We start from the raw sequence: 72089 nt of genomic DNA on the forward strand, positions 1-72089 counted from the left end.
ACACACAGAGATTTTGCATGATCTGCGGTGGGTTGGTGACTTGTGTTCAGACTATAAACATAATGGTGTCAAAAGACTAAACACAATTATTAAGGTTTTAGAGCTAATAATAAACTGACAAAAGAAAATAGATAAAACTTTCACGTGATTTTTTTGTTTTTAATTTATTAAAGACATTTTTTAGTATCCTCTTAATTATTTTCCGTAATTAAATTAAATTAATGAAGTATATATAATCTAGAGGGGATAGGGGTCCTACACCTCTCTTGCTATATGTATTTTTCAAAATTAGTTATTGATATAAAATAATGATGATTAAGCTCAGATAATATTAAATTATGAAAGTTAATTGTGTTTGTTGTTATTATGAGAATGATTAAGATATAATTAGTATAAAATTAGATGTGAGTTTGTTGTTATTATAATTATTAATATTATTGATTTAAAATAAAAAATTATTTTATTTTTACGTGTAAAAGTAAAAAAAAAAATATTTATTAATAGTTAAATATTTTTAAAAAATTATAAAGAAAGAAAAAAAATCCAACCCCTCTAGCCTATTGTATATGAAACTCTTTAGCATTGACCCAAATCCATCCAATCCACCCGTCCAATGAGATCCGCGTATCTACTGACCGCACTTTTAGTGGCTTTAAACAAGTATGAGCAACAGACACCAAAGAACTGTATGTTTTAGAGCAATGAGAGAAAATAAATGAATGATCATTATGTTTTAATTTTTTTTTTTTGTTAATCCACTGTCAACGCTTCTCTTTTTACTTCAATACAATTTTTTTTTGATAAATAATTATTTTTGTTTATGAAGGTGTAATTTGTTGATAAATATATTTCTAAAAGATGATAATATAAAATTTAATCTCTAAAATATAAAAAATAAGATAAATATATTTTTTCGTTTGTCACCGTCAATAAAATAACATACGTGACATAAAAGAATAAATTTTTTATTTATGTTGAGTCTCTAAAAATTTTATTTTATAAGAGACTTAACATAAATAAAAAATTTAATAAAAAATTAAATTAAAATTTATTAATTTATCATAAAAAGTTTAAAATAAAATTTATTAATTTATGATGAAAAATATATTTAAACATGCTGGCAACTTCACATACATATAAAAGATTTAAACTAAACTCATTTAGAAGTTTTGACTTTTTGAGTGCGGGTAAGAGTTAATTTTCATAAGTTTGTCTCTAGCAGACAAGTCCCATCTTATATGGCAGTTCGATCAATTAGACCAATTATTAGACTAAACTAGACTAGATTTATTAGGGTTAAATATGTTTTTTATATATGAAAAATAAGTTATTTTTAGGTTATTATATAAAATTTATTTTTGATCAATTAAATACGTGAAAAAAAATTATGTTTCAATGTAATACTTATCATTAGTCTCATTTTATTAAGTGATGGCGTGACAGACAGAGTATCACATCATCAAGCTTAATCACTTAACACGTAAGAAGTCATGTTATTATTTTCAATTCAAAACCATTTCCACCACTCACTTCACCACTCCCTTTTGACTCTTCGATCTGATGATCAAACACTATGATCTCTGACAAATCGAGTGTAGTCATAGAGAGCTCCTTATAGCAATCACTATACATCTCCAATCAACTAGAATTGTACCACAAACTCCTCCTCTAGTCGTCATCGCCGCGATTCACTTCCCCGACGACTCCTTTTCCCAAACTAAAATTCTCAGAACCTTCGTCGGTGGCAACAAAAGCGAAATAGCAATCGAAGAAATCTTGGAGGAGTGGAACATTGCGTGAGGGGTTCTGGTGCAGTTAGCATCACACACATGCAAGCAGTGACGAACCATGTGCAAAGGCAGGAGGTGGTGGTCGAAGCCATGAATGAAATCAAGCGCAGTCATAGACAGGTCCTCACTGCAATCATCGGACATCTCCAATCCACTAGAAGCGTACCACAAACTCCTCCTCCGATCGTTGCCGCTACGATTCACCTCCACGACAACTCCTTTTCCCAAACTGAAATTCTCAAAACCCTCACTAGTGGCGACTGAAGCGAAATAGCAATCGAAGAAATCTTGGTGGAGCGGAACATTGCGTGAGGGATTCTGGTGCGGTTGGCGTTGCACGAGATAGGCATGTAAGTAGCGACGAGTCACATGCAGAGGTAGGAGGTAATGGTCAAAGGCATGATTGAAATCCAAGGGTGTGGTTGCAAGTGAGCGACGAAGTGAGTTAATGAGTGAATGAGCCTAATCAACAACAACAACAAGTAGAAACGACGAGACACATCAAAGTGAAGTGAGACATCATTGTTTTCGTTTCAACGAAGGTGGTTATTGAGATCTTGAGAAACCACGGTCTTCACTAATACATTCTCTCTCTCTCTTGACTCTCCAACACAATGTTGTTGCGTACCCATCACCGAATTGGCACTATAATGGATTTGTTTGAACCTCAAACACATACGGGAGGAAACAAATCCAATAAAATCGACCTCATCGTATAATAATTAGATTTTTAAAATAAACTAAATAATAAATAATGACATTACTTTAATTTGACTACGTGTTAAGTAATTAAATTTGATGACATGACATTTTATATGTCACGTCATTCCTTAATAAAATGAAATTAACAATAGATATTACATTGAAACATATTTTTTTAGGTATATAATTGACAAAAATAAATTTTAGATAATAACTTAAAAATAACATTTCAGGTATAAAAATATATTTAAGCGTTAGGAATATGATATAACCCTTCCAAGTTACAAACAAAGACGGATAAAAAATGGGATGAATAATGTCGGTAAGAAAAATGGACACTGTACAGTATAAAACCGAGATGAGTTGTAAGACTCAAGTTGCTCTTAGGTTGATTTTAAATAAGCAAAAATGAAAATAATATTAAAAAATAAAATATTTTTTTACACAAAAAATATAGAAGCTAGTATATAATAAATATTTTTTTAAAAAATGCTCATATATAAAGTATCCTGTTGATTAATAAATTTAAAATATTTGTTATGAGAAATGGCTTTCAATGTATTTCTTCCATAAATTTTACTGAAAACTTACTATTTATTGATTTTGTAAGTAAAATTCCTTAAGATACTCGTTAGGAAAACTCATTTTCGCATTAACAAAAATCAGTATTATTAAAAGGCGCATTTTGACATTTTAAAAAAATCAGTATTCAAATCCTAATTAACATTGACAAAAATAAAAATTATTTAAAAAATGGCGCGTTTTCGCATTAATGATGCAACATATATCCACAAAACATAGGTTAGTCATATATGGAGCTTAAGAATTTCTTTTAATCGTATAAATTAGCTTTTATTCATTTTTTAGTTATTAATTAAATGTCTTGGTGTGATCTGTTTATTTTTTTATATTTAGTTATTTTATTAGTAGTTTTATCCAATTTTTTTATCATTAGTTAGATTATTAATGTTATGAATTTAATGTATTTTTTTTTTATTATTGCGGTTGTTGTTTAGGTAAGTTTTCTTTTTTGAGAAGAGTTGTTTAGGTAAGTTAAATGCTGGAAAGGGGGTGAACAAGCATGACACGGTACTATAACAATTATAATGCATTAAAATTAAGTACTACTATAAATTACTCTTTGAATACCTAATGTCATTGCCATGACAATAAAATTGCAGCGCCAAATGAGTTACACATGCAGTTAAGGATTCGAAATAAATTCATTTTTTATGGGTATGAATTTAATTCTCTAACATCATTTATTTTACTTGGTGGACAACTCTTTTTAAGGAAATCTCCTTGTCATGCCCAGGAACTCATTGAATAGTTGTGATTTGTATCCGATGATAAAGTGACAAGGAGATTTAGGATGCCTCCTAATGCCGTCACATTTGTTATATATTAAAAAAAACGTAGCTATATATTAAGAAATTAGGAGTGCAATGTAACAACACACTCTTAAACATTTCTTCAAATACATCCTTCTATTAGGTAAAATTTATTAAAAACTATAATCTCAAGAGAATCATTAAATAAGAGCTGACCCCTACTAAATTTTGTGTTTTCAATTAATTTCAACAAATAACAAAAAATATTTGTATTGCTAAATATTTCTCTTAGAAAATACCACTATGTCTACTTGGTGCTACCACATTGGGAAGCTAGCGACACGCATGGAGTTAAAAAAATAATAATTTATTAGCCTCCTAAGGGGACTTTAGCGGTCTTCAAGGCTAAGAAACACATTTTGAGAACTCTAGATTTGCACTTTCTCAATTTGATTCTTTTTCTATTTTTTATTTTAATTTGGTTGCTTTATTAACTGTAAAAAAAAGATGAGTAATTTATTAATACATTTGTAAACATTCAGTCAACCTTAAGACATCATTTAGTTTTGATGAACTCCTTAAATTAAACTTACCTAAATTTTTTATACCAATTTTTTTATTACAAAGAATTGTGATGAATTTTTATTACCATCAAAATTAATGATTTGACTGATGACAAAATAAAATTTTAAAAAATAAAAGAGCAAACTGAGGAAGAGAAACATAAAAAACGGAAACTAAGCAGGCATAAACGACAACAAAAAGATAATTTAACCTAAAAATTCAATATAAGAATATCAATTTCCATAAAAATATATAAAATAATATGTGATAATTAATGTCGCACATGTATACATGTCATTTATATCAACTTCTTAATTAATGCATAATATTTACTCTATATAATTACTTTATGTGTTTACATAACATTAATATTATGACAATTAAAAAAACAAATTTAAAACGTCAATTTCTAACAAACTAATTTATGTATTGGTTTAAATATGTCATAATATAATTAACTCTATGTTATGCATGATGTTACGCCATGGCTCCCAAAATATCTTGATTGAGCTCATCATATTATATCAATTTTGAAATCGCAAATCTAGTTTAGGTAAAACGGCCATACCTACCAAGTTCTCTTTATTACTTTTTTGTGCTTGACCTTGACATGCTCTTTTGATATGTATTGGCTCTTGACTACAGAAAAAGTGCTTTGAAGAGTTAGGTAAAGAATTCAAAATCACACTCTACTCTATAAAAGCAGATACAGCCAAATGGAGGAAGGTAAGAATGTTACAAAAATAAATCCCCTTCTCTCTCTCTCTTTCGATTTGTTACTTAATTTTACGTCACCCCAAATCTACAGAATGCCTCAAAGGTACATAGAATAATGGAATGCAGAGAAGAGCGGCGAAAGAATTAGGGTTGAAGACCATAGCATCAGAGAAAGCAATTAACAATGACAAGGACATTGAGAAATGGTTGCTTTCAAGGTGGCTGGCAAGAGTAGTGAGTTGGCATTATAAGAAGGACAATAGATTCAATATTTTAAATGAAAAAAATGTAACTATATGCTTAACCTCAAGTTTAGAAGAATATGATTATACAATACTTGCTACGAAGCTTCAGGAAGCATTATGATGCAAATCCATTTGCGCAATGGAGAGTCCGGAGGATTCTTAAAAAATTAGGTACGGAAACTCTTTCAGAGGGGTCGTTCTTATTCATTGAACTGGCGGGTGACAATTAATAACAACAGCTAAAAATGATAAGAAACGTTAACATCAGAGAGGCACATTCGAGTCACGCTTTTGCCTATTAGATTAAGACCGAACGATCCCACGTTGTTGACAGATACTGTTTATATAAATGGGAGGTAATCTTCTGTCTTAATTTTTGGATGATTAGTTAGTTAGGTTCAATCTAAATTTTATGACGATCTATATTAGAGTCTAACTATCTTAAATTTGTTATTGGACAACCTACTATATTTTTCATGCATCAATTAGCTAATAGTGTTGAGTACTAGGAGATATATTGGGAAAAAACCTAAGTCTATACATTAAACAAACATAATGCTCGAATAGTGTATAACAGAGGGTAACATTGTTTGAAAAAACCTAAGTCTACATTAAACAGTGTATAATTGTCACCTGTAGAAAATCAATTATGTAACTAATACAGGGTTGTAAACAAAAACAACAACAATCAATTATAAACATTGTTTGAATTGTTCATAATCTATCCGCTGTTATTTGTCATGACATGACATTTCATAATTATGATTTTTAGGATGTACCAATTGATTCTTAGTATGAAAATCCGTTTTTTTTTTTTTTTTTTTTATCAAACTTCACATTCTCTCTCTTATTAAATTCTAAAATACGCCTTCTTCAGTTCTAATGCTTCAATCACGCCACTTTGATGGGATGGTGAGAAGTTAGATAGTTTTTTTAAAATTTAATTTAAAAAAATAATTTTTTTAGTTAACATTTTATTTTATTTTATTAAAATTTATTGACTTATTTTTTAATATTATTTTTGTATTAATAAAAAATTAAATCTTTTAATATTATTATTTTATTAAATATAATTTTTTTAAAAAATAATAACATTTTTATTTAACAATTTATTTATAGAAAAACATTACATCATAAATAAAATACATAAACAATAATATTTGTTTAAGAGAGAATTGAAGAAGGCATATTGAAACAATGATTTCTTTTGTGGCATTGTTGTGGGCAAGTTTCATATTTTTTTTTCTAGTTTTTTGTTCATTTTCTTCTTTGTTGTAGTTGTGTTTGACGAATTTGTTAACAATGTGCATATTTGATTATTGTTAACTGCTATTCATGGCCTTAGAAATGACTTCGAAATACCACAAGCCGGAGTTGATCATTTTTCCAGGGTCAGTCTCTAATATAGAGTTTTGAAGTCTTGAAGTACGTCTCCCCTCATCCAACGATGACACAGACAAATGTCATCTTGAACATATGGAATTCACTCACTTAGACACACATTTGTAGTTACATGTCTCCAATATTTCTCCTCATCTAGGCATTGTACCCCATAGAAGCAGGTCAACAATCTACTGTCGACAATCATCCATAAATGCATGTCAATAATCTTTTTTTAATTCTCTACAATTAAACAAATGATGATGATGTTTGCACAATGTTAATGTGCAATGAACAAACTCATGTGTTGACCTTATAAAATTATTATGTACCATCGACAGAGCACCCCTTCGATCCACCATGTATAGAAAAACTTGTTGTGGAATGTCATCCCACTATTAATGTCTTTGTAAAACAAAGATGTAATTTTCATTAGTCTTTTGCATTATTTTTTTAATTTACAATTTTTTTTCTTAATATTAGTAAAAAAATATATAAAATATTAAATATATTAAATAAAATAATATTAAAAAAATTATAAAATATATTAAATAAAAAAATATACAAAAAAATATAAAATATTAAATAAAACCATATAAAATATATACAAAATATTAAATAAAACTATTTTTTTTAAAAAAACATTTATTTATTAAATAATTAAATAAAAAAAATTATTTACAATTTTTTTTAAAAAAATAACATAAGACAAAAAAAATTAAAAGTCTTCAATTAATATACGACTTCTATATTAAAAAAAATTATGATTTTAAAGTCGTAAATTAAAAAAAAGTTAACTGAATTTATGACTTCTAAAAAAATATTAAAAATCGCAATGGATGTTATATTTTTCAACTCAAAAGTTTTTTAAATAAAGAATAATTTAAAAACAATCCCAATTGATAATTTTTATAAAAAAAATTAACCCTAATTGGTCCAAAATTTCTTATATATCTCTATACTATCAAACATAGTGTACAAGAGGAGGGAAAAAAGGAATTAAGACACGAAATTTGGGACATATGACTAGCTAGTGGCAGCTAGGAAGATGTCAATGTCATGTAGACATAAAGTGAATCAGACACTTACTTTTGGTCTTCAATTATTAAATTGCCTCAATTTTTTACATTTCTTTAATATATTATTTATTAATTTAAACTCTTAGATGATAAACTAATTTGTTATCATATGATCTATTATATGTAGGTTGTTGAGATTACGGAACAATAAAATGAGAACTGCCAGGTTGATTACTTTATTCTTTTTTTTTTTTTGTTCGAACTCAACTACACCATCAACCTGCACCCATTTTACTTTAAAAAATGGTGAGTCCAAAATGGCGAGCACAGATGAAAGATTCAAGTTTTGAGTGATAGTTTAGGTTGGGATGGTGATTTAAGTAGTTTGATGAGTAGCATTGGCCACAAGTCAACCCTGATGGTGTTGGTTTTGCCTTGCCTTTTCCAAACGTTGTGTGTGGCGCCAATCTTTTTTTTTTTTTTTGGCTTAGAGTCTATTCTAGCATCAATTTTTTTGGCTAACACTAGGTTGCATCGACCAAATATTAAACTCGGCTACTTAGTTTTGTAGTGTCAAAATAATGGCTGACGCAAAGTCAATGCTAATACACATTGGCTTTAGCGTTTAAGTGTTAGCTTTTGATTGATGCTAAAATGCAAAATTCTTGTAGGGAAAGATAGAAGATAACTGGAATAGCAAGAATAGATTGAGAAGCTCGAAGCCTTGAACAAAGAAGCGCAAGAAGCAATATTCTTCTAATACCATATTGAAAGTGCAAAAGAAAAATTCATTGATTGAAAAATTGGGAGGAAAAAAAACTTCTACAATTATGTCCACTTCTAGAACCTAAAACTAACTCACTCAAGGTCTATTTAGACAAGCATCTCCATAAGTACTTTTAAGAGAAAAAAAAAGGCTTTAATGTCCAATATTATGTCGTTTCTCTCTATAATTCAAGTTATTTTGCCTACGTAAGGATTGGTTGTGCCTAAGAACGCTCCTAACACAAGTTCAAAGTCTTTCCGATTTGCTCCCAGCTGCTTGTTGCTATCTTACGTCGCAAGCAACTTCTCCACGTCATGTTTAACTTGCACCACAACATAAGAGAGAAAGGACACAATATTGGATATTAAAGATAGACCACACACTTAGGGAAGGAAATAATCATATTGGCAATGATGAGAGCAAACGAGACAGCCCACATGATGATCATACAAAGGCCTTCTCCTGGGATTAGTAATCAACTAAGTTGCCATTAAACTGTACGGCAAAAAATTGCATTAATTTGACCGTAGTTGATGAATCCAAGTTTCCCTTTGGCTCAAGTATCTTGTATTTTGGGGATAAGAATTTTATAGAGATCGAGATGAACACACAGTGGCTAGGTTGACAGATTCCCTTTATTAGATTGTATTATGCACTTCCACCATGTCATTTAACTTCAACAAATTGAAAAGATTTATAAAAAGAAAAAATAAAATTGTATTTATGGTTATCAACAGTTGTTAAATTTGTAAAATACTTTGATTTAATCAAATAATAACTTTTGACCCATCACTGTACTTGTTGTGTTACAACTCTGCCACACAAAAATGCGCGTAAAATTTTCATACAGTTTATTATTTTAATTTTAAAAAACAAAAGATTAAGTAAAATAGCAATAAGTTTGACATAAATTACAAATATAGTGCCAAAAGGTTCACTACAATTAGTAGACAACTAGATGTAACACAACTTCGTATCATTTCCTTGTTAACATAATGCACTGTTGGCATTCTAATGTGAATTTGTAATCAAGCTACTATATTTATAAGAAATAAACAAGACATTTTTTATAAATATAATGTGGTATATATGTTGAAGAATGCATATGTATTAACTTTATGTTTGTATTTGAATATAAAATCAGAAAGATTAATTGAACAATTATTGTTATCTCAAATTTATGTTTATTTGTAAAATTTCTTCAATTATTGTCTTGATGAAGTCATAAAACCAACCATAGTTGCTTGTCACAACTAAATAAAGTTGTCAAGTTGACTGTTGACTGTCGTAACTAGTGAACTTTTTTCATGGCATATTAAATGTCTTTGCTAATTGCACGATTACTTTGGGTGTTATGGATAATTTACGGTGTGCCACGACCTATAATTAAGAAAACAAAATTTGGTTTAAGATTAAGAATATTAAACCAATTAAGACATATAGATTAACATGCAGAATAAGACTAAATATGTGTTCAGATTAGTATGTTTTGGGCTCAAAAAAGTATACAAACAGTATAATACAACCAATTCTTTAAAACAAATAAGCATTTAAAATGAAAGTATACGACATTTTTATTAACTTAATCAATTTTACTAATAGACCTTATGGATAGCCATTTTATCCCCAAAGATCACCCTTACCTTCTTCTTTAGAGAATATTTAATCAACTCATACAAACGCTCACAATACATAAACTATAGAATAATATGGTGATTTATGCTGTTAAAGATGCATAGTAGATTTTAATAGAAGATATAATAGAGAAAAGAAAGGGGAGAAGAGTTAGTTTCATTAACCCAATACAATTTTGTATTTTATAGACTAGTCAGTCAGAACAACTAACTAACTCTAACTGACTGAGTAACTCACTCTTAACCAACACTTTTAGCTCACTAAGCTAACCTAGTTCAAGTTATAAACCACTCAGAGGATTGCAGTATAATAACTTACAATACTCCAATACCCCCTCCAAACTCAAGGTGGTTAAGCCTTAGAGGAAGGATCAAGCACATTGAGTTTGCCCTTGAGAAATTGGGATATGATGCACAGTCAACCGTATAGTTAGAACTCTTTCTCGGACAGAAAATACATCAATCTTCGGGTGTTTTGTCCTTGTATGAAATACAAGATTGTAAGCCAGTGCTACAACACTGGTTGTCACAAAATACCATTAGTGTTTTGAAGGGAACACCTAATTCAGACAAAAGGGTCTGAATCCATAAAATCTATGTTGTTACTTGTGCTAAGCTTCGATATTCAGCTTCAGTACTTGACCTGTAGTTTCCTTGACCACAAGGAAATAAGATTGACTCCTAAGTAAACTGCAGCTCCTATCATCCACTTCAAATGCCCATCAGCATCACCTCTGAGGGGAAGAGGCTGAGAAGAAATAGCTGGTTTCAGTCGAAGGCCATGAGAAAGAGACCTTTGTAGGTACCTTAGAATTCTTTTGATTGTTGTCCAGTGAGAATCCAATGGGTTAGACATACTTTGTAAACAGCAAAACTTATCTATGGTCTAGTAATAGCATTGTCATGTAAGGTTTCCACACCAAATATGCAAAAAGTGGGGGATCAGCAAACAGATCAGTGCCAGATTTAGACAACTTGCAAGTAGTTGCCATAGGTGAGGAGATAGGCTGAGCCTCTATCATCTTGGTTTTATGAAGAAGATCTCGAATATATGTACTCTGAGTGAGAACAAGAGTTATCTGGCATAGACTTAACCTCAATTCCCAAGAAATAGTCTAGTTTTCCAAGCTGCTTAAGAGTAAAGCTTGAATTTAGTCTGATAAACCAAAAGTTGCCGGTGATTATTATATCATTTACATGAACCAAAAGGTAAATCATATGAGTTTGAGTTTTGTAGATAAATAAAGAGGTATCACACTTGCTTACCGTGAAACCAAATGCAGTTTGTCAAACCAGTATCTAGGGGCTTGTTTAATCCCATAAAGAGCCTTCTTGAGTTTACAAACTAGGGAACGATCTGAGTGTTCAAAACCAGGAAGGAGGTTGTCATATAAACAGATTCTTCAAGAGTACCATTGAGAAAAGCATTGTTTACATCTAATTGAAAAAAATCCCAATGATGAGTCAATTCTAAAGTGATGATGAGTCTAATAGTGACAGATTTGATCACGGGAGAAAATGTTTGATTAAAATCAAAACCTTCAACTTGATGAAAACCTCTAGCCACTAGTCTAGATTTATATCTGTTAAGAGAACCATTTGACTTTTTCTTTATCCTGAAAACCCATTTACAACCAATAGCTTTTCAGTCAGAAGGAAGAGGGACTGAATCCCATGTATTATTATTAACGAGGGTTGAGTACTCTTGTTGCATAGCTTGGAGCCAATTTGGATAAAAAATGGCATGCTTCACATTCGGTTCACAACGAGTTAGAAGAAGAGTTAGGTTAATTCTATGTTGAACTATGCCAGACTTTGATCTAGTCTACATAGGATGAGTGTTAGTACTGGTTGTAGGCAAAGAAGGATGGACAAGGGTATTAGATTCTGAGTGATCAACAGAGGCAGTGTTAGAGACATTAGGGACTGAAATATCAGTTGAATGTCCAATAGTGTCAACACTAGGATCACCATTACAACTAGTGGTTCCACTATTAGAAGGTAACCTGCTATCAGAATTATGATTCTCAACAGCAACAGAATGATCAATAGGTATAGCACTAGCATCAGTTGCAGACTTAGATGAAATAGAGTGCTCACCAGAAGTAGAATTAGCAACAGAGAGGGGGAGTTGGTGAAGAGGAAACCAAAGGAATAGATTGGAGACTATAGTGAGCAGATGATGGAAGAGTGTCAGAGGAAACTGAAGAAGATCCAAACAAATTAGTATAGAGGAATCTGATTTCATTAAACACCACATCTTTGGAAATAAACAATCTTCTTGAAGAAGAAAGGCACTTGTAGTCTTTATGTGAAGAAGAGTACCTTAGAAAAAGACACTCTTGTGACTTGTAATCAAGTTTATGTTTGTTATAAGGTCTAAGAAAAAGAAGCACAACCAAAAGTCTTTAAGACAATCTAATCAAGTGAGTGTTTAAATGGGCACATCAAAATTAAGAGATGATGATGGTAACCTGTTTATTAGAATCATATATGTAGTGAAAGCATAGTCCCAAAATTTAAGGGGTAAGGATGCATGTTTCAGTAGAGTAAGACCAAACTCAACTATATGTCTATCCTTCCTCTCCACCACTCCATTTTGGTGATAGGTATGTGGACATATCAACCTATGATTTATGCCAAGTTTAGCTAGAAAGAGGGCAAGAGGTCCGAACTCTCCTCCCCAATTAGTTTGAAGATTCTTAATTTTGGCATTAAACTGAAGTTCAACCATAGCTTTGAGCTATTGAAAAACACTAAAGGTTTCATATTTTCTCTTTTAAGATAAATCCAAGTGTATTTAGAGAAAGCATCAACAAGTGTTATGTAATACAAGTAGCCATTGGTAGAAACAACATGAGAGGGACCCCAAAGGTCACTAAAAATCAACTCCAAAAGAGCAGAATAACATTGGACAGAGAGGAGAAGAAGGAAGTCTATAAGACTTACCAACACAACAAGATGCACAGAAATCAACAACATTTTTATTGAAAAGAGGTATATTACATTGCTGTAAAACAATTTTCATTACATGTAAATTTGAATGATTAGGTCTAGCATGTCATAGATTGTTGGACTTGGTTTCCATAAATGCAATAGAATTAGAACAACTAGGGAAAACAGAATTAGAATTGCTAGATCTCATTGGAAACCTGAAATTTAACAACACAAAAAATGTGAGTGAAATTCAAAGCAAACTTGATTATCTCTTGCAAATTTACTTACACTTATGAGATTTTTAGTGATAGAAGGCAAATGTAGTTGAACAAGAGATAGAGGAACATTAGAATGATAAGGAGAAATGAAATGAGAAGCACGGGTTGGCTGAACGAAGAAGTTATTGGATATTTTTAGATTAGAATTGTTTAATTTGATCGGTTAGGAGGAGGTAGGGTAAAGGGATCATTGTCATATAAGGGTTTGGTTGAAAATTTTGATCATACCTACCATGGCAGTGAATGGATGTCCATACAACCTGGCACTGAAAGTTTGCAGAGCGACGTCATTTCATGAACACAAGCACCACCACATCAACCATTGGGATTGTAGCCACCTCCACAACCAAAACCACCTCGCCACATAGAATTTTTCGATTTTGTTGGTTGAAACTTGTGTTGAGTATAAATTAGCTCCATATGCATGAGTTAACGATCATACCATTTATTAAACTTCTGCAAACTTCTGCAATTGGGAGCTGTTAGATTTTTCTTTCCATTACAAATATAAGTAACTTCGAGGAAGACCTCCAAGCAAAACTTGTTCTTTGTGTTCTTTGAGGAGAAATTGGGATGCCTACCCATCTACATCTCTTGAACCTTGAGAAGAAAAGAAAAGTCGTGCATTGATTTATCCTTAAGTGAAACAGATGGCAACTATGTAGGAAGTTGTCGTGCTTGAGCTCCTCTGGTGAAACATTCATGAATCTTGTCCCATGCATATTGAGTGGATGCTTTCCAAACAGCATTGATTGCAGCCATGTGACAAGGATTTGATCTTGTTGCTCCCACAACTCAAACGTTGGATTCTTACGTCCTACTCCACTATCAACATCCAGATGAATATGGATTCACTTCAAAGCATTTGAAGATGTATTCAATTTGTTGTCGCCACATCAAAAAATTTGAATCATAAGTTTTTACCAGTCGAATTACGAATGCGAAAGAGGAGAGGAAAAATCATGCTCTCAATCGCGACTTATCTTAACAAAATGACTACTTTGGACTAAATGCATCCTATGCAATACTCCAATAAATCTCAACAAAATATTTGTCATGAAGTCTCTCTTTTTTCTATTTATTTCTCATCTAATTTTTACTTATTTTCTCCAATCTCAGTGGGAGAAAGAGTTTATCTCATTAATTATAAATCATTATTATTTTTTGACTAAAAAGTTTGTTAATAAAATAAAAATACTTTAATATATATTATTAAATTAGTATAATAAATAGTTAGAAAAGAATCTTATGAAAAAAACAAAATAATTTTTCTAAAAGAATCTTATGATGAGTGATAAAGAGAATGTTACTTATTTAAGTTCCGTTGAATTTATTGAGTTTGTTTAAGTAGGTTCATTGAATTTAATTAGGCTTTAAGTGTTTGCAGAGAGGCATCTGAATGTGAGTGAGATGCTGCAGAAGGTGAAGATTTTATCATGGCATTGGATATGTTGCAACTTGCAAGGGTAGCTTTTCTTACCACTTTTCATGTTGGTGCAATGACCCACAGTGATGCATATTATCCATGTATTTTGTGTGCCTTGAAGCTGTTGGAGGTCCTCTTCGGGTGATCAAGGCTGGGCGTGCAGTCCCCACAAGCAGTGAACATGACTTCTTGTGTATGGAGGGTTCTAAGTTTGCTGTTTTGGAGTGAAGGGGTGACTAACTGAAGCAGTTTTTGGTCCGCGTTTGGGAGCATCACACGAGAAATGCTTGACTTATAGGCTGGTCCTTTATGCTTTCATGTAGATAGTTGTGGGATTTGTTGTAACTTTGCCAACAAAAAGGGGCCTCACGTGTTCTATTTTCTTTCTCATGTACTTTTATTGGCACGGTTTGGACACCACTTGTGTGCAACCTTATACTTTTTTCTTAATGAAGTCTTGAATTTTACCTTTCAAAAAAAAAAAAAAACAAGTAAACTAAACATACTCTTGGCCGTGCAGTTCTACACTGCCACCAAAATTTCGTTTGCAACAAATGGCGAAAGTCGCTACGACTTTTTCTCCTTAAAATCATTGAAACAATATCTGAAAGAATGGATAACAAAATGAAAGAAAAAGAAAAGAAAATGGAAGCAAGAGAAGTAAAGAGAAAAAAAGAGACAAGTCAATTTTGTCCATGGACTTCAACTGGCAGATTGTTGTGGAGGATTGCACCTAACAAGCCACATTTACATCATTAACTAATCCATGCTGGGAATAATGTAAATGACAAAATGCACTTTTAGGGATTTTTTTTAAAAAAATTCTTCCATTCAATAATTAAAATAAAAGTGTTATTCAAATTCACAGCATAAAAGGGTGATTTACTCATTTTGAAACATATTTATAGAAAAAAATAAGTAATTTTAAAATATATTTATTTATTTGTGTAGGAAAGACTGGATGATTAAGGACTTGACATGTGTCCAACAAAAGTTCTTAAATTTATATATGGAGATACTAAAAATTTGCCCTTTCAAAAAGAAAATATTTATACTAAATAAATAATTTTGAATTTTTTTTGCTAAAAACAAATTAGAGTAACTTACGTTATATGAAATTAAAAGTATTTAAGTATTTCAAATGGTGATTACTACTCGCATTCACCCAATTAATAACTCAAATAATTTGTTTTTCCATGGGTTTGGTTTATGTCCCCCATGCCTTTTGTTGTTATCTATTTTGGTTGAATGATATTTCCTGGCATGTTATATGCTGATTTTCGTGAGAGGTGTCAATCTAGTTACGATTTCTTCCGTAAATCTTTTGCAACAGTCAGCTTTTTTTGGTTAAAAAAATGTCTATTGGTTCGGGTATCAAGTTCATCATGCTTATAACTTGCAACTTCAATCATATTTCATTTCGTTAAAAATAATACAGAATCTAGAAACAGAAAAGAAGTTCAATGATGTGAATCAACTATACAAGCACAATTCACATGTGCAAGTTCATGAGGCAAATTATATTTCGCTCTTTAGTAATTCCTGCAAAGTGAAGACAATGAGAGAATGAGTTTCATGGAAGATGACAACTTGAACATTAATCTTAGTCGTTCCTTTCATCTCAAAGGCTGATATTGTTTTACCTGTTTGGCGGCCACAACTGACAAACGCACTCTCTCTGCCTTCTTGCGTCTGCATTCTGCACACCAGCTATAAAAATCTCTTTGATATCGCTTCAACTCTATAAAAGCCGAACTGTGTGACAACATGAAGGTTGATGCATTAAGTAATTTGACCAAAACTATGCTTATAAATTTGCAATCTAAAGTCACAAGGGGACGAGTGTGAAAAATTTGCTGCTTCGGTGAATCAAGGGGCTATGTTGTGTTAATTTTCTCAAGTAGTAAAAAAAAGATGCAAATACCTTCTACACCAGAGAATTAAATTCATCCGATTCCCAGATGTTGTAGGTCTAGTGCCATGCCGGTTACGACCAGGATGAAGAATTGCGTGTCCTGGGACATGGGAATAATTGAAGGCCTCCTACAAAAGATATGTTCGGAGTTATTTAACAATGTAAATGTCTATATGAAATTCATATATTCACCACTAATGTAATAATTTTTTGTTAATATCATGTTTCTAATATGTCAATACTGCTATTCAATTTCGTGATGAATAATATGAAATGTATAACTCAAATTTGTAACACATTTGTCCAGTAATGTACTTAAAAAATAATTAGTATGTTAGGATCTAATTTAGGTATGAGACTTGAGTCTCACATTAGAAGCATGAGATTTTGGTATGGGATTTATTGGGTTCTCCAACTATAATAGGTAGCTTTTGTGATGTGGTTCGAGTATAACTTTTTCAGCTTTTAGAAACAAGGGATACGGATGGGAGAACCATCCAGATCACTGAATGGGTATGAATCATCAACTGGCAGGCATTGTTATTTTCTCTTTGAAGTTTAAAACAGAATTCAGATGTATGCTGGAGACCAATGTAGTTAGATAAATTATTCAGCATAAATATAATTTTCCCATAATAGTAAGGTAGTAATCATACCTCTGGTTGCGTATTTGTAGTTACATGTGCATCACATCGAACACCCTGGAAGAACAGGTCTCCACCAGAAAATTCTTTTCCCAAGCAAACATTTAAGGTGACTTCTGCCTCATCCTCATGTAAGCCTGAAAAAATATTGCTCTTTAGATTTCAACAAAAGCATATATATCTAATTTGTTGGGAGGTAAACAGAAAGACAGACAGCAAAGAAAGTAAAGCACACCAGAATTGAATTCCTTTGAATGTAAGCATCAATCAAAGGTAAGCAATATAAGAAGGAAAAAGATCTAGCATAGAATTGAATTCCTTAGAGAAAAGTATCTAATAATCATGATTTGTAATGAACCAACGATTAAGGCAACAAGAGACAATTTTAAAGTAAAAGAATAGATACATTTAACTTAACGGAAGATAACCCAAAATAACCAAAGTATCATTGACAGTTAGAGTGAACTTGAATTAATTGAGTCTCCATCAAATATAGTGAATGATAGAACTCCAATTGGTAAATGTAATAAAAGTAAATATTGAACTCTGAAATCACACACAATAGAACAATACATTTACTGTCCCAGAGACAAAAAGTCTCCTATTACACAAATACACTTGTTCTCCGGAGACATTACAGAGAGTAGTATTCTCTGTCCACAAACATGAAATGACTTCACACCTGATTAGATAACCTACTATCAGATATAAAGTCAGTTTGTTTAAACTTTAAAAAAATGTATAAAAAAACACTTTTAAAAAAAATGTTTTTTTAAGAAGAAAATAGGATTTGTTTTTAAAAATAGCAGAAAACTGATTATTTTGTTAAAAAAAGTGTTTTTCAAAAAAATAAAAGTTTTAACAAATGGGCTCATATACTCCTAATACATAACTACCGGCAATTATTTTCTACACATACTTGCCCATGATTATTTGTTCATATCAATACTGCCTGCTGAAAAATAAGCCCTGTTCCCAAGGCTGAAAGTTAGAAACTGTTTTTTCCACATTCTCTTTATCCAATTGAATAGCAATTACTTCTCCATCTTAATTTAGGGCTTCATTATCTCCCAAAATTACCAATCTTAATTGTTTCTCTGCGCATTGATGTAAGGGAGGAAACTTTTCTCCACACCTAACGCATAACCCCTTGCTTTTCCTTTCCATCAATTCTTGGCATGTTCAATGGCGCAGGCCATTATTGCTCTTTGCTGAATTTCACTGTTCACCCTCTGTTCTTCTACCTGAGAATGCCACAGATGAATTTCCTTTATTTTGGCCAGATTGGTTGATATTTGAGTTTGACCCTGGCCTAGAACGATTTTGGCTTCCACTAACCTTAATTGTAATACTTGATCCGGCATCACCTTGCGGACCATACAACCACTTTGATAGCTTTGAAACACTACTAAGATCCCATTTCTTTCTACCTCTATACTTCGTGCATATTGCCTATCTTGAATTCTTGTTTTGGGTCGAACAGTTTGCAGATAATGCTGAATTTCAGGTTGCAACCCACCCAAAAAATAACCCAAATATTGTTCTTCAACTAAATGATTAACTCCTCAAAAAAACAAAACTAAACTAACTTGTGATGAGAGAAATTCAAATGCTTCTATAAACTCTTCCATCGATCCCTCCCTCTTGTTTCAACTCAGTCAGTTTTTGTAAAGGATTTTTATATTGTCGCCCCCCCCCCCCCCCCCCCATCGTTTCTCACTTCAACTTCTCCCGTGTAAGTCCATCTTTTGTTTCTCTCAAAAGATTAAACCAATGGATAGTAGAATCCTCTCTTGCTATGCTTAACTTTGCTAATTTAATCTTTACATCTTCACTAATATTCTGAACTTCAAATAAGCTTTTTGCCCTTGTGATCCTGCTACACAGAAATTATAAGACAAAAAAGGCATACAAGGCATTGAGGCTAAAAATATAACAAAACAGAATATCTAAGTATTTCATACAATCTGAAAAATCTAATGCTTTTTTATTTTCTTATCCTTTTGTAACAGTCAAATAAAAGAATCAAAATCTGCAAGATGACAGGTAAATGCATATTCCACATGCTTGAAACATTAAGAGAATGATTAAAAAATAGACATGCCTGAAACATTAAACTCCATTTAGGTTAAAAAATATTCATTACAGATTCCATTTAAAGAAGTAGCCTAAGTTTGAGAAACGTACCAAGTTCCACATCCTTATTAATTCCATATTCAACAACAAAACCATGGTGAGAGTCCAGTGAGGATCCACCAAGTTCAGGGTAGAAAACTAAAAAAACAAAAAATCAAATTGCAAAAGTGAGTCCGCATCTTTATTCAAGTTTCTTCATCACAATCATAATTTTCTAATTCATTCTCAATAAGAAAAATAAAAAATAACCTCGAGATATAGGTTGTATGAAATCACACATAAATCTGTCAAGCATGGCTTCAAAGGCAAAATCATCAAGAATAACACCATGTTTATTTTTATTCATTGCATTAGGTCGCATGATTCTGAGTTTGGTACCATGGACCCATCTTTCAAAATGATCCACCTAAGCAATCAAAATTTGATAAGAACATAAAACACTAATATAGAACAGATAAAAATGATATATATGCATGAAAGGAAAGGAAAGAAATGTGATACCTCAGACATCAGTTTTTTACAAAATTGTGGTTGAAGCATTTCAAATGTATAAACTCCTTTACAAGGTTCAGCCATTATACTTCTAAAACTCGCTTCTGTGTTTTCTTTTATTGCTCTGAGAAATGATGGTACGAAAAAGCTCTCAGCATCCATAGTAAATATCTCCTTATGCAGCGGCTACAAAAAAAAAAAAAAAGAAGTGAATAACTGGTAAGATTGGAACATACAGAAAGGAGACAGCATGACTTTTATCAGTTCAGAAATTTCTAATTTTAACATGTGCTGTTAAAAGTGTAACAGAAACTATCCCATGCCACAGTTTAGGAAAAGATCAAAAGAATCATAAAATGAAAACATCAAAATAATCAATTTACAAATGAACAAAAACTGTCATTTTTCATGTGTTGAGAAACTTACTGGATAATTCAATATGATCTTTAGCCTGTATTCCCTCAGCTTTTGAATCTGTTGAATCGAACATAGAATAACAAACTATAGCTTATTGATTAATAAGGGGAATATAAAAACAATGAAAATTTTAATTAATTAAAAAAAAGGTGCACCCAAATGCGGTCATTCTCAGGCAAATAGCGAAGAAGAATGTTCCTGATGTAGTGAAGCTTAACATCACGTGAGAGGTTGAGCATATGAGGAGGCAAATAGTGCTCGAGAGAGGCGAAGATATTAGGATTGAACTCGAATTGAAGGTCGTCATAGTTTTCGGGCTTGTGATCTCGCTTAGGGCTTATGCAAAGCCTATCGGAACCACTCCAATTCACTACTCTCACTCCCACCTGTCCACCGGAGCCGGAGGGTCCAGCTTGCTCCAACGACCTATTCTGATTCTGCGACGACATGGTCGTGATTTCACAAACGATAAAAGAAAAGAGAAGAAAGGGACGTCACGTAATAATACAATGCTTTATATTTTTTTTTATCAGGTTTATTAATTATGATTAAGTTAATATTTTATAATTTAAAAACTTTATTTCATCGGATACTCTAGGAGCTAGTTAAATGAATAGCTATAACCTGATAAAATTATTTACGGTTTGAGCCTATGTAGTATAATCTTTTAGGTGGATCTGTTACCTGTCTCAGTAAGTCAGTGGTATCCTATTTGATAATATTAAAAGTATCTTCTTGTTCTATCATTTTTTTAATAAAAATAAAATAATTATTTTATAATCTAAAAATTTTGCTTTGTCAAGTACATTCCAAAATTAGGAAAAGAAAATTGGGGTTAAACAATGGAATAAATCATGATCTATCATATTTTATTATGTTTCATTCTAATTTTTACAAACCAAATAATAGAGCAACTTCCCCTTCCACTATATTCCTGTTCATTTCATCCTTTGTCACCAATCCAAACATACCTAAGCACACCTCAAATTAGGATATAGAAAAATACATTAATATATCAATTTTAATATTATATATAGGTAAATTGGTCAACAAAATAAATGTAAAACTTAAATTAAGATATATTTTGCCAATTATATTTCAAAATAAATAGCATCATTATATATAAGGATAAAATATGTTTAGATTTCTTATAAAATTTGAAAAATATTTATTTGATTTTCATAAAAAATTTCACATTAAGTTAGTTCCTATAAAAATGAAAGATATTTTTATTAATCATCGATGGTATCTTCATTAGATGGTAATCCGATGTGCCTAATAAACTTACATGTGTAATTAGATAACAAATAAATTAAATAAATGGTGGTGATTAAACCCCACAAAATGAATCAAACAAACTCTGACGGTTAAATACCTCAAAAATTTATATTTTTTCATCACTTTCTGGACAGTTTTCTCTCACTATCTAGTGAGATTAAGGGGAAGATTAGTCAAGTCAAGGGATCGTCTAACGAAATTACCATTAAGGATCAACAAAAATGTTTTATTTTCATAATGATCAAATTAATATAAAAAAGTTATGAAAACAAAATTAATACTTTTCAAATTTCATAGGATCCCAAACACATTTTGTGGTATATATAATATTATGGTATAAAAAATATTATCTTTTATTTTAGTCCAATTGAATTTTGGTCCTAACATATCATTTAAGATACCATCAATAAATTATCTAATTAATTAAAATAATGAAATAAATAAGTTTAGGGGAAATTGTGAATTTTCAAAATTATGAATTAAAATGTCTCTGTTTTAAAATAGAAGAACAACATACCAAGGTAAAATAGGATGTCAAAATTGTATTTTAGCCTTCTCTTTTATGTAAAACTAATAAAACTTTATTCATATGTTAAATTTTTATTATTATAATAATAATAATAATAATAATAATGTTATATTTTTCTCTTTTTATGTTTTGTTCCTTATTTTTTTTATCTTTTTTCATATCTATAATTTATTAAAAAAATATTCATAGATTTTTTAATAAATGATCATTTTGGTCCTTGAATATGTAAAACAATGATAATTTAATCTTTTAAAAAATGAAATTTTCGATTTAGTCCCTAAACGTGTAAAAAAAAATGTAACAATTTTATGATATTGTTAAATTTGTGAAACCATTCTGTCATTAAATTATAATATTCAAGAACTAATTTCAAATTAAATTATAAAATGTAGATACTAATTTATCATTAAATTGTATGAGACAAAATTGACTCTCTTTTTACCCATTCAAGCATAAATCAAAATTTTTAATTTTTATTCTTTGAAGACTAGTTGTATTGTCATTGGTTTCTCTAGTTTCAGCCCCAAGCCCGACAACAACATGTTCTTTAGCAACCTCTTCTAATAAAGAGAACAAAATTAAGGAATGTGTCTTGTCCTCTTGTTTAATGAGAATCTAACCCTTGAGATTATTGGATTTTTTAAATAAAGATGTTTAGACTCTATTCTTTCAACAAATCCCACAATTTGATGTTCCAGAGATTAAAACAGTTATTCCCATTGTATTTCTAGAACTTGATAGTCTCAAACATCTTCTTGGATGATTAGCACATTTTCGTAATGTTTTCAATGGGTTTCTTGAGGATCACTTGATCAAATCATGAAGAATATGTGTTAAAATGTTTCTCTTAAAAAATGCTTAAAAAAATAGTTTGTTTTACTTTCCATTTCTTTTCTAATCACATCTCATAGAGGGTCAAAGACCCCTATTTATAAAGTCTGCGGAAGTAACAGTTAAGTTTCATCTCCACTATATAAAGAGAAGAAGTTCAAGCCAAACTTCTAGTAAAAGATGACAACACTATAGAGCTTGAGCCTTGAAGGATGCACCAATTAAAATTTTGAAACAGCTCGACTGCACATTGTGCATAGGTAATTAATTGGTTGCAGATTGAGACTTTGGAGCTCAACTACCCATTATCCTTGCTTTTGTTAGGTATTTGAAGAAAAAAAAACTTTACCTCATTCATTTGTTGACATTTGAACATGTCGTTTTTACAATTTTACTCTCCATAGCCATAAGTAACCCGATCACAAATTTATGTAGCATACATGAAGTTGGAAAATGAAAAAGAAAAGGTTGCTTTGTTCTTCTATGGGACTAGGAAAAAGCTTTTTTTCGAGGGGTAGAGTTCTTGCAAAATATTGTCATGTAAGATATGGCCATTAGTTTCCATTTATGTCTGCTTTTGTGGAGCGGTGACATAAGGAAACTAGTAGTTTCCATTTGTCGATAGGAAAAATGACTATCACCTTGGATGATGTGGCATCGTTGCTGCATCTACCCATTACAAGTGTGTTCCATAGCTTTGAGCCTCTTCATATAGATGATGCCGTCTTCCTCTTAGTCGAATTGCTTAAAGTGAGCTCTGAAGAGGCAAGAGCTGAGACAGTACAATGTCATGGGGTATATCAAAGCAAATGTGACATAACATAGTAGACTGTAGCAACTAGAACGTATTTGTTGTGTCTTCTTGGTTGCACACTGTTTGCTAACAATAGTATCACACACGTTCATGTGATATTCTTGAACTCATTTCGTGACTTGACTCAAAGTGGAAGCTACGCATGTGGAGTTACGACATTGGTACATATGCATGAGAATTTGAATGATGTGTCAAAGAGCACAACCAAACAACTTGCAGGATATATCACATTTTTACAGGTAATTTGATTTTTTTTTTATAATTTATTTTTAGTTGTTTACTTTTTATATTGAGAATTATGTTGAATTTATTTGTTTTTAAAATATGTGCAGTGTTGGATCTACGAACACTTTCCTTCTATTGGTTCTGCTATTGTTGCTGAGGATTATAATGAGAGAAAATCACGTGCCTGTCGTTGGAAGTCTGAGAAGGCATTACCAGTATTGATGTATCTTAAGCGTTTGGATAAATTGACATTGATGTTGTGTACTGGATTTCGTACGGTGACCATCGTGCATTCAGAGAGTTTGAGATTATCTCTTTATTTTTCGGACATATCAGATAAGGTCTATCTATTGTCATACATCGACCGGATAGGGTTGTACGACAATTTGGGTATGTGCAGTCCATTCCTCCACACTCTGTAGCTCCTTGTCTATGTATAAAAGGCATTGATGATAAATTGATTTAGTTTTCTGAATACATTGCATCGGTGGGTCAGATATGCGTAGCGCTCGCACAACGTTCATCAGACTACATGGAAGTCCAACTAATGACTTTGTCAAAAATATCCAGCACACAATTGACTTTGTCATATCAGTAACAATGATCTTCTCATCCTTAATCAGTCAACTAACATATGGATGTCCAACTAATGACTTCGCCAATTTATGATTGTGACTTCCACAAATTAACTTCATCATCCATCATTCGCCTCCCACAACTGGTTTCTAACGCAACTTAAAGGATCACCCACATTTTATACTGTCATTACATGTTTTTACCAAATTTTTCTTCTTGGTTCTATACTGATCACTCATTTTCCAACCAATTAAAACAAATGAGGTCTTTCCTCTAATACCATTATTTATGTCTGACCTCATAATTGCTGCCACAAATCCAATATCATAAACAACAGATCGAGTCCAATGCAGAACATCATCACAGGTAACAAACACCTACAATGCAATCCACACAACTTTAGTCTTCAAGGAACATTCATTTAATTACTTTAATAACAATAAATCATATTAATACCTGAGAAGTATTGAACGCATTAGAACAATCAACATGTACTAGATTCACACCAGCTTCGTCTTCATTTTGGTCATTCATATCAACTTCTTCAGATATTATACTATCATACATCCACTGATCTTCGTCCATCTTAACAAATCATTCAAAAATTTCAATAACAAACAAAAAACCCTTAACCACACTATAATTATACTATCATATAATTTTTGCATTTTTTACTGCATTTATTAATATAATATATTAAATTAAAAACAAAAAAAATAATTTTATGTATAAATTCTTTTCACATTAATATCATTTCAAGTTATACAAACTACAACTTTTAAATGAATATTCAAACTACATCTATTTAAAAGTTTTTTAATTAACAATCCTATTTTTTTTCTAATTAAACAAAAAAATAATTTTATAAAAATAACAAATAAATTTAAAACAAAATTACAGATCCGTAAGAAGCATACAGATTAATAATCTGTAAGTTTCATACGGATTGTTAATCTGTATGCTTCTTACAGATTGTCAATCCGTAAATTTTTTATGGATCACCAATCCATAAATTATATAAAACTTAAGAATTATCAATCCGTAAATTTTATATAACTTATGAATTATCAATATGTAAGTATTACACGAAAATAAATCAAATCAACAACTTATCTCCACTGTTAATGGCCAAATCAACCAACGACACAACCATAACTTGCCGACGAACCACCATAAACAATGCACCTCGACTAAAGAGGACACAAGAACGAATGAAAAACTCTCAAGAAACACCTCTCACGAGAATGACGATGAAGGAAAAATAAAAATAAAAACAAAATCGCGTGAACAAAAGTGAAGAAGGAAAACACTACTTATAACAGAGGGATATAATGGGGATTTTTAAAAATTATTGGGTGTACCAGCAAATCTGCAATGTCCAACGCAACTCCCTGAATAACATTAGAAATTAAAAACAGTCAATTATTAAACTATTTCCTCTTCTGTTCTTGTTACTCTATGAAACGCATGTGTATAACTTTCAACCTACATCACATTTCATCAATAGTATTATAACAACTGTCCAGCCACCATTCTAAACTTCCAAGTGTCTTCATTCTATGCAATGTTCAGTTTTCTCTCTCTTTGTATTTTACCTTTTTTTAACGAAAAAATGACTCACGGAAATGGGACTCTGCTGGGTTGTTTCCGGTGCTTTTGCACAGGCGTTCTAGTTTCACTAAAAACAATCCAGAATCTAGAAAAAGTAAAAAAAGCTCAATGTTGAATCAACTATACAAGGACAATTTGTGTGTGCAAGTTCACGAGGCCGATTGCATTCCCCTGTTCATTAATTCCTACAAAGTGAAGACACAGAGTTAGTTGCATATGGAAGATGACAACATTAACATTAATCTTAGTCATTCCTTTCATCTCAAAAGCTGTTATTGTTAATTAGTGTTACCTGTTGGGTGGCCATAACTAATAGGCGCTCTTTCTCCTTCTTCTTGCGTCTGCATTCTCCACACCAGCTAGAAAAATCTTTCCGATATTTCTTCAACTCTCTAAAAGCCGAACTGCATGACAACATGAAGGTTGATGCATGTGTAATTGACCATAACTATGATTATATTTTGCAATCTAAAGCCACAAGGGGATATGTATGGAAAATTTTGTGCTTCATGCTATGTGAATTTCTTCAAGTAGTAAAAAAAAGTGATGTAAATACCTTCTACACCAGATAATTAAATTCATCCGATTCCCAGATGTAGTAGGTCTAGCGCCATGCCGGTGACGACCAGGATGAAGAATTGCATGTCCTGGAACATGGGGATAATCAAAGATCTCCTGCAAAGATATGTTCAGAGTTATTTATTTAACAAAGTAAATGTCTATATGAAATTCATATACTTATTACTAATGCAATAATTTTTTGTCAATATAATGTTCTAATATTGCCATAATGCTATTCAATTTCAGTAAGAATAATATGAAATGTACAACTCAGAAATTTATAACGTATTTGTCCATTAATGTACTTAGGAAATAAATAGTGTGTTAGGATCTAATTGCAAGGCCTGAGACTTGAGTCTAACATTAGAAGCATGAGATTTTGGTATGGGATTTATAAGGCCTTGGGTTCTCCAACTTTAACAGCTAGCTGTGACTTGGTTCGAGTATAATTTTTTCAGCTTTTAGGAACAAGGGATAGGGATGGGACAACCATCCGGAACACTGAAATGGTATGAATAATCAACAAGCGGCATAGCTATTTTCTCTTTTAAGTTTAAGACATAATTCAGATATATGCTGGAGATCAATGTAGTTTGATATAAATTATTCAGCATAAATGTAGTAAACATACCCCTGGTTGGATATCTGAATTTACATGTTCATCACATCGAACACCCCTGAAGAACAGTTCTCCACCAGAAAATTCATTTCCCAAGCAAATATTTAAGGTGACTTCTGCATCATCCACATGGAAGCCTGCAAAAATATGGCTCTTTAGATTTCAACAAAAGCATATAAAGCTAATTTGTTGGGAGAGAGGTACACAGAAAGACGGGCAGCAAAGAAATTAAATCAAGATACACTCATACTATACAAAATATGTAAGCATCAAAGGTAAGCAATACAAGAAGGAAAAAGATCCTAGCGTAGAATTGAATTCATGAGAGAAAAGTATCTAATGCTCATGATTTGTGATGGAATAACGAGAAAGGCAACAAGAGATAAAATTTAAAGTAAAAGAATAGATACATTTAAATTTAACCCAAGAAAAGCCAAAATAACCAAAGTATCATTGATAGTTAGTGAACCTGAATTACTGGAGTCTCCATAAAAAACTACAGTGAACTTCAGTTATTTTAGATGGAGGATTTGGGAGGGAAATAAGGAAGGAGGGGGATTAATTAAAAACTCTCAAATTAGAGAATACATACTTGCAATGAAAAACTTACCCTCCCAACCCTTTCCCCCCAAAACCATCCATCCCAAAAATCCTAAGGGGGGAGATCAGGTATCCTACTACAAAGAAATAAAAAAACAAAACAGGCGTATAAGGCATTGAGGCTACAAAATATATAACAACTGAATATATCAGTATTTCAGACAATCTGAAAAATCTAACACAATTCTATTTTCTTATCCTTTTGTCATGGTCAAATAATAGACCAAAATCTGCACGATAATAGGTAAATGTGTATACCATAAAAAGAATGATTAAAGTAGATTAATATAAAACCATAAATAGATATGCTTGAAACATTAAACTCCATTTAGGTTCAAAATATTTTTTACAGATTCCAGCCAATTGCATATCCACAATACGATGACCTTAGTTTGAGAAACCTACCAAGTTCCACATCCCGATTGATTCCATATTCAACAACAAACCCGTGATGGGAGTCCAGCGAGGTTCCACCAATTTCAGTGTAGAAAACTATAGAAATTCAAATTGCAAAAGTTAGTCCACATCACTATATTAGTTTCTTCATCTCAGTCGTAATTTTCTAATCCATTCTCATTACGAAAAATAAAAAATAACCTCGAGATATGGGACTTATGAAATCATTCATCAATCTCTCGAGCATGGATTCCATGCCAAAATCATCAAGAACGGCACCATATTGATTCATTATATTTGGTCGCATGATTCTGAACTTGGTGTCATGAACCCATCTTTCAAAATTATCCACCTAAGTGATCAGAACTTGATAAGAACATAAAACACTAATATAGAACAGATAAAAAGATATATGAATGAAAAGGAAAAGAAAGAAATGTGATACCTCAGACATCAGCATCTCACAAAATTGGGGTTGAAGCATTTCAAATGTATAAAGTCCTTTACGAGGTTCAGCCATTATACTTCTAAAACTTGCTTCTGAATTTTCTTCAACTGCTCTGAGAAATGAGGGTGTGAAAAATTTCTCAGCATCCATACTATATATCTGCTTACATAGCGGCTACAAACGACAGTGAATAAGCGGGTAAGATTGAGCATGTTCAGAACATGCACGCTACATACAGAAACGAGACAGGACAACTGTTCTCGGTTCAGAAAGTTCTAATGTTAACATGTGCTAATTCCAAATTCTCATAGATAAGTACCAAATAAAATATGCCACCCATTAGAAGTAAGAAAAATTATCCCATCAACAACATTTCTCCCAATTTCCAAAAGAATCACAAAATCAATCCATCAAAATATTCAATTTACAAATGAACAAAACTGCAAATGTGACATTCAGTTGAAAACTTACTGGATAGTTCAGCATGATCCTGTGCCTGTATTCCTTGTGTTTTTGAATCTGTTCAATCCAACATAGAATAACTAAAACTCAAAAGAGTGACCAACAAAACCAATCGAAAAACCAGGAAAAAAGAAAATAAACATATATTTACTGTCATACTAAGTAAAACTTGCTATCAACAATACAACAAACACTGCTCATTTATCTCACCTTCTTAGGTTAACAAGTAATTTTTAATACAAGTAACCAAATAACATGTTATGACATTTTTCTATGACAATTGCAGACAGAAATCCATGTCATTCAGACTCCAACGCTTGAGAATATTAAGCTTCCATAAAACCCACTAACATACATAGCAGATGTATCATTATCAAAATAGGCACAACCAAGTACTTCCAAGCTCCAACAGACGAAAAACATGTAAATGAAAGATAAGATTGGCATTATTCCAAAGAACTAAGAAGACAAGACTAACAACATAAATGATTTGGAACCATATCTTCAATAAAAGATCAACTTTTTAATTAAACAGACATCACCATCTTCAGAACATGCATCCCTCCATTCAGCAGTCAAAAAGTACAGAATCATCCAAATCGCTTGCTATCAATTAAGGGAGATAAAATGAAGGGTAAAAGGAGAAAGTATTTGTTGTGAAAATCATAGGGAAACATAAAAAAAAGTCAAGAGCAGTGCAATCTTTTGCATCCCAATAAAGACATTTCTCCTTTTAGTTCCTTAACCAACCCTAAGGACACCGGTTAGCATTTGCCTAAAATGAAACACAATTCACATTCCTACTTTTCCCAATTTTCAAAAACATCAAAATGTTCCCAAAATCCTCGCCAAACCAATCAACAGTGCAGGCAAGGCAGCACAACAGGGCACCACAAACGCGTCGTTATTGATTAAGGGCAACATCAAAATCAATTTTTTATTCAAGAAAACGAAAAAGTTCCACGGCTTTGAAACCCCAACACCCATCGGGGCCCTTTCAGCCCACTATTATTTTTCAAACACAGTTAAGTCAACAGAAGAAGAAAAAACCGCAAAACTCCAAAATTACAGTGACACACCCACCCGAATGCGCTCACTCTCGGGCAAATAGCGAAGCAGAATGTTCCTCATATACTGAACCTTAACCTCACGTGAGAGGTTCAACATGTGAGGAGGCAAATACTGCTCCAGAGAGCTGAACACAAGAGGGTTGAACTCCAATTGAAGGTCCTCATAGCTTTCGGACTTGTGATCTTTCTGAGGGTTTATGCAGAGCCTGTTGGAACCTCCCACTTCCACGTGTCCATTGGAGGAGCCTCGAACTTGTTCTGGGGCAATTCGCACCCACTTGCCATTCTGGTTCTGAGACATGATGTTTTGTTTTCACAGAGTGAAGGAATAAAATAAAACAGAGAAGGGTGGTTGTTGTGAATTCTTCTCAGAACAGAACTTGGAATTCTCAGATGTTGAAAGAGAAAAGGGTTGAGGTTGAGGGTGGTATAAGTAAGCCTCAGTACCGTTCAATTCATGTCTCTGGTCTTTGTGGGTTTCTGAATCAATCTTATTGGTTTTTTCCTTATACTAAACTTTAATTTTTTTCTCTCTCGATAGTCTTTGTGCATTTATTTATTTATTTTCTTCTTCTATCATATTGTCTATATTCTTCTTTCTTTTGATATTTATTTAACCTGTCTATAATTTATTTATTATGAAATGTTTACTTTAAAAACTTTACTTAAGTGAAAATAATGGTCTTCTTGTACTAATTTTTTTTTCAACCATCACTTTAAACATAAAAAATATTAATTACATATTCTTTTAAACACATTTTTTTATTATTGGTCAAAATTTATTAAAAATCACAAATATAATAAGTCTCACAATTCATTTAATAATTCTCTCATAATTTTATATTTTTCAATAAAGTTAAGGGTGAGTTAAATAATATGTTATTAGCTTAAGAAAGAAATAACATGTTAAATAATACGTTAGCCTAAGAAACCAATAATATAAGGGTGTATCTGAAAAGAATAAAGAATGAAAGGAAAAAAATATGTATAGGGGTGGTTTTCCCATTATTTGGTTGGAGAGAAAATAGAAGGAAACCAAAGAGAGTCATTGACATTTAGAAGAAAAAAATTATTTCCTTTCATTTTTCTTTCAATTTAAATTTTAAAGTTTTATTTTCTCTCTTATTTTCTTTCCCCTTCACCAAACATAGGGTAAGAAAGTCATATTAAAAATATTATTATACTGCTTTTATAACTAATTATATTTACAATCAGTTTTTAAAAATATTATTATTTTAAAAAATTAAGTTGTCTCCAGCATAACAATGGAAAAATTGAATAGAATGTGCAAGTTATAAACTTTCTAATACATGTTTTCAAATCCTATGAATAAATAAAAAAGTTAAAGAGATAATTCTTTAGTTTTTTATATTCTTTTAAATATTCAATTATTTAAATTGATTATTGAGTTTTTTTTAGTTAAAATATTATAATTCGTTAGTAGAGTTTTCTTTATGATTTAAAATCATTTTGAAAATATTAAATCGATATAATTTCATATTATTATATAAAAAATAGTTCTATTTATATGATATACTACAATAAATGAATGCATTAAAAATCATAATAAACGTGCATTTAAAATTCACTTCTATTAAATATCCTACTAATTAATAATATTTATTAAATAACAACAACAACAACGCGGCTACATGGATCAACTTCCGCCATAATGTTCTATCAAGTACCATACTTCTATCCAAACCATTAATTTCGAGATCCTTTTTTATAACCTCTCTTATAGTCTTTTTGGGTTTTCCTCTGCCTCGAATTGTTTGTTTTCTCTCCATCTGGTCTACTCTCCTCACTACAGAGTCTACCGGTATTCTCTCTACATGCCCAAACCACCTAAGTCTATTTTCCACCATCTTCTCTACAATAGGCGCTACTCCAACCCTCTCTCTAATAGCTTCGTTTCTAATTTTATCCTGTCGAGTCTTACCACACATCCACCGCAACATCCTCATCTCCGCTACACCTACTTTATTCTCATGTTGGCTCTTGACCGCCCAACATTCTGTTCCGTACAAAATCGCCGGTCTTACCGCAGTCCGATAAAACTTTCCCTTTAGCTTGATCGGTATCTTTGCATCACATAACACCCCCGATTTTCTCCATTTCATCCATCCTGCTTGAATGCGATGATTCACATCCCCTTCAATTTCCCCATCATCCTGTATTACAGACCCAAGATATTTAAACCGTGTGACTTGAGGGATAATATGGTCTCCTATTTTCACCTCTGAGTTAGAAACCCTCCTTCTTTTGTTGAACTTAAAAATAAAATAAAATAAAATAACTAAACGAAAATTATCTAATGTACCCTTATTTTGGGAAGAAAAAAGTGTGTGAAAACTTTCTTATTTTGTATTACAAAAGATGTAAGTTTTAAATATTTTATGAATTTAAGATAAGTGCTGATTCTAATAAATTTGGATGCATTATTTACGAGTTGTTAAACTAATTTTACAACCAGTGCGCGGAGTGGCTAGCGACGCAAGGGTCTTCGTCGGATTTGGGCTTCGAGATTTTGGAATCTAGTCCAGTTCAGATAAAGCAGCTCCTCATCGTTGATGCTTCAAAGACCTCCTTTTCTAGGAGTTTCTTTTTATTGTCTCAATCATAAAAAGAAAAACTATTTTTGTTACAAAATATAGGTTTTCGAGGTGTCAAAATGGGTCTTCGATCCACAAACATTAGCCCACCAAAGGTTGAGAGTTAAAACTCGGTCAACGTGACTCACTCGGTAAACATTACATTAACACAAAATGATTTTATCGAAATAAAAATAAGAAAATGTTTTAACTAAATTCCAATTTTCTTTCTCAACATTTACACATCAATTTGTTTAGATACGTGCACTCGAGGTCAAAACAAGAGAGAAAACAAATAAAATATACAAAATATTATGCTAGAAAATAGAATATTTGATGATGTGTCTTAAATTTAATCTCTTAATTCCTTATACTAGTGTTCATAAACTTGTTTTTGATAACCAAGTGATGAAACACAAATAATTAATATATTAAAGTTAAATTGTTTAATATTATCTAAGTTTAATTTTTGATGAAAATAATTATTGGTTAGACTTTAGTTATTTTTTACCAAAATTTTAAATTATCAAATTTTCTTTTAACTAATGAACTAGAAAATTAAGACAAAAAATAAATGAAACAATAGCAAAACTATTTGATCGTGAATGCAATCATTAATTAATAGTGTTTAAAATAGAAATAATATATTATAAAAGAAGAAACTATTAAAATGGATACTCAAATATTTTGTTTAGAAAAAAGAAGAAATACACTTATCTTTACAAAAAGGAAAACAAAATATTTATCTAAAAATTATCCTCATATTCTATTTATCTTTGTCATAAAAAGGGGAAAATTTATCTGAAAAAAATATTATTATCTTTATAATGAAAATAATAAAAGGAGAAAAAATACTGTGAAAAAGTAAAAAAACTAAATGATACTTAAATACTATTGTTTCTAAAATTATATTCCATCAAATAAAAAACTCACTTATATATACAACCCTTAATATAGGTTCGACCCTGGGAGAGAGGCATTATTAGATAGCTAATTTACGAGTCAGATGCTCAATTACTATCTATTTCATTCTTAATTAACACCTTCAAATCACATGAATCACTATTTTTTATTGATTGAATTCTTGATAGTTAAAACATTTTTTCTTGAATGAGATATCAAAGTATCTTTAACTCATTCGATCAAAAATTAATATCACTTGTAACTGATAATGATTTAAGATCATTTTATATGAAAGAAATTAAACATGAATTCTTTCACAAAATAAATAATTTTTTTACGGATGGAATGAATATTATTTTTTGTATCAAAAGCTAAAATCCAAAAAAATAGGAAAAAGTGGGTTGTTGGTCATGTTTGGTATTGCCGCTGGAGAGCTGTCTCACATCACCTACCGCGGAGTCGCCAAGAAAACCAAAGCTCCTTTCTTTTTCATCTCTTCACTACTATTAACCTTTCACATCACAACACAATCTCATAGCACCAAAAACATAGTACTATACAGCCCCACTTTCTCTTTCTCTTTCTCTTCACTCTAAAGTCTAAGCATCCATGGCCATGGCGTCTGCAAAGCTCAACACCTTGTCTTCCCAGTGGATCGCCCACAATTCCTTCTCTCCTCGCCGTGGATCCTCTTCTCGCCGAGTCTCTCTTCCGATCCGCGCTTCTTCTTACCAACACGAACTCGTCCAAACCGCCGTTAGTAACCTCCTTTTCTTTGATCGTGTTCTTTCTTGCCCTTCATCAGTTCTCTTGATTTTCAACGTTCTCGTGCTCTAAAGTTTTCAACTTTGCTGTTATGGGATACCCCTTTGTGCTTCCTTTCGTTTTGGTTGTTGATTTACGTTAGTATTTCATTGTGTTTGACTTTTTACTAATACTTTAGCACTTGCAACGTGCTTTGAGTTGTTATTGTTCTGTGTCGATTTAGATTCCAGTTTAGATATAAAATCATTATACATATAGATTAATTTCCTTTGATTGGTTATTGATTAGTTTTTTTTTTTGTTTGTTTGTTGGTTGTATAGAAATCTATTGCATCTCCCGGTCGTGGAATTCTTGCAATTGATGAATCAAATGCCACATGTGGGAAGCGTTTAGCATCCATTGGATTGGACAATACTGAGGTGAATCGCCAGGCCTATAGGCAACTTCTGCTCACCACACCTGGCCTTGGTGAATACATCTCTGGTGCAATTCTTTTTGAAGAAACCCTTTACCAGTCGACAACAGATGGAAATAAATTTGTGGATTGCCTCCGCGATCAGAACATTGTGCCCGGCATCAAAGTTGATAAGGTTTGTTGTTTGAGTGCCATTGGTCTTGTCTCACTGATTACAAACTGGCTTGGTGGTTATGTTTTTAGTTTTGCTCTTTTTAGGGTCTGGTCCCTCTGCCAGGGTCAAACAATGAGTCTTGGTGCCAAGGGCTAGATGGGTTGGCTTCTAGGTCTGCTGAATACTACAAGCAAGGTGCTCGATTTGCCAAGTGGTAAGTCATTCTTTCTTTGTTCTTTTGTGAAAGTTTCTTCTTGATTGGATGCATTGAGATTGAGTTTTAAATTTTGTTGTGGGCTACAGGAGGACAGTTGTTAGCATTCCATGTGGTCCTTCTGCATTAGCTGTCAAGGAAGCAGCGTGGGGGCTTGCACGTTATGCTGCTATCTCTCAGGTATTGTTGTACCCATTAATCTGTGTTTGCTGAAATTAGCTGATTCTTAAGAGTAATATACAATTTTTTGTAGTTTATCTGTCCCTTTGGTCTTGTTCACCGTACCCGTCTGATATGGGGTTCTTTCATTTGAAGGGAGTAACTTTTGTTTGTGGGTTTAGTTTGGTTTGTGTGACAAAGGTAGCAGATATTTTAAGTGCATGTTAAGTTGTGCATGGGGTGTCAAATTTGATTGAATCGTAACCATGTAATTTTTGCTATGTTTGTGAACTTTTATGGTTTGATATTTGATGTCGTCAGTGTACAAAAAACACTTATTTTGCTGTTTATCTTGAGCAAGGTTTTTTCCTCACAATGCACTCATTCCCTGGCTCCATTTGTGTTCCATTGCAGGACAATGGTCTTGTGCCAATCGTAGAGCCTGAAATTCTTCTTGATGGAGATCACCCAATTGAGAGGACGCTGGAAGTGGCCGAGAAGGTCTGGTCAGAAGTCTTCTTCTATTTGGCTGAAAACAATGTCCTTTTTGAGGGAATTTTGCTCAAACCCAGCATGGTTACACCTGGGGCTGAACACAAGGAAAAGGCTTCTCCAGAAACCATTGCCAAATATACTCTAACCATGCTTAGAAGAAGAGTTCCTCCTGCTGTCCCAGGAATCATGGTACAGTTACGGCACCTTTTTGTTTCCTCTTCATATAAATTGTTGTGACTATCAGATTTGCATGCATGATAAGCACATCATGATGATGCTGATCTCAATTATTTTTCATTTAAGATTACACTTAATTAAGAATTTGAAATTTAGAACCTCTAAATTAAACTGGAAACGATGTTCTGTTTGTATTCTCAGTTTTTGTCTGGTGGACAATCCGAAGTGGAAGCAACACTAAATCTAAATGCCATGAACCAAAGTCCCAACCCATGGCATGTTTCTTTCTCATATGCACGGGCTCTTCAGAACACTGTGCTTAAGACATGGCAAGGACACCCTGAGAATGTGGAAGCTGCTCAAAAGTCCCTTTTGGTGCGCGCTAAAGCAAACTCCTTGGCTCAACTTGGAAGATACTCTGCTGAGGGTGAGAGTGAAGAGGCCAAGAAGGGAATGTTTGTCAAGGGCTATACCTACTAAAACTTTTGGAGTCTTTGGCTTTCAGTTGTTTTCTTTTAGTTATTTATCATTCCTTCTTAGCAGTGAATTCGAAGGGGACTTAGATGTGCTGTATTTTATTTTTTTTTCAACTTCTAGCAAATGAGTTTGAATAAATTGAAGCTAGAAAGAAAGGTTTTCTTGGTAAAATGGAGGTTGGGGATTAGTAAAAACCCAAATGGGAAAAGAACATGAGAAAAGAACAGAAGAAAAACAAAGTTTACTGCATAGTTATTGTTTATTTGCCTGTTCAGATTTCGCTCTTGGCAGTCCAGTTTGTGATTTTTATTTTTACGCAGTTCATAAGCATTGCTTCTGCATTTGCCGTGATATTTGGACAACCCCATGTGTTGGTGCTAGTCTTCTAATCTGAAATCAGCGGCTGGGAATACATTGTATGCACGTTTAGTTTTGAGTAATTTTATAAATGGGATAAATAAGGAAAGATAAGCAGAGAAAGAAAAAAAGTTGGAGAACTAAAATAATTCTGACGATCAAGGTTTCTTTTGTACCGTGTGAAGAACATTTTAGCTTTCGGGCGGTAGAATTTGTCTCGATTCCAACTTATTTCAGATCCCAATATTTATTGACGCCGAACAATCGTTTCAATTTTCTATTTCTTTCACCTTAGCCCCCTCGGTCCCGGTTGGGAGAGGTTTTCTGTGTATGGTTTTGAAATGACAATACTAAAAAGTTCGATAAAATGGTTTTTTTAGTTATTTAGTTTGGATTATAAAATTAATGTGTACACACAAATTACTGTTATCTTGATTTGCATAAAACTGTAGTTGGGAAAATAAACAAAGCATTTTAGTCCATTACAAAGGATACGTTCCATTTCTTTCTTGTAAGCATACCCATAATAAAGTTGAAAAATGAAAGAAAAAAAAAAAGTTCTGATTACCAAAAAAAAAAATGAAAAAAAAATCAACCGTTGAAGTCGTCTCAAAGGTTCCCTTAAATTTAGTGTAATTTTGTCGATTTAATTAATTTTCCATCTCGTTTTGCTCCCAAGCACGGAACAATGCCCACACAGATGGTTCGACATATTTTGGATTTTATGATGTCAAAATTGATAATTACTATACAAAGAATTAATGGGTCATCATCAGGCTCACATTCCCCCACCCCCCACCCCCAACCCGATGAATAAATGTTATGTACTAATCCCTCCTATTGTATGACCCTGCCACTAACCGTCTATTTTCCCGCTGATCAAATTGGAAAAGCTTAACATCCTCAAGCCTCGATTGGCAGTTATTTGCCTCATGTTCACATATGATCCTTTACTTTGCTTCAATCAAGAATGAGTATCTTCCAACTTCAAATTCAATCTGTTTGATGTTGGATAGGGGCTTGGCTGTTTTCATGAACAAATTGACTCAATGATCCAGGACTATAGAGTAACAATGCCCCGTCAAACCACATGTCCCTCTAGAAGAAGAGAGCAGAAACCACATACATCATCCTTCACCTCGGGCTTCTTTTCTTTTGCATTGAGCTTATTACTTTGACTGCTTAATTGTGATCCTTCTTACTTTTCTTAAGTAACATCGACACGTGATTGATGTACTCCTTGCCTGTTTGCTTTCCACCCATCAGCCATTGCAGTGCCTCAGCTGCAGCATCTTTTTCTGCACTCTTCTTATTGTTACAAGGTTGACCCATTATCTGCATTCCATTGAATTCAACGGTAGCCTGAAACTGATTGTTCTTCAATTGTTTAGTCATGTAGATGGGTGCTGCATATCCTGCTCTCGTAAGCAAGGTTTGGAGCTGACTTTTAGAATTATCACCCCCAGGTCCACTCTCAGTCCTTGAAACCAAGGTTGGGTGTGAGGCCATCACAATAGATTTCTTTGATGGTTTAAGAACCTGGCGACCAAATACAAATCTACCTTCGCACTTGTCATTTGAAATCAGAAGCCTTACTGCAGATATGAGATCATGACACCACTGTGTGGCCATTCTTGGAAAAAGTAGCTGTCAAATACAAAGTTCAAATTAAAAGTTAACTATCATGTCCTCATTGCAGATTGCCAAGCGAAAAATCACTAAAATAGAATGCTAGTTCTATTTGCATCAAGAAGTTAGTAGGAGCATGAAATTAATTTGCACCTACTTTGCTCTGAATGAAGTCATCAAGTTCTCTTCTTATACTCTGGTACATTTCAGCAACACTGGGCTCCATGAAAAACTCTAGATATCCTCCCAACATTTTTAAGTGATTATCCTGATAGAAAAGGGTTGAATTCCAGCAAAACATCAGACAACTAAAACTGAGACAGCAATTTGAAACTGCAAACAAGAATATATAATAAACACAACAACCAACAAAGAATCAAATCACATCACACTTACAGTATCTCCTTTCAATAAGCTTCCACCAAACAGAAGCACCACTGAATCAGACACAGCTGTTGAGTCACGAAGAAAAACTGAGTTCACTTTTATCTTCTCATTAAAAACTAGCCATGGATACGGAATTTTAGTTTCCTGAGCATTCACTGAGTTCTAGGCAAATGAAATGAAGATTTGATTTAAAAGGAAAGCAAAAAAAAAATAAACCAAAAGGGAACATAAAAACCTTAAGAGAATTATTTTAAATGTTTCACAACCAGCAGCAAATTATAAAGGTTTGAATGGACTAACCGAATATAGGAGCACTTGACCATCCTCCATTGTTTTCAAAGAGAATGATTTCTCATTATGCTGCAAATGAAATTACATCTTATTTATACTCCCAAAACATAATATGGTAATATAAAATGTTGACACATGGTACAACTCCAACTGGTGAACTATTTGAGGACAGTAACCAAGACTAAATTTCAGGATGGGCATCTACCAATAGGATAATTTGATGACCAAAAGTTTGAAATTTAAATAATGATATATTTTTAAAAATATAATTGAGTAAAATATAAGAAATTCTCACTGTGTATTATAACTGAAACTAAACAGAACATAAATAAAAAACCACAATTTGGCTGACCAAGCCATTAGATAATTAAATGTCCCTTAAATCATGACACTGTAGAGCTTAGTTGTGATTTATTTTGCGAGAATGGTTGTGTATTGACATCATTCCTTTTTTTGTGTGTGTGTGGTTACATGGCACAATTGTTTTTATTTGATAAAAGAAGTGGAGAAAGAAAATTAGGATATAACAAAGATTAGATTAGATTAGAATATTGAGGAAGGACACATTAGGGAAAGATGCAAGTTGTAAGCATGTTAAAATGGCATGTAATGTTAAAGCAAAGAGAGGCGTGGAGGGGAAACTGCCCCTCGTGTTCCCGACCCCAACCCACCATTGATTAGAGGGGAAAGGCATCTATATTAATATATTATGTTTGTCGTATAAAAGGACATACCACAACAGAGCAAATTCCAGGATATAGACCATAGCAAATAATTGCTCGGATAAGATTTACATCAGAGCTCCATTCATTGCAGCTGGCCGTGTTGCTATCAACTAATCCGATATCCTTGACCAGGCATATGAACTCTCTCCGAAGAGCGTCAATAGCTTTCATGGATTGTGAGGAAAGAAAATTTTTCCAGCAGTATTCATATCCTCCAAGGTCCATTTCAGCATCTCTCCAACCTTCGTATGCCCTTACAAGTGCAAGGTGATCACTGTATGCACCACAGAATTGAGACTTTGCTTCCTCTGCAAGCTACAATGAAGAACTTTGAACTGTCAAATAATGAAATTCAGTTCAAGACAAGACCATCACCCAATGAGTGGAAAACAAATGGGCCATTACATATACTGCTGTCATGAAAGTGACTATATCCATTAAAAACTTCAAATATATCTAATTAACTGAAATAGTACTTAAAACTAACTAGCTCTTACATAGAGAAAAATGTCAAAAAGATCACATGACATAATTTTGGCAATTAAACCCAGTGTAGAAGTTTTTTTTTTTAAATGCAGTAAAAAGTCTCTTTCAAGCAGTATACAAAATGTATACTTTAATTCTTTTTTGGACACATGCTAGCAACACACTGCTTTATATATATATATATATATATATATATATATATATATATATATATATATTTTAATCAGCGAAAATAATATTGTATTATATTTAAAGTGGTACAAGCTGTACTGTGAAATTTACACATGGGGCCAAATTGAGCAGGACTATGGTGCCCTAATACAGAGTATATAACATGAATTAAGAAACCATATTCTGACAGTATACTTAACCCAAAACTACCCACAATTATAGAGTTGTCCCATCCTAATCACAAAAATGCCTCCGTCATGCTACTGGACCAGTGATGAAAAGGCATGTCGAATCCTTATTCAAATTTTTTAACCCAGTCCAGCATAGGAAGATAGCATTCTCCGACAACTTATTGTCATTAAAACTTTCCTCTGCAAAGATGATCTTATTTCGATGCTGCCAGATACTCCATGTCAGGGAGATCCACCAGCACTGCTATTTCTGAAATCTGATGCCAATTTCCTTCCCAAGCACATGCTGGAGGAAGTGCTGTCTCGGATTTTGCGGAAATGCTCCTGAAATGTTTGTCCACGATATTGGTTCCCACCAAAGTGGCATAATTTTTGTTGCAACTAAAGAAAAGATGTGTTGCATCCTCTTCTTTATCTTTTGCAGAATGGACATGTGGGATCATTTATTTCCACATTTCTCCTGCGCAGGTTCATTTTAGTTGGTAGTCTGTCCCTGATTAGTCTCCACGCGAAGAAAGAAGCTTTGTTAGGGACCTTGACCTTCCACAACTCAGTAAAAGCACCATCCTGATTTTCATCAGTGTGGTCTGTCATAAGCATCTTGTATGCGTTCCCCACTGTGTATACACCCGCTGCATCTTCCTTCCAAATCCACTTGTCTTCTCGATCCAAGTGAATGCTGATACCTTCTAAATCTTCTAAGAACTATGCAGCCATATCTATCTCGTCATCAAAAAGTTGTCGTCTCCATTTAAAATCCCATTCCCAGGCTGCATCTGTGAAATTTCCCATCATCTGTATGACATGTTGTTGCTGGTGGGACATGGAATAAAGTGTAGGGTACTTCAGCTTAAGTGGTGCTCTATACTCCTTCCATCCATCCTCCCAAAATTTGGCCTTTGCTCCACACCCCACTTTCCATTTTATCCCTTTATCTAACCAGCTGCCATCTTCACCGGAAAGAGCTATGCTATTGATATCCTTCCACCATGCTGATTCACTACTGCCCCTTCTTTCCCCCTCCAAAGTCCGCCATCCACCATATTTTGAAATCAGTACTCTAGCCCACAAGTCTCCTTGGTTATGGAAAAGGTTCCATCTCCACTTTCTGAGAAGTGCATAATTAAACTTCCTTAGATCCCTGATTCTCATTCCTCCTTTCCTTTGGTAGACACACGACTCCCACTTTACCCACGCTATCTTCTTCTACTCCATACCTCCATCCCACAGAAACCGCCTCTGTATCCACACCAGCTTGTCCAAAACTTTATTTGGAACCCTGAAAAGAAGAAAAGAAATAGATAGGAATAGAATTTAGGACAGACTTTTTGAGAGTTACCCTTCCCCCAAATGAGAGTAGTTTTTGTTTCCATTTTGCCAACTTTCTCTCACATTTCTTGACGATAGGATCCCAAACATCAGTACACCTTGGGTTTGCCCCAATCGGGATACCCAGGTAAAGGAAAGGTATGGCCAATAGCCTGCAATTTAAATACCTAGCAGCATTCACCTTCCATCTCTCCGACATCCCAATTGTCCCATGCAAGTTAATTTTTGAGAAATTAATTTTGAGGCCTGAGAAAAGTTCAAAACTTCTCAAAATCACCTTGATCACTTTGACATTTTCCATGGAAGTTTTCCCAAAGAAAATTATATCATCCGCATACTGTAGAATGCTAACTTTCACCTTATTTCTTCCCACTAGGAAACCTTGAAACAATTTTTTCTCCATTGCTTCTCTCAGCTGTCCAATGAGTCCCTCCACAACAACGTTAAATAAGAGCGAAGCTAGTAGGTCCCCTTGTCTTAGACCTCTTTGGGGGATGAACTCAGACGAAGGGCTACCATTAATCAAGATGAAGATAGAAGCAGATTTTGGGCAACCCTCAATCCATGATATCCATCTTTTGCAGAATCTCATCCTCCTCAACATGTACAACAGGAATTCCCAAGATACTGAATCATGGACCTTTTCATAATGTACTTTAAAAACCAAACATGGCTTGTTGCTTCTCTTTGCTTCATGGATTACTTCATTTGCGATAAGGGTGTTGTGTAGCAAATGTCTGCTCTCTATGAATGTTGTTTGTTTCTCATCTATTAATATTGGCAGCACCTCCATCATCCTCCTCGCTAATACCTTGGCCACAATTTTATATATGCTACCTATTAAAGAAATAGGCCTATATTCATTTAGGTTCTACGGATCATTTACCTTAGGAATGAGAGCAATGAATGATGCATTGCACCCCTTCGGGAATGTTCCATGAACAAAAAATTCGTCCATGAAACGAAGCACATCAGCCTTGATAACTTCCCAAAATTCAATAAATTTGAAATTAAGGCCGTCTAGTCTGGGGTCTTGTCACTCCCACGTTCCCACACAGCAGCCTTAATTTCTTTTTCAATGAATGGCTCTGACAATCTAACATTGTGTTGTTGTCCAATGGCTTCAAATCCGACCCCATCTAGTTTGGGCCTCACCCAATCTTCCTCTTGAAATCTGTTCTTGAAGAACAGACGTATTTCCTCCTTCACCCTTTCAGGTTCATCGATCCAAACACCATTTACAAACACTCCTCTCAAAGTGTTAAATCTGCGGTTTGAGTTTACAATTCTATGGAAGAACTTGGAATTACAATTCCCTTCTTTGATCCATATTGACCTTGCATTCTGCCTCAATAGGGACTCATGAGATTGAGCAGCTGTCCACAACTCCTCCTACAACTTTTTTCTAGTTAGCAGCTCTTGGTCAGATAACTGTCTTTCATCTCCTTCAATTTCTATCTTGCTTAGTTCCTTCTCAATGTTTGCTAGCTTCTGTTAAGAATCTCCAAATTGATCCTTATTCCATACTTTCAGCCTTGCCTTGATTCCTTTTATTTTTTCTTTAAGCATAAATCCCCCCAACCCCTTACATGATTATTCATCCAAGATTCTTGAACAACCCTTCAAAATGATTTATCAAGGAACCTGCAATTCAGAATCCGGAAAGGTCGCAGTCCCCAATCAACAATTTCAAATTTCAGCAAAATTGGGCAATGATCCGAGATGTTTCTTTCCAATATAAACCATGTAGTTCCTTGCCATTTGTGAAACCATTCAGCAAAGACAAGGATTTTGTCCAATCTGCTCTTTGCTGTCCCATTTGGCTTGTACCAAGTGAATTTTCTCCCCACACAAGACACATCTTCAACCTCAAGGTCATCGATTCATTCATTGAATTCGTCCGCATTACTATCATTTACCCCCCTTTGACTCAGCCCTACTCTCTCAACTAATCTTCGGATACTATTAAAATCTCCAAGTATGCACCACAACACTCCAGGGCTTAAATCTCTCAACTGTTTGATTTGCTCCCACAAGTTTCTCTTTTGAGTCATGTCACATGGCGAGTATGTGTTGAATGTAGACATCTTCTACCCATCAGGGACCCATATACCCTCTAAATAAATAAAACCTTGCCCACTTATCTTCCTTTCCAATCTGAAAGAATTTTCGTTCCACAGACAAAGTAATCATCCTGCTTTATTGTTGGCTGGTTGCATCTCCCACCTAACCTTTGTATCTCCCCACAGAGCATGGCAAATAAATTTATCTATTTGCTCCTTCTTAGTCTCTTGTATACATAACATATCTACTCTCTCCTTTTTTACCATTCTTCTAATAGCTGCCCACTTTACCCCCCTCCCTAACCCCCTTATGTTATATGTGATAATCTTCATTATCCAGCCCCCCCTATTTCCCAACTCGTCAGCCTCCTCCTTGTACCTTTCCTCCATACTTACTAACTTGGTGACCACTGATGCATCTCCTTTCCCACATGTAACTCCTAGATTCTGCACCATGGTCCATTTTGATGTCGCTTCTTTTATTTGATCACAAGTTTTGTGACTATTGTTTTGTTGTGGAACCTGTGTTGCTTGTTGCACTTTGTCCATTTCTTCCCAATCTACCACTTCTTTCAGCCCACTTCCTCTCATTGCTGGTGAATATTTATCATAATTCTCATTTACGCTGTTGGCTTCCTTATGGGCGTTGGTGTTTGATTTTTTTGAGAGCCCAACATTGTGCCCATGGTCCATTTGCTTTCTGCACCCTCTGCTTCTTGAGTATACCTTCTCCACGTGTTTTGTCCCTTTTTGTTCACAATTTGCATTGCCTTCTACACCTTCGTTTTTGTTAGAAAAATTGTTTTTAGAAAGGCCCGTTAAGGGCTCATCACCCTCAACATTTTGTACACCAGCACGTGACTCTGTAGGCTCTAATTCAAAATTTCTTGGAATCAGTGAGCCCACCTCATTCCCACTGTCCTCACTGCACTTTTTCCCTTCCAGTGCACTTCCTCTTTCCTAATTGCCGCTGCACAGTTTCCTGTCTCCTTCATTGGTCCTTTCTCTATCTTCTCTTCCTTGCTTTTACCCCCAGTTTCTTTCCAGTGGATAAAGCTGTGATTGGGCTCAGCTACTATCCCTTGTGCCTCTGTTTGTTCACTTCTGTCAGTCCTATGGTTGCTTCGGTCAGCTTCTCTTTGTCCGCTGCTTATGTCGGATGTGACCCACCTCTGTGCTCATGTCAGTAACCTCGAGTTATTGACCTGTGGTTCATCGGAGTATTGTTGTCCTTCAATCTGTCGTACCTCCGTGACCCCTCGAAGCTGCTCGCCGCCCTCTGTATTTGGAAAAATGTCCTCTGACAACAGTTTTGTTTCTAGTGGCATTACATATCTGATCAGCAATGGCGTCCCTATTTCGCTCTCGTTGTCGGAACTTATTTCCTCCGAGGACCCTATGAAGCTCCCTCTCTGACATCTACATCTATTGGGGTTGTAACATGTTTCTTCAACCATATGCACAGTGTATTCTACCCCATTAATCCATGTTGATACCTTGTGTTGGATTATTGGTTGTCTTGGTGGCTTAACTAGTAACCGCACCCTGTCCAGCCTCTGGAGTTCATCCACTTCGTCGTCCCCTCCACCACTTCTCCTATCGTCGTCATGATCTGTTTAATATGCTCCAAATCCCAAGCGTGCAGAGGTATTCCCCAACACAGCATCCAGACTAGACGGTACCCAGTTCTCATCTGAGGATTCCCCTTTTCTAGTGAGTAGAATAAGGACGAACCTTGCTCGGTTACTTCCTTAACCATTTGTGCAACTCTAGCCTCTATGAGTCCCATTAGCAATACCATGTCATCTCCAATATATTTTGGCGTGATGTCTTCACCCCCATTCCACATGAAATCGCCTTCCACTCTATCAAACATCGCAAGATTCTTCAGTCTTCCCACCCAAGTGTTGCTTAGCCATGTCTTTTCTTCCACAGGTATGTTCATTTGTACCGACGAATAAGATATTGGTCCTGTTGGACTCGGTTTTATGAGACTCATTCCTCGTGCCGTGTTGCTATTGCCTGTATCAACACTCTCGCATCCGAGGTTTCCTCTTTCATCTGTTGGAGTTGTTTTCCCCTTGTATCTTCAAGGCTACCTTTTCACATCATTGAATAACTTGTCTGAGGTTCTTTCCATCCTGTGCTTGTCGTTCCAGTTGGCTTCTCTTTGTATCATCCTCTGTCGTCCTCCTCGAATAACTTCTCCCTGTATCAACCTCTCGCTTCCATGCTTTGGCATATTGACATGCATTTTTAACCCCCCCTACTACCAGGTTATCCAATTTTCTTTCCAGCCATGTAACATCTTTCACCCCCTTGAATCTTACGAAACCGTATCTCTTACCCCTCTTGTTACGATTTCTTGCAATAAAGACCTCTCGGACGTCTCCCCCCCCCCCCCCCCCCAATTTTTTAAACTTGTACCACTGTTTCATTCATCTCTTCAGGGAATCTTGTGAAATAGAAGGAATGGACTTCAGATGCATCCCTCCGGTTTGTTCTTCTCATTTCAATTTGTTGGCCATACCATTTCCAGTGTGGTTTCGTTGGGATCCTACTCTCATCCACTCTCTATTTCTCTCTCATCTCTCTCCCATAATTTTGCAATCCTATAACTATTGCTGCAGTCAGGATTATATATATATATATAGAGAGAGAGAGAGAGAAGCAGCTCAGAAGAACTAATTGGTAAAAGCCATTAAAGATAACAAGTTATAGTCAGCACATACTGACTATATAGTTAACTCATAATTGCCACACTAATGCAGAACAGAAATTATTGTAGGGAGTGCTGTGACCGTGTTGCAAAGAGTTTGAAAAAAAATGAATAGATACTTGTCCTATTCTTCTAAGCACATAACACAAATTTCACCAAAAAGAGGACAGGGTAGATTTGGGAGAAGAAAGAAAAGATGAAACAAATACAAGATTTAGAATCTTTTTTTTTTTTGGTATAGTGGCAATATCTATAATTCATTTAGGTTTACAAACACTGTATTATTGTCAAAGATTTTTCATATGCACAGACTTCCTATTCCTACTACCATATTTCCGTATGTACACAACAAAAGAGTCCCAATTTAAATAAATTCCAGCAGAGCTGGGTTCTCAAAGCAAATTCAATTGAAATTAGTGTCTAAGCAACAGAACTAAAAAATAGAAAAGAAAATGTTATAGTTATGTAATATACAATTAAATTTTGAGTGACCTGTAATAAAAAGGGATTAGCTTTTCAATAATTACTCAATCATCTGAAACAGGAACAACTTACATCTCTTTTATCCAATGGTGTTAGAAAAGGATCTCTCACGCTAAGCCCAGCAACCACAGTTAATATGGGATCCAGGCAATTGAAAATAGCACCTAATATTAGCATCTTGCCAAGTTTGGGTTCCATAGGAAGCATTGTCAGGCAGCGCCCTGTCAATTGAAGGCCCAAATACAAGTCTTCATCATTTCAAGAGGAAAAGATAAGCCAAATTTTCCAGGACTAGAAGGGATCAACCAACCTAGAATAGTGAGATTTTCATCCTCATCCAAAGCCCCAATTATTTTTAAATATTCAATAGCATTTTGTACCTATGAATAAATGATTAAAAAAATGACTGGCACAAATTTTTATATAAATGACCAACACAATAAATGAATACATGAATTTATTAAATAAAAGTACATGAATACATGGAATTCTAAAGAATAAATCAAATTTATCGTTACCACGAGTGTCTCAGGAGACTGCAAAGCCCTAGACAAGAACTCCGATATACTTCCAAGTCTTAGACTTTTGATTTGTAAACAGAGAGATTGCAAAGGTGTTCTCAAAATTTCTGGCAACTGATACTCTGCAAAAGCATCATACACACATCTAGGATAGAGATGGTAACACTCTCCTGGTTGAACCCGACCAGCTCTTCCTCTTCTCTAGAAAAACAGGATCAGGGGAAAATTCAGATAACAATATCAGCATTTAAGGTCCAATAATTTCATTCATGATTAATAATTAAGTTCAAAATTCACTGGTAGTTGACTATATGAAGATTTTGGGGATATACTGCATTTTTCCATTATGATCCTGGTGTCTAATTGATTTTCATCTTTAATCTTTAGAAAATGGCACATAACCAAGCCTTTCAACAAAATGGCAATTAACAGACAAGGCTGTTATAATTGTCAGCAGCAGATGCATTCATTCTCTTGACTGGCATATGCAATCTTACACAAAGTTTGTGACATATCCTGCATGGTCTCATCAGACATGCATTCATAGCCAATTCAGATAGGCTGGGGTGAAAATTACAAGTTTGTCATTGAATAATGTCCCAAAGATTATGGTACCAAATCCAAGAAAATAAACACCAATTTCTAATTGAATAATTTTATTTATATTTTATACAAGGCAATAAAATCATGCCCCTGACCCCCATCAAAAAAAATTGTTCGAATTGTCCATAGCCTCTTTTATGATACTATAGAATTTTCTATGCCACTGATGCAGCACAGTGGAGGATCAATTATAATTATATTTTAGATTTTGATGACTTTGCTGTTATTTTCATATGAATTTTGAATGATTAGATTATTTTAATTATGTAAGGTAATTTCAAGATAACTACAAATAGAATTGGATTTTAGGATATTATTATATGTGTCAAGAATTATTATTTTATATTATTAGAGTTAATCTCTTATGTTTATTTGTAGGGGCAGCCAATGATGTTGTTCCAACTCATTTAAAAGCATATGTGACACGGCCTCTTAGTGAACTTAGATCAGATGGCTGGTGTTTTACTTAAGCCATATGCAATGGATGGTAAGGATGCTAATTACTAGGGGTTTTAAGCCGACTACAAAGCCCTTAGGAACTATTGTAATAAGATTTTGCCATAAAATTAAGACTTCATATCTGAAGCTCTCTGTAGGGTCTGGAATAGTAGAATTCAACTATTCAATCTCAGATTCCTATCTTTTCATGACTACCCACATACTGTCCTTCCTTTATTAATACAAATGTGTCACTCGAGCTCATGATGCAAATAATGACTCAGTGAGTAAGTACAAGATCTATCAAGCTTCATAAAATATGTCCTATGTATATTTCTTCTGAAATCATGTTCGTTACACAACTACAAAGAACACAGCCATTCTTTTCTCAATGCTGACCGCAAGTTCAAGAGCAGGCCTTAGTCTACCGAAAAAATGCAAAGTTTTTATCATAAAATAATTCACATTCTAATCCAGATTACTGCCAATATAGAAACATTTATGGTTTCAATAGTCCATAACATTCAGCCAACTAAACATTATGAACTATGCAGAAAGCTCCAAAAAAAAAGTTTAGGATAAAGAAGACAGATTCAAAAATGATGTCCAGTAATACTGAACATATTATTATAAAGTGATAAATTACACACACACAATCAACTAAAGTATAGCCTTACTTGTTTAGCAGAAACCTTAGAGATCCATGTAGGAAGCAAACAAGGCGTGTTATTCAGTGCATCATATGATGTTTCTTTTGCTTTTCCGCAGTCAAGAACAAAAACAACATCATTTATCGTGATACTCGTTTCAGCAATATTTGTTGTTAGCACTATTTTTCTAACTCCATCTTCAGGCTCTTCAAATATTAATCTCTGCATATTGCCATATCCATTATGTAAATCTATCTAAATATTGATCATAACCAGGGAGACAAGGCACATGCCACCTTTCTTCAACAAAAGACTAAGCACAAACATATTGCTAAAACTATTTTCAGACAACAAATCATCATACATACAGATTGTATAAAATCAACTCTAACAAAGTAGTCATCAACAGACAGAACATTACCTGCTCTGAACTAGCCATTGAGCCATGACATGTAAGCAACAAAACACGGTTTGCATCTCCCAAGACAGTATGTGTCAGGAGCTTCTCTTTCAGAGAGCTTATATCATCCCATCCAGTCATGAAAACCAAAACAGCACCAGGCCGTTCATTCTCACATATATTGCATAAAATATATTCTATGAGACTAAAACCAATACAGTCAGGATTCCAACACGACAAAGACTCCTGTGTCTGTAGGCTGTAATCTTTGAAATCAGCTGCCATAATTGCATCCTGGTCATACATTTTCCAAAATGAACTTAAATTAAGAAAATATTAAACAGGTAAGCAACTGCAGTTCTGAATTTCATAAATACCTCTACAGCAGAAGCAATTTGGCTTTTTCTCTTTCTTGGGGCATGTTTGTTCATTTTCCACATCCTTTCTTGACCATAATCATCGATTTGATTATAAGGAGTTAATCTGTAGCCCGTCATTTCAAGAATGTTCTCCAAAAAGTGAGTTCTAACGGGGTATGTGAAGCCCTATATTAATAAGCATATCCATCCAAACAATAAGAAAAAGGAAAATCTATAGTTCTAGGCACCAAAATATTATCCTTTATATAAAAAAAATTATGAAATTTATCCCAAAGAAAAGGGCAATAAAACTTCTCAAAACAAAAATATAAACTAAATTTTATTCCCATATATGATATTATACCTAGCAAATCATCTCATTTTATATCTTTGTACTTAGAGGTTCATAATCCCCCATCACAATACAAGGAATACCACTTAGTTTCAGTAACGCACCGGAATAAACATAATTGGGGCCCCATTAAAGTATGAAGAGAAGAGCTCAGCATCTAGGGTAGCACTCATCAAAATCAGTTTCAGTTCTGGTCGATGTGGAAGAAGTTCTTTAAGGATAATAAGCAGAAAATCTGTCACAAAAAATGCAAGAATATGAATATTTAGAAATGTTCTAAAAGAAAATGATTCAATGAAGCTCAAAATTCTACCTTCATTCATCCCACGCTCATGAATTTCATCCACAATAACATGAGTTACACCTTTTAACTTTCTATCAGCTAGTAATCTTCTTAATAAAATGCCTGTGGTGCAAAAGAGAAGATGGGTATCTCTCCCTTTCATACCCTCAAGTCGAACTTTATATCCAACCTTTCAAGGAGGGAGAGATAGAGAGAGAGAGAGAGAGAGAGAAAGTGTGAGAGCAACCAACAGATAGGGAGAAATACTGAAATTCTAAGAAAACAGAACAGTAAGAGGTTGGGATAGTATATTAAGAATAGTTGTCTTTGGCAGATAAACTAACAGATTCGCCCAATTTCTCCCCTCTCTCAGAGGCCACCCTTTCAGAAACAGACATGGCTGAAATGCGTCTTGGCTGTGTGCATATAATATTACAAGCAGCTCCACAAACTGATTCTACCTCAGATTCTAAAATAAATTGTGGAATTTGTGTTGTCTTGCCACAACCTGTTTCGCCTGAAATGATAACTACCTAAAAAATATGTCATTTAATAACTGACTATCAAATTATAGATATCTAGTTTTAAAAGGATTGAAATTAAGACTTTGAACTATTGTTTAAATCATATATTTACCAGCAACCAACCTGCATATGTGAATCAAAGTAAAGGATAACCTAGAACTTAACCAAGATGCATACTATATTTTTTATTAAATTAATTCATTATAAAAGCTTTACTGTCACAATAACATCAGTGGCTCTGCCAAAAGAGTGTTTCTGGTGACAATAGCAGTGAGCATATAAAAGCTGATAAAGTTGTGTACCACTCCAAGAATCTTAAGACCATACAGACAGCTGAGAACATTAAAGTACATCTTATCACCCCCAAGTCATAGATGAAGCTATCATAGAAATTATATAAACCAAAGAAGGTCAAATCCCAAGCTTTTCCTGATTATTGATTTGGGCATGGCATTCTACCCGCCAAAAAACAAAATACTTCTCAGTCACCAATAAATAACTCCACTAAAGCTAACCATATGATACAAACAGTCTGATATAGTTCTCTAATAAAATTAACTCCATAATCATCTAACAGCAACTGTCTATCATCTGTATAAAATAATAAATCCTATACCTTTTACTTTTTTTATCATCATATATATTTTCACACCAATGTTCAGTGTCCTTGCCCCCCCCCCCCCCCGATAACCCCTTTTAGAAACAATCACTGCTACTGCTTGCATTGAAATTCAACCATACCACTACCATAACCTTTGTACTTTCACCTGATATCATTGGTTTAAAAAATTTTACAACAAAAAACTCAATTACATATTTACAGTGGTTTTGAATTTCACAATAAAATTTTCAGTTTACATAACATCACTGAATTAATTTTCTGAGCCAACTCAACTGATCCTCAATGCATCAGCCAGTCAAACTGGCTAAAAGACTAATTTGGGGGATACACAACTCAACCTGTAATACAATTACTAAATCAATAGGTTTAATCCATTAAATGTTGTTAATAATACAACTATTCAACACACCTGATTCCTTGATATGACTGATAATATTGCTTCTTTCTTTTTATAAGCAGGGAGACTTCTGCGAAATTCTAGCATTCTTCTTCCTTCAGGAGATTCCTGAAATGAGAGGGCAAGATGTCAAGAACATTCAAGACAATTTTGTTTTGTCTCAATGGTTTCTAAAACTCATTGGATATTTTTCAAAATATTAAACAGAGATTCAGGGAAAACCATCAACGCACAGCTAAAACCGGTATCTGTAAGCACTTGTACAGATACAGCAGACAGACTGCAATGACCACCAGGAGGGCGAGCCCTGGTGCAGCGGTAAAGTTGTGCCTTGGTGACTTGTTGATCATGGGTTCGAATCCGGAAACAGCCTCTTTGCATATGCAAGGGTAAGGCTGCGTACAATATCCCTCCCCCATACCTTCGCATAGCGAAGAGCCTCTGGGCAATGGGGTACGCTAGTTTTTAAAGAGAGGGCGAGCCCTGGTGCAGCGGTAAAATTGTGCCTTGGTGACTTGTTGGTCATGGGTTCGAATCCGGAAACAGCCTCTTTGCATATGCAAGGGTAAGGCTGCGTACAATATCCCTCCCCCATACCTTCGCATAGCGAAGAGCCTCTGGGCAATGGGGTACGAAGTTTTTTAACTTGTTACAATAAAAGTTAGGCATGAATATCAATTAACAATAACCATTACATTCTGCTATAATCATTAGTCAATGGAGGGAAGATATCCCCTCAATTTACAATATCCATCTTTCATAACCATGGTAGCTAAAATCACAACTCAGCTCGCAGAATTTCACGATTCTGCGGCTCTACTGGGACTGGACGAGTTCGTCCCTGCATAGAATTGCCCAAAAGCTTACGCGGTAGAATCATCGGGCAGGGGCATAAACTCATAGAAGCGAGCATTGGGCACTTCTGTTTAGCAGGTCAAATTTGTCATTTTCCCCCTCTTCGTGGGCTTCTAAAAGCCTAAACCCATAAAGGTCAAAACAAAGTCTTTTGTAACCCTCAGTCCAAAAACGTGACAAGTGAAAACACACACGGGACTCAGTTCCCAACCTCACAGCGTTGCACAAACCCTCCCTTTCTCCTAAAAACTGTTGCAAGAACCACCACAAGGAGAGCTCCTGTCCGCCGCATCAGAGCTCTTCTCCACCATGTCTTCTTGTTTGTTGTTTCCCCATTTTTAGATATCCAGTTCGGTGGTTTAGGTTCTGGTACTGCAACATGCGAGTTGTTTTTCAGGTTCATTGCTTTATTATTTCTGCTATTGAAGATGTCAAGAAGATGGAGATAATGGAAGAAATGAGGACATTTTGAGTGATTATGATTTTAATTTGGAAAACCTATTTTAGAGGTCTAGCTTAGGAGTAGGCAGTAAGCACCAGTGCAGTATTAAAGAGTTGTTTTGTTTCATTGTTTATCATTTATAAATTCTGTACAGTTTTGGTTATTGACTTTGCTATCCTATGCTTATGAATCAATAATTATAAATTTAAGCTTAATTAAGTATTTAATGTGTGTTATAACGTTTTTTTCCTCTTATTTATACAATCTTTAGATGCCTTTATAAGAATTTATATGCATAAGTATTAATTTATAAATCTTGTAGAATCTTACGCTTCGAGTAACGATATCACATTTTACGATTTTGTGACCCCTTCCCGAGTTTGAGTAGAAACTCAAGTTTGACTACCATGTTCATAACCCAACCCCTCAAAATGAAGTGTAGATATGTGGCAAGACCACCTCTTTGTTGTAATTCCAATAAAATCCAGCAAAACCTCTTTTACCATCACACATGGAATGTAGATTCCTGATAGTAAGTGGTAACACTTAATATCAACATCTTACAAATTTAGATAGTGAGACAAACATAAAGGAAAAAACTACAAAATGTGCAAAAATTATATCACAATTCACAGACTAGGAAAACATGCCATGATTTTGTATGAGGGAAGGTAACCTGCCAAGCTTGCTGCTGATCGCGCATTTGTAAGCTCCTCTGCCGTAGAATTTTCTCCATATAAGCATTACTGGATGCTAATGGCTCAGGTAGCTCAAAAAGCCCTTCATCAGTACCAATACTGCCATTACTGCTTGATCTTGCAGATGACAAATCTGAAAAGCTTTTGTTCATCCTGGATTTTTGGCCAAGATATTCCTCAAAATAAACATTAACTTGGGTATACATGGTGATAGACAAGCTCACCTGTTAATTCATGAAAGCTTTACTAAGTTGTCTCTATAGAGAAATAAATTTTCCATTGATGAGATTTATTAACAAACTTGATCTATATTCACAATTCATTAGGATTCAAATACACTCAAACATACAAAGTCAAACAGAAAATTAAAAAAGGAAAAACATTTTAAGACCCTTAGATTTTGTTAAATGTGTAATCTCAAAGCAAAAGTCAAATGGGAAAATAAGGAGCATCACCTCCCTCTGAGGCCGCCGATCATCCAAATCATATCTGTAATTTGGAAGTGGGACCTTGCTGAAGACAACAACCTTAGCATACATATGGCTGCCACAAACAAATACAATTGAGGATTCCCCGCAATAAATACGTACTAGTCACTCAAAAGTGAAAACAACAACACTCAGGCCGTAAAAAAGATAAATAAAGAATAGAAAAATCACCTATACAACCCCATTCTGCTTGCTAGAACTGCTATTCGGTCAAAATCACGCCTATCCTTTTTCTCCCTCGAGACCAACTCTTGCTTACTCTTGTCCCTCAAGAGCATAGTAAATTTCCGCTTCCACTCATCGGTGTTATCAATAGGGGAAGCATTCTGGTAAGCAAAAAAACACAAATTAAACAGTGTCTACACTTACACTTGGAATAGCGAGTGAGAACCAAGACGGTTAAAAAATTGGAATGCTCACCGGTAGTGAGGGAGGTTGAAATTCACGATCGGAGCCTTCTTCGGAAACGGTGTCGTCATAAGAAGAAACGAAGCGCGAACGCTGTTTATCAGGAAGATGTTCCGTAAACGATGGTTGCAGAGTAGTAACAACGGCGGGTGTAGGGTTTTCGTGGAGTTTGGCGCGAACAGGAGAGAGAGAGTTGTTGAAATTGGCGAGGGAGCGCAGACGCTGGTGCGGCGGAATGTAAACGGAGCCATAGGAGGACAGCGTTCGGCCGTCCTTCATGGGAAGGGGAATGGAGGGTTTTAGGGTTTTGGGGATGCACGAAACGGAGACCATGCAAACTCCTGCTGCGGTGTCGTTTCGGTTATGTGCTTCTTCTTTCTTTCTCCACTCGTTACCTCTGTTCTGTTCTTCTGTGTGAACCAGAAGAATGACTCACTCATAAGCAGATTATGATCGTTAGATCTATCTTTCACGCTCCAAACGGCGCGTGCTTCCCAATTCAGCCTAGTTAAGACACGTTTATTAATAGAGGTGACTGAGCAAGCCAAAATTCGGTATTACCTTAATATGCATTGACTCCTTAATTCGTGGGTTCGTGGACCAACATGTTTAACTTGCATATTATTTAAATTTTTACTTAACAAAAATTAAAAGGGTCTTTTTGGTACGTGAGGAAAGAAAAGCAAAACATCTGAAGAATTTGAACACCTACTTATGTGAGGTACCATTATTGGCTACAAAGCCAGCACGGAAATTCCCCTCTTTGAGAGAATGGTAGAGTTGCAAATTCGAATTAAAAGTTGAGGAGATCTTGCACTCTTCTAACGAGAATCGCGTAATTGTGAAACTTGTTGGAGCGATTGACTAAAGATTTAATATAACGTGCACAGAGATAGAGTAGAAGATGAACTTCTTATAATCCGAATTCCACACAGATTGTAATCACTCGAAAATGGTCATAAACTCAACAAATGTGATATCTCTCATGTTGACTAATGAATCCAACAAAACCAAATTATACCTCCAAATTAAACTCATTTGTCTTGAGTCATTTAAAAATTAAAACACTCTCGTCTATATTGAGCTATGAACTCAAGGCTAGGAGGAGACACAAACACTAGAGGTGTTTCCCGATTAGATTTAATTAAATTCATTATTCAATTTGATAAAACTTTTACGCGTCAAATTGGGTTGGGTTTATGCAAATTTTTTGTGGACCCAACCCAACTTAATCCTGATAGGGTTAATTGGGTTTGGATATTTGAAGAAAAAAATCTTTTGTAAAAATAATTTTTTTATAATAATAATTTGATCATGACAAAATGTACTTAAAATAGATCAAATTGTAAAAATATTAAATTAATAAAATTAATGATCTTAATGTTAATATGATATTTTTATTTTAAATAAAAATAAAATATTGTATTAGTATGAAAAAATATAAACAAAATCAAGAAAGAGATAAAAATAATAACTTCAAAAAGAAAAAAAAATGGGTGGTTTAATTTAATAAATTATGTGAGGTAAAAATTAATGTGTTTTGTATTTGATAATTAATTTATATATAATAATAAATTTAATTATATAGTATGAGTTAGGTTGGATTCAAAAAAATTAACCTATTATCTACTTCATTTATAATTAAGTCTTAGTTGGATTGAGTTGAATTTAACTTGAACACTTAAAAATCTAACTCAATATTGTGAACACTCATAATAAAAATTATGTACATCGAGCTTATATGACCTTAAAAGGGAAGACACAATGTATATCAAGCAATAAGTTTCAAGAGATTATTTTAGTGTGTAGTATGTTTCTTCATTACATTAATATATAATATAGTTGATTTTGATTTTATTACCTTAGCTTTTTTTTATTTTATTACTTATAAATTGTTTTTATGTTTGATTTTAGTATATGTTATCAATCAGTATCTATTAAGTGATGATATCACACGCTAATAAAATATTACATTATTGATTAAGTGATTATATGACAAGTTAATGAAATGTTAATTTATTATTTAATAAACTCGACTGATGATAATTATTAAAATCAAACATATAAATATTTTAGGTATTTAAAAAAAGAGAAATTTAGGTAATAAAATCAAAATGTACTATATTACACATATGAAAAATATAGTTAAATCTTAAAATATTTATATGTAAAATAAATTTAAATGAATTGTAAATTATCTCTTTCAAACACACCCTTAATGCATCGGCCTCACTTCCAAATCCAGTTTTTAGAAGGGCTAATATGATTAGAGTGCGAGTAAGACACAGATTTCTGCTTGGTGTTTCACATATGGGCCTTGTGTTCAACTTCCATTGATTGGGCCTAATCAAGATCTTCTTCTAGGTTTCCTAGTCTCTTCTTAATTTAAGCTCCTCGACCAAGAAAAAGAAAAAAGAAAAAGAGTAAGCTCTTCTTATTCTAGGGATATGTATAAAATGGACGAGTGCTTTAAGTTTAAAGGTATCACTCGGGTTGTTTAAGAGAAATTTTATCACCCAACTAGTTACAAGAGCTGTGAAGTTACAAGGACCTATTTGATTATATTTTGTTTTTTTAATAATTATTTTGAAAATAATTTTGGAAAAAAGAAATTTTAGTAAGAATTAATTTGAAAATCATTTTATATATGAGAAAATAAAAAAAATTATGTTTAATGAATTTATTTTGAAGCATAATTAAAAATAAAAATAATTGTTTTATTTTCTTTAAGTTAAAGAAGCAAAAATGAAAAATAAAACTATTTATGTATGTTTCCAATTTTCAGCACTAAAAATGAATAAATTGGAAATAGTTTTTAAAAAGGGGTTACTTAAATGTTTTTTTTTTCAATTTTAAAAAATAAAAACATTTTAAAAATATTTATCAAATAATATCTAAATACTGGACCATAAAAAAACCATTAAAAATAACTTCTATGTAACGAAGGTTTAAATGTTACGTTAAATGAGTGAGCATATTAAAAAATAGAATTAAAAACGAATATATTAGATAGAACAAAAAATAACACAAATTGTAGGGAAGACGATAAAAAATAATGACTTTAAGTGATTTGAATATATGTGAAACCAGAAGAAGATTTATAAAATCCATAGTAAGAAGAATAAACCAATAGAAAGAGTAACACTATTAATTTGCTAGAAGGTCGTGAATGAAAACCTGAAAAAAAAAACTATAAGAAAAATAATCAATTATTTATCTATAAATCTACAAATATAATTTATATTAAAACATTGATTTACCTAACCAACCTATCAAGTGAAAAAATATTTGATTGTTGTTAAAATTGTAACACTATTTTTTTTATCAGCATGGTCGTCAATCAATTATTGTTTTCAAGTCCAATTATGAAACAGCATTAGTATTAATATTATCCTTTTTGTTATCAAATATGAATCCATTTAAGAAGACCCAAATATATATCAAAGATATTTCAATATTTCATGTCCAGAAAATAAGAAGATATTATGAAAGATATTTGAGAAAAGAACAATGAAGTTTAAATCAAACAGTACGTGGCCAGCTGCATTAGCGCCACCAGCAAATGTCACAGATTTTAAATTCGCCTTGTTGTTGGGTTTAAAAATGGACGAGTTTCAGAGGAAAACTGAATATAGAAGACAGATACCCACAGAGGGACTTGTTGCATGTGACTGTGACAATTATATATATTGAAGGTGAAAGTGAAACGTCAAGGTTCATTGACCCTATATTTTATAGCAGTGCATTTCTTTCCCTAGGCTACTTCAAAACTATATATTAAAATAATGTTACCATGTTTTATAATAATTGCTCCAGATCAACTTCAATTTTATGTCTATTACCTGTGTCTTTCTCGCTCTTGAAGAAACAAAACTATAAGCTTTTATATATAAAAACATATAGCTGCCACCGTTTTTGGAAGTGAACAAACAACATTTAATTTCTATACCTTAACTGTGATTAGAGATGTCGGATCAGTGCAGCTTATAACATTTATTTTATTAATTTTGGAAAATAATAGGACCAATATTGAAACGAGACATTGATTTAGTTGTCGGGGCATGCTTTTAGGTAAAATAATTTCAAAAATAATGGAATATCTGACCCAGTTGGGTATGAGACAGGCTGGGTAGGGGTCTTGTGCCACCCTTTAGCGTCCCTAATGCTTCGTAACAAAACATTCGAACCACATTAATTATAACAATAAATTAAAAAAAATACTCTATTCATTTTAAATTTAGTTGCATTGAGCTAGCTAAAGTATCTTTTAAAATAAAATAAAAAAATTATATATATGTGTGCTGAATATATAATTTGAAATGAAGAAGAAAGAAAAAAAAAAGGTGTGACTGTTGGTAGGAGAGTGAGTGTTTTGTTGTTGTGCTATTGTCTGAGGCTCTGTTAAACACTAGCAAATGGTAGTTTGCGGTGTTAAGTTGAAAGTGTTGTTAGGGCCATTATTGGGGTCTATGGTTGTGGCCAGGGAACACTTTGGCCACATACACTTGAGTTAGCAATAAGCATCATACCATGCGCTTGATAGAGAGGAACTGAAAAAGTGATGCACTAGTGAGTGAGTGACTTCTTGTCTTGCACCTGTCCCAAGTGCATGTTCCTTCTTCGGGGCATGTCCTGGTAAGGTTTGAGTCAATCAGAATGTTGTTTTCAAAAACTACAGTGGACAAACATTCTAAATATATTTGGTAAATCAAATTTACAATAACTACAGTTCGGTATACAGAAGAAGAAGAAAATATGTCACTAGATTTCTATTCTTTCTTACTTTTTACAAAATCAATTATTGGTAAAAAAAAAACAATTGACACTTGTTTCATAGATGTTTTTTGAGAAAAATAAAAGTTATGTAATATTAGTGTAAAATAAATTTGTAGGATTATCTGATCACAAATTATTATATATAATGAATTTATTAAATTTTTTAATAATTATTTTAAAAAGAAAAGTTATACACTTATAGCAGTTTAGGCAACATTATATTTTGTGTTTATTTCTCTCTTTTTTCCTATCACTTATTACATTTTAAATTTTTTTTTCTTTCTTAGTTCTATTTTATTTTGCAATTTGTTGTACAAGTATAATTTATGTTAAACTTAACGTTTTTAAAGTTCTAACTGAAATTATTTCTTATATAACCGTATCTAGTATTAACTTAATCTTGCATACATAATTTTGCTTCTGAAAGCTTTTTTTTTTTTTTTTCAAATTTCTTGTTGCAAATAGATAATACTTAAGAGGTGTTTGTAGTTCCATTTGAATAAATCTTGAGATAAAAATCATTTAGTCCGACAATAAAAAATACGGTTAGCTTGGATCAACTTGAAAAGAGAAATAGAAATATTATAAAAGAGAGAACAAAAGAAAAGAAAGAGAAAAATATGATATGATGTAATAGAAAGAAATATGATTTTCTTTTTGTTACAAATTGAGCTTTAGACCCTCCTGTAAAAAAAATGTACATAAATTGATTCACAAAACTCTTAACAAAAATGTACATAAATTGAGCTTTAGTTTAAAACATGAGAACTGAAAACCAAATATCAAACCGAAAATATAATTCTCTTAATTAATGATTTATTTAGTTTCAAATGATTTTGGTTGATTTTATAACACTCCTTCAAGCAAGGGGTAAAAGGCTTCCGATGTCATGATAAAAGCTGAAACAAAGATAGTTTGGATAAGATAAAAAGAAAAAACTCTCATCAAAATGAGATTCCTCTTGGGATTCTGAAGAACACAATCGATATATACTTCACTCTAATTGGGTAAAGTAGGACAATATGATATATGAATAGCACAAGTCACAAATAATGTTTGAAATCTGCCGTACAGGGCTCTTGAAGGAGTCAACTGTCCAAATTGTTGGCACCGCCAAAATTCAAAAGAGATTATGAGGATATCATTAATTAGATGTTATAAAATAGACATGGGACCAAGCGGAGCCCTTTATGTTGATGGTTGATTAGTTATTTTTGTTGAACAACTAGGAATGATATTCCCCCAGCTAGATTATTCCAACATAACATTCATTTCTATCCACATAGGAGCTGTACATTTGTTTGTGTCTGATGTTCCCTTCAAAAATTAATAGCAACAACCAGAGTTTTCTAGCTACATATATCAGTTTGGCTATAAATAATTAACTCTGAACGTTGGAGATTTTCTTTTTCGTTGTACTATTTTTGTATCTTTCTGCCCCTGTATATTGTCAATTCCTTCTTCGACGAAAACAAGAAAGAAAGTGTGTTGTCTTACATTTTCAAAAATGCTAGTAAAGGAATGTGTGTTTAATATTCTTTTCAGTGTGTTATGATGAATATAAATCAACAACTAAGCAGGTCTATGCTTATTTAAAACGTTAAGCTTCTGGCTCACATTTTTGTTGTCTTTGTAAACTACTAATAATATAGCAGTGTTATACATTTAGCTGGCAAAACGCCAATAATATGTTTACTCTAAAGTCTAAGTTGATTATTTAAGTGTGTATTTGCTGGAAGTTGGAAACCATGGGAATCACTCTATATATTAATGTGTGTGAAAAATTGGTTGGATTATTTATTTGTAAATCAACAACAATTAATTATTTAGAATTTTTTTAAAAATATTAAATATATCAATTATAAACGTCATTAACAATTATTGACTAGTTAGTGAAGTCACAATTAACCCACGTGGTGTAGCTCAAGTGGCTAGTAGCTTGTGTTCTTTAAACATATTATAGGAAAATATTTGTGGAGAGAGAAATTGTCCCATAACTGAAATTCTACTTTGTCATGGATTAATCTCATGATTTTCAATTGTGAAGATATTTTTATTTCATAAGAAAAAAATGAAATTATAATTAAGCGTTTATTTTATATGGTCCATTATGTATTGAATCACTCATATAATGTACACTGAGAATATCTTTACTCTCATTTAAAATAGCTATAAAAACAATTTTCATTTTTCCATTTGATAATATTTGGTATGAGAGAAAATCATTATTCTCGTAGCCTTTGTTGCTTCACCATTTCCTAATACCAATTAATTACAGTTGGATTCTTTCTACTATCAAGTACATAATTATAACATTAACTCTCTCTCCAATACATATCATACAGGAAGATATAATACGAATGTATGTTTAAATGAGTATTGGTAAAATTGATTTTGAATTAAATTAATTTTAGTTAAAATTGATTTTAAAATGATATAATTTATGTTTGGATGTGGAATTATGTTTATTAAGTTATTTTAATTAGTTTCTAATTTTTTTTAGTTCATGAAAAATTTGTTTGATTGTTTAATAAATATTTTTTTAATAACTTCTAACATGTTTTAAAATATTGTTTGAAGTAACATTTTTAAAAGTATTACCTTCTACTTTTTAGGATTTTATATTTTTTATCATTGAAGTATTTATTAAATTTTCATATTAGCCTTTTTAAATAAAATTGGGATTTTATTATTTTAAATATTGTATTATTAATTTTCATACATTTTCTATATTTTACTATTTATTTTAACCATTGTAGCATTTATAATATTCAATTTATTATTTTAACAACACAGAATTATAAGAGACTTAGTGATTGAGAGGAGAGGAGAATGTCGTGAGTTTGAAACTTTTCTAGTGAGAAAAGCAAAAATAAATTAACAACTATCATTGGTCTTTAAAAAAATTATTTGAACATTATACTTCATGAAATTAGAAATGATAAATATTAGGCTTATTTTATTTTTTATTATTTTTTAAATAAATTTATATTAGATGATTTATTTTAACTATTACGCTAATTAGTATAATAAAAATAAAAATATGATCTCTACTTAAGTGTATATTTTTTTTACTTTATTTTAAACTTAATGAAAAATATTTTAAGATATAGTACAATATTAATGGTAGAATAATTAATATAAAATGTAATAATTGAAACAAAAAAATGCAATAAATTTATCTATACATAAAAAATATAAAAGTTTAAAATTAATTGAAAAACTAATTATAACATCTCAAAATATATTTTTTTCCATAAAATAAAGTTCAAATTAATATAAAAATATAATATAAATGTATCTATTTTTTATCATTTTGTATTGTTCACTTACATCGACATATAGTTTTAATAAGCTAACTTATTGATTTTCATCTTTTAACTATTAAATAACTTTTCAAATTTCAGCTAATTTTTTAATTAATTTTATCAAACATAATCTGTAAAAATTTATTTAAAATTAATTTTAAATTCAAAAGTAATTCTTCAATATAAAACCAAACACTCATTGGCTGTACATGAATAAATTGATTTAGGCATGTTATAAAATTTGCTTCAATTGGCATCAAAATATAAGTAGATATATGATTGTGAGATTTATAAATTCTTCCATGAATGATCATCTTCTTGGATACAGGTGATCTTTAAATCCACATTACATGTGTATGCCTTGGTCCATGGGTTAGATTGCCTATGAAGTAGGATATTTGTCATTGGAGCGAGTATTATTGGACCAGTACTTCTTGAACTCGTTCAAGTATATATTTTGTTCTCTTTAAAAAATTTGCTAAAAAGTGATTTTTTTTTTATTATAAACAACTATTGTTTTTATATAAAAAAAACTTGTATTTTATCAAGAATAAAAAATGTGTATTAAGATATAATGACATCTCTTCTCTTAATAAATTTCAGGTGGTAATTTTTAAATAATTTTAATCTGTACCTTCAAATTTTTTTTCTTAACCCCCCCCCCCCCCCAAATAAAAAAAAGGGATACACATGTGACATGTTGACACTGGATTGCTGTAAAACTTTTTTTTTCACTTTAAAATTAAGTAATTTGTATCCACATGGCATCTATATATCTTTGTTTTATAAAAAATCGTGGACATCTTGAAACAAAGTTAATAAATTTTAAACTTTGTGTGCGTTTTAATTAATTAATTTTGTTTAAAATGTCAATATCTTTTTAACTTCTGATAATAGTTATTTTTTAAAATAAGTAATTATTTTTGTTAAGAAAAAACTTTTCCTTTAGTAATCAATCTAAATTTTTAATAAATATGCTAATTTTATTTCAACTTTAACTGCAAGAGTCAAACTTTATACGAATCAAACAATGTGAACAAACATTTATCCTTAAGATATAGTGGGTTTAGATGCTTCACTAGAATCAATAATTACTATATAAACTTCTTTAGTCTTATTCGTTGCCAAAAGCGTCGAAGATGACAAACCAAACCCATGCATTCGGAAAAAGAAAAAACTCTTTTGCTTTTGCTTTTCGTTAGGATGCATAGACTTTAAGAACTTGGGCATTATTTCCTTACATTTCTCACTTTAGGGCCTATATTTTGACATTAAATTACATCTTTTAATGCTATAAGTGGCAATTTAAGTCATAACCAAGTTTGAATATAGGCATCAAGATGTTTCCTGTCTTCTTAAAATAGCCTTTATTACGAGAAAATATACTTTTAATATATTTTTTTTACACGACAATTTTAATATTATAAACTTTGATTTGTCTCACATTAAAAAATTCCACGAGTAGAAAAAAAATTAATATCTCAATATGACACCATATTATACAATATTAGCCCTGCCAGCCCCCAGTTTGGAGGTGCAACCGCACTAAGCTAAGTCCTATGACTAAAGGAACTAAAAAAAACCTTTAATGTGAAAAGGAAAAATTTTTAATTCCTTTTGGTAATAATTTAATTTTATCAGTTTTTTCCGAAGCCCTCAATTCTTAAATTTAAGTCATGCATTAAAGTTAATAAAGTTTTAATTTCTTTTAAAAAAATATATTCGCATATAATATTTTGTATTTATATGTTTTTATAGTAGAGAAACTATTTTGTATATATTAAAATATATCATTAAAATATATCATTTTAATAAAATTATAATGTCTATTTTTTATGGAATATATGTTTATATTTTATAACAGGCTTAAATATATATTTTTTCCTTTAAATTGAAATCATTTTTAGTTTCCTAAATTTAAATTTGCTTTTTTAGTCACTCGATTTTGAAAAAAATATCTTTTTAGTTCCTTCTTGTTGATTTTTTGTGGTTTGAAAGTATAATTTATGGTGATTTTTTATGGTAATAAAGACTAAAAAAGTTTGTTTTTAATTAAGAGACTAAAAAATAAACTTAGGTTCCGTTTAGAGTGATAATAAGTGTTTATTTTTTATTTTCAAAACATAGTTATACATTTACAATATTTATATATAAATAGCTCATATCTATTGTTTCATTCTGGATCCATAAAATGTGAGGATGGATTTAATGGTACTTTATTTACCTAATTATTCCTCTCGATTCTCACCAAAGTTTATAAAGTTTTTTTAGGATCGATCAATTTAAGTCAAAACGTCATGAGTATGATTATTATGACTTGTTATTATTATTTTAAAACATAAAGTGTGCCTTTATTGCTTTTAACTTTTGGACATCAACTAATTTAACTTTTAACTGAAGGATAAGATTAATGTATTGTCAAAAGTTCAATCACATTCCTGCTAAATTAATATTTTATATATAGGTGGCAAGCATGTTTGCCATTTCCCTCGATTGTTAGAAATCGAATTGCATCATGGTGGAAATATCTTTCTCTTAGTTTTAAGGAGATATACAATCTAACACATGAAGATTATTCTTCCTACCATTCAAAGATTTGACCAATGTTGAACTTACTAGGGTGTGTTTTTATGCTTTTTAAAAAAGGTGTGGATTTATTCATATTTTATTTTAAAGTTATTGAATAGTTTTGAGGTATTAACTACTAAATTTAGAGTATCTTACCAGTAATTATAAAATAGATAAATTGGGATTTACATTTGATGGATCTCAACAGAACAAGTTATAACAAAAGGTCATTTATCATAATAATCCAAGCAAAACAAGGAAAAACATATAAAAAATCTCCACATAAAATTTGAATTAAAAAAATGCCTCACGAAATTTATAAAATCAAATTAATGTTCAAACAAAAAAAGTCAATAAACAGGATAAAAATCATGTAAAAAGTGTGTCAATTGAATAATTGGATAATTAAAAAATTTAATATCAATTTTTTTTGTTTATTGTGAAATTCATTTCTTACATGATTTTTATTATATTTATGATCCATTTACATCAATTGAATTTCATAATTTTATCATACAAGTGAATTTTGAATTAGTCAAAAAGTGATTCAAAATCATGCCTTAAATTTGAAAATGATTATTGTTTTAAAATGACTAAATCAAATCAAATTTTAAAAAAGGACTAAATTATTTTTCAAAAAATAAAAGAGAAAATTTAATGTAAATGAAAGATAAAGGATTAAAAGTGTATTTTAAGAAGAAGATTCTTTTTACTTGCCTTTTATTTTTCTTTTATGAGTCCATTATATATAATTATTTCTATCTTTTAGTTGCCTTTTTTTTTAACGTACATGTATATAAAATACAAAACTAAAATTTTTAAAGATATGATATTTTCTTGTTTTATTTTTATGTTAAAAAAAGATTCTTTTAATGGTGTAACTTTCATAATGTGGAGTCAAATATTCAATGATAGGTGAATTATCGTGCTAGAGATTACATGAGTTCTATATTTTTATGTAAGTCACATTACTAGAAACAAAATTTTCAACGTCGATTTCAAAATACATTCGACGACGGTTCTAAAATTATTTTTGAAGTCACTTTCATGGAAAGTGTTCACTTTCCATGATAGTTATGCAACTGTCTTAGTTTGATAGATTTCTACATCAATTCCATAGGAAATCGTCTTAGATAATTTTAATTAGTTTTAAAAATATTTAAAATATCAGTGTTCTAAGATAGTTGTCAACGAAAATCATTTTGAAAAATATATTTTTTAAGATAATTTCCTAAAAGTAGAAATTTTCTTGTCGATTTCACAAGAATACTCATTTTCTTGCACCTATGAAAACAGGTAAAATTTCATAGGCACATACAACAAAGATAAACTACATAAATCAAGAGTGTAAATTTCCCGAGGACAAAAGGTAAAGTTATTATAAAAAAAATAATATAAAGGGCAGCACATCAACTCAAACCCTTATGACACCAAAATTCATGAACATCTTGGAAAGGTGACTTACTATACCCTAATAAATGCCTAGCAAGTGCAAGGTACTTTTTAACAAAAAAATTTCCCATTATTAAGGGAAATTTAATGCTTTGTAAATCTTAAATTATAAAATCAAAATATTTTGATAAACATAAACATATATCTTAAAACAGTTCCTCTTACTTGGTGGTATGTCTAAGCCTTTGACCAATGCTCCGAATTTTGTATAGAGCTTCCTCCAACTTCACTATTAGCTCCTGTACAAAGAGATTGGAGAAGCTTGAATTCAATTTTGATGTACAACATACAATACTTCCTAAAACAATTAATAAAGTTACAGTTTCTGCTTATTTATTCGATTTTCTAAAGAATCACAAAAAATTTAAAAGAAACAATGACACCCATGCTATAGTTGAAGTAGAGTTACAATTTATGTTGAACTCAATGTAACATTTCATCAAATAGTTGGTATGCTAAAATGAAAACATTTTATCAAATCTTAAGAGATGATTTAGAACTCTTACAAGTTATAGCCGATAGATATCCCTATGTGGAGAAGCAAAACTTAAAGGAGATAAAAATGTTCTCCTTAGAAATGGATGATCAAATAGTTGGGCTGCAATTGGATGATTGCTTGGGTTAACTTGTAACCATTCAAGAACAAAAAATCGAGCATCCTTACATAAATATTTAGGAATAGGTGGAGGTTAAAAAAAGAACTCCAATCCAACAACACAAAATTTTCACAGCACAAACAGATAGAAACATTGGATAAAAATAAATAAATAAATACTTGTTCGTCATTGTTATGTCCAGAAGTAGCTTTGGCCTCAACTCCCTAATCATGAAACTCAACAAAGACTAAAAAAAATCGTAATGATAGGAAGTTAGAGTAATGCCTTGAAGGCAGTTACAATTTTCTAGCTCCTTCCTGACAACATCGAGAACAAAGTCAATTAACTCAGTACCTTCAATGTAGTGATTGGATTGTTCGAAGACGAAGTTATCAGGCCAAAAAATCTTACCGTAGGGACTAGATGTGACATTTTCGCAGCATTGCGCAACTGCGCCACTTCTCTATGCAATTCTTTGATCTTCTCGCTCTTATTTGCACCGTCGCTCCTTAATCCGTCGAGCTCCACCGTCAACTTCTTGATCTCCTCCTTCCTCACCAAGTTTTCGCTCCGCCATGGGGAACCACCGTGATGCGGTGATATCTTCCTTGTGGAGGTTGAAACCAAGGATTGTCACGCTGGTGGAGGAGGAGGACGATTTGGATGTGGGATTGGAGGGGTTTGAGTTTGTGAAAGGGTTCGAAGAGTGTTTGAGGTGGTTTAGGGTTTACTTTAAGGCGTTGGATGAGAGTTTTCCACGGACGAGCAACGAGAGGTTGTTGAGGATGACAAGGAGGGTGGTGGTGAACCTAGTGGTGTGTTTGACAACGTAGTTGGTGGAGCAACGAGAGACGACAACGCAATGGGCGAGGAGGATGCATGAAGGGGGGGTTCGATCAATATAGTGGCATTTAGCAAAGAGGTTTGCAATGATGTGAGGGTGTTGTTGAGGAGGTATAGGGAGGGGTGGGCAATGACGCTCAAAGGAGCAGCCGATGGTGTGGGCCAGTGAATGGAGGACCTTAGATTTGGTGGTTTTCCTTAAGTTACAGGAGAAAGAAGAAAAAACAAAAAAAATATTATGCATAGAACTCAAAAAGTTCACAACGATTTTCTTCAAAACGACGTTAAACATCATCAATCACATTGATTTTAACAAAAATGATATTATTCATTTTATCTCAATTATAATATTACCATCACATTTTTTTCGATGACAATTTTTTGAAAACCGTCGTCAATGAAAAGTTGTAAAATACTATTATTTTATTAGTGACAAAAATTGAGGAAAGACTCCGAAATGGTTTCTAAATATGATAATGTGTAATGCTGTGACCAACATAGATTTAGAGAACGGCACACCGGATTGAGAAATTGAGTGGTAATTACGTGAAGTAAATGGAGTTTTGATGTTGTTGGGACTAGAAAGTGTGACGTATTTATCTCTCTTTCCTTAGTATTTGCAGGTGCACGTTGAAAGACAGTGATATTGATTTGTGTTGTTAGTTTGGTGATGTTCCCTGAACCTGAACTATGCAAAGGCAGTGGCACAAGATGCAAACGCAAGGAAGGGAAAGCAAGAGATGCCAAAAGCCTATTTGTGTGCCGTTCCTTAGTTGGCAAAGGAAGCATGCAAATGCATTTTCTTCCAAGAGTTAAATTTTCACGCAAAATATTTAATTAATCATGTCTAAGTTATTTTTCCTAAAAAATATCAGCAATGCATAGCTACTCAGGTTCAATCTCCACTACTGTTAGTGTACACAAAAATATAAAGAAATACGATTGAATTAATATTTTAGAATTTATAAAAAGTATTACGTAATCCTCTAATATCTCTTATATTTTATAAAGAAATACAACTGAATGAGTAAATCAATAATAACTCAGTTTTTAAAAAGAGAATTTCAATTTACTCTATAAATATGTAAAAGTGCATCAATTATATTCTTGCGTATAATTTGATGAGAAATTAGTTTTTAAACTTTATAATATAATGTCAATTTAGTTTTAAAAAATATAATTTAATATCAAATTAATTATTTAATATTATAATAATTTAATAATAAAATAATGTCATGATTAAAATAGAACGTAATGGTAACACTTTTGACTTATAAGGTACCTATTAAAAAAAATTATTCATTCAAAAATTAAATTATCGTAGATTTATATATTTAAAGATCAAAATGATCATTTATTTTTTTAACGACTAACAAGATTTAGATAAAATTTCTATTTTTTTAATCAAGCTAACAAACTAAATTATTAATAATATTTTCTAGTTTAATAACGTTTATTATAAAGTTTTTTTTTTTTAGAAAAACCAACATGCCATTATCTGTACTTTACAGATTTAATGATTTTTTTTTACTGAAATTAAAGATTCAATGATAAAAATACATAAAAAGTATGATCTAAATTCTGTTATGGCCACTGTAAAAAAATTTAATATGGCCGGTGCGAGGTTTTTTTTTTACCAACAAGGAAAAATAGAAAGAAAAAAAGAACTGTTTTTAGCCTTAGTTGTATATTGTTAAAAAAAAAAGTACTGAATATATATTTTATTTAATGTAATAAAGTCCTACAGCTTTTAAAAGTAATAACGATCCTCTATCAAGATGACAGCATCAAAGATTCAAAAAGGTATTTTATACGGCATTCAATGCGGCAAATGCCACCATATACCCCATCGCGATTATGTCACAATAAGTTATCATATCAAATCAATACTTGAAGGAAAAACGTCAGAACAGAACTGGGACTGTGTAGCTACAGCTAAAATCCATGGCAGCCTCGAAACTTTGTGGATTGGATTAGGGATAGGGTTGTGGAAAATATCTTTTTACGTTTAATTTTTTTTAAGAATTTAGTTTATAGCATTTTTTTGCAATATTTCATTATTTTGTGTCAATTTTATTATTGTTTAAACTGAAATAATTTCATATTAATTAATTTATATGTATAATGATGTTTTGAAAATTATTTATTTTCATTATTTAAAAAATGGAAATAAATGTATTTCAAAAAATTAATTTTGTTTAACTCTATTTTATTTGAATATATTTTAATTTTTACATTTTTAAAAAATAAAAAACTTGTGACTATCGAACACGCCTTAATTCACACGCTTGAATTGTAACAATAACATTTAACAACATTAATTGATTATAGTAAGCCAATCAAGCTGGAGCCAGACCAACAAAAATAATTCACAGTACAAAACAAACGAAACACGTCTTGGATGCGTTACTTTGTATCGTTAACAGTGTTTAATTAGTGGGCACTAGTCCCTTCAGAAAACTAAACCACAAATTGCTTAGAAACTAACTCGCAGATGAAACAAACACAATCCTTTGAAAAGTGACCAAACAAAAATATTGTGAGCATCCCAATTCCCAACTTCGATTTTCTTTTCTTTCGGTTCACCTAGTAGCTAGCTTTGGCTATTCTATCCCTCTAAAAATTAAATTGATGTTTGAGATGCTGTATAAGTCACATTCACATGAATGTTAGCAACAGTTGTACTATCATGGTTGCATCATACCCGCATATTTATTTGACAGACACAAAATTAGTTACCTGGCCTCGAAGTGTGAGTGGTCACATAGTAACAAACCGAAGCGCAAACCAAAAGGGGTAGGTCTGGTTAATGACTTAGTGGCATTCAAACAATTCCAAAGGACACACCACAATACTACCCATTTGAAATGACATCAACATCTTTCCCTCAAAGGGTCGTATCTGACAAC

General features: G+C 32.6%; 4 protein-coding genes across 6 annotated transcripts; 1 reads left to right on the top strand and 3 right to left on the bottom strand.

Moving 5' to 3' along the window:
* Positions 1-16155: 16155 nt before the first annotated feature.
* Positions 16156-20890, bottom strand: LOC114401407 (uncharacterized PKHD-type hydroxylase At1g22950-like). Of its 2 annotated transcripts, XM_028363918.1 has the most exons (9): positions 20549-20889; positions 20403-20450; positions 19986-20162; positions 19734-19890; positions 19536-19622; positions 17361-17485; positions 16714-16832; positions 16433-16544; positions 16156-16331 (listed from the first exon to the last, which is right to left on the bottom strand). In XM_028363918.1, the coding sequence occupies exons 1-9, from the start codon at positions 20840-20842 to the stop codon at positions 16308-16310; spliced, it is 1143 nt and encodes a 380-aa protein (XP_028219719.1). In that variant the 5' UTR covers positions 20843-20889; the 3' UTR covers positions 16156-16307. The 2 variants fall into 2 exon arrangements, with proteins under 2 accessions (XP_028219719.1, XP_028219720.1); XM_028363919.1 differs by lacking the exon at positions 19536-19622 and having other exon boundaries at positions 20549-20890.
* Positions 20891-26016: 5126 nt separating this feature from the next.
* Positions 26017-30914, bottom strand: LOC114401728 (uncharacterized PKHD-type hydroxylase At1g22950-like). Its single transcript, XM_028364308.1, has 9 exons — positions 30427-30914; positions 29353-29400; positions 28879-29055; positions 28635-28785; positions 28443-28529; positions 27450-27574; positions 26814-26932; positions 26550-26661; positions 26017-26442 (listed from the first exon to the last, which is right to left on the bottom strand). Exons 1-9 carry the CDS (start codon positions 30712-30714, stop codon positions 26407-26409), a joined length of 1143 nt encoding a protein of 380 aa, XP_028220109.1. The 5' UTR covers positions 30715-30914; the 3' UTR covers positions 26017-26406.
* A 3414-nt stretch (positions 30915-34328) lies between these two features.
* Positions 34329-37046, top strand: LOC114402589 (fructose-bisphosphate aldolase 3, chloroplastic). Its single transcript, XM_028365218.1, has 6 exons — positions 34329-34666; positions 34996-35265; positions 35349-35458; positions 35548-35638; positions 36032-36301; positions 36491-37046. Exons 1-6 carry the CDS (start codon positions 34520-34522, stop codon positions 36767-36769), a joined length of 1167 nt encoding a protein of 388 aa, XP_028221019.1. The 5' UTR covers positions 34329-34519; the 3' UTR covers positions 36770-37046.
* A 675-nt stretch (positions 37047-37721) lies between these two features.
* Positions 37722-56092, bottom strand: LOC114402587 (DExH-box ATP-dependent RNA helicase DExH5, mitochondrial-like). Of its 2 annotated transcripts, none has more exons than XM_028365217.1 (19): positions 55650-56084; positions 55401-55555; positions 55197-55284; positions 54720-54965; positions 52759-52854; positions 51548-51736; positions 51234-51393; positions 51025-51155; positions 50587-50754; positions 50231-50503; positions 49837-50031; positions 48116-48319; positions 47908-47977; positions 47670-47818; positions 40165-40470; positions 39440-39499; positions 39149-39301; positions 38910-39020; positions 37722-38770 (listed from the first exon to the last, which is right to left on the bottom strand). In XM_028365217.1, the coding sequence occupies exons 1-19, from the start codon at positions 55968-55970 to the stop codon at positions 38306-38308; spliced, it is 3540 nt and encodes a 1179-aa protein (XP_028221018.1). In that variant the 5' UTR covers positions 55971-56084; the 3' UTR covers positions 37722-38305. The 2 variants fall into 2 exon arrangements, 1 of the variants encoding a protein (XP_028221018.1); XR_003664474.1 differs by having other exon boundaries at positions 38748-38770; positions 39149-39204; positions 55650-56092.
* Positions 56093-72089: the final 15997 nt, after the last annotated feature.

Source organism: Glycine soja, chromosome 20, assembly GCF_004193775.1.
Source record: "Glycine soja cultivar W05 chromosome 20, ASM419377v2, whole genome shotgun sequence".
Classification (NCBI taxonomy): domain Eukaryota; kingdom Viridiplantae; phylum Streptophyta; class Magnoliopsida; order Fabales; family Fabaceae; genus Glycine; species Glycine soja.

Bases quoted from the DNA above. Each gene is read 5' to 3' on its own strand.
- LOC114401407 (XM_028363918.1), bottom strand. From the start codon at position 20,842: ATGTCGTCGCAGAATCAGAATAGGTCGTTGGAGCAAGCTGGACCCTCC. The intron at 19,891-19,985 runs GTATCACATTTC...TTGATTGCTTAG, and splicing joins GTAAAAAACTGATGTCTGAG to GTGGATCATTTTGAAAGATG. The intron at 16,545-16,713 runs GTATTTGCATCT...GTTGTCACACAG, and splicing joins TTAATTCTCTGGTGTAGAAG to TTCGGCTTTTATAGAGTTGA.
- LOC114401728 (XM_028364308.1), bottom strand. From the start codon at position 30,714: ATGTCTCAGAACCAGAATGGCAAGTGGGTGCGAATTGCCCCAGAACAA. The intron at 28,530-28,634 runs GTTATTTTTTAT...GAATTTCTATAG, and splicing joins CATAAGTCCCATATCTCGAG to TTTTCTACACTGAAATTGGT. The intron at 26,662-26,813 runs GTATTTACATCA...GTTGTCATGCAG, and splicing joins TTAATTATCTGGTGTAGAAG to TTCGGCTTTTAGAGAGTTGA.
- LOC114402589 (XM_028365218.1), top strand. From the start codon at position 34,520: ATGGCCATGGCGTCTGCAAAGCTCAACACCTTGTCTTCCCAGTGGATC. The intron at 34,667-34,995 runs GTTAGTAACCTC...TTGGTTGTATAG, and splicing joins ACGAACTCGTCCAAACCGCC to AAATCTATTGCATCTCCCGG. The intron at 35,639-36,031 runs GTATTGTTGTAC...GTTCCATTGCAG, and splicing joins GTTATGCTGCTATCTCTCAG to GACAATGGTCTTGTGCCAAT.
- LOC114402587 (XM_028365217.1), bottom strand. From the start codon at position 55,970: ATGGTCTCCGTTTCGTGCATCCCCAAAACCCTAAAACCCTCCATTCCC. The intron at 40,471-47,669 runs GTAAGTTGTTCC...TCTTCATTGTAG, and splicing joins CACCATTGGATAAAAGAGAT to CTTGCAGAGGAAGCAAAGTC. The intron at 39,021-39,148 runs GTAAGTGTGATG...CTTTTCTATCAG, and splicing joins GCTTATTGAAAGGAGATACT to GATAATCACTTAAAAATGTT.